Below are 71,795 nucleotides of genomic sequence, written 5' to 3' on the forward strand. Positions count from 1 at the left end.
AGGAGCTCGGGTCTCTAAACTACCCGGCTAGCTCCAAGGTGCTTGTGTAGATGTCACTAGAAAGCAACGGGAAACTACTAGTGGAAGCTCGAAACAACGTCGATTCCCTAGAATAATCGCAGTGGCAATAGGCATACGCCTCCACCCTGTTAGGGTACCACAAAAATGCGATTTCCAATGTCCTGTAAAGGATAAGGAACCACGACGACGACGAACAGCTGGTCAAAGTTGAAATTGTAAAAAACGCATTGTGACTTGCCCCGGTGCACCTTAAATATAATTATCATTATGATAAATTTATACATCCCCAAGAATTTTTTTCTGATTTTTCATTTTTTATTTATTTTTATTGATAATTTTAAAATTTAAAACTGCAGTAAAAAAGTGATGGTTCAAGTCAGGGATCTAAAATTTTTCCTGAAGCCCTCATGAGGTCCTCCTACAACTTTTAATCGACTCCTGCCTCCAATTTTCCAACCAAAAAAAAAAGTCAAAGGCGACCCACCCTAGAGCCATGATGAGTAAACACCAAAGTTACAGGTGCTGAAGTTCATTTTTACCCTTCTGGAGCAATTTGAAATTTCTGGAAAAAATTGAAAAGTCACTGGAGGCTCTAGAATAGCCCATAGGTAACTATTAGTCGTTGATATGTGGGAATTGAATTGAAGAAATTATTCGTATTGGTTCAATTTGCTCGTTAAAATTCATAATTTCATTTAAAAAAAAATTAAAAATCGCCCTTATAACAGCCTTTTTAAATTTTTTAAATTTTTAAAATTTCGCCGAAAATCCAAAAATCAACTTTAGAACCTGAAATGGTGGGGGGGGGGGTATTAGCATATTCTCTTTCAATCCAACTTGATTTTCTCCAAACCTCAGGGTGCCCATTCATAAGATTTCTCGTTAGATTAATGAGCCATGGATTGGATTTTGGGCACCCTCGCCTCCCCCCCCCTTTTATTGTATACGATAGCATAGATTTTCCAACAAAAATCCGACTAAAAAGTTAAAAGGGTTGATAACCCTCGACGACGTAGGTATAACAATACACCGCAGCGTTATATTTCTCAGGAATGGAATGACAGAATAATTTTCGTTTCATTACAGCACCTTCGTTCGAGGAAATAATCGAGCTAGGAAACTCGACGACGTAGGTATTGAGGTGCATACAAAATTCCAGCCAGAGCGTTATGACTATGAGATTAAAACAATATGCGAGCAAGTTGGAAAAAGGTCGGTTTGACGGAGCGGAGTGGCACAAGTTGTTGAGAGCATTCTAGATGAAAAGTGTCGACAGGTCGAATAAATGACGATTTTAACGAGCCACTATATTAAAACGAAGACGAAAGGCCCGAAAATATAAGTACTGTATGTGTATATAGAGGCTTAAGCGAAGCGTAAACGTAATAACATTCGTAATAGCCCTGGCCCTGCACCGTTGATTATTACCTACGTTAAAATTTCACACAGTTTACTCGATATACGCGATCAATACCGAAGGGTCATGGTACACATCGAATTAAAAGCGCCCAACGTTATCGATCCTCTGTGTGTTTTTCATTCTCCGGTCTCCCTGTGCCTGTACCATGTACTCGTAGTATGTAGACGTAGCCTATAGATGAGATACTGAAGGTACATTGTACATTGTACACCATCAAACAAAGGACCCTATAGCTAGACCAAAGCCCTCGACAAACTTCTCCATCTCCACCATCACCGCCACCACGATACGAGCAAAATATCCTATACGTGTACATACGAGAGTACGCGACGACGAATATCAGCGTATATAGAATTACAACATGTGCGCAATTATTAACTGTTCAGCAGCCGATAATTTAAACAATGGGATTTAGTTAGTTTCGGAAACTCTGTTCGACGTGTTAGGGGATGATCGACGTCGACGACGGTGACTCAGCAGCATCCATTATGAAAGCAACCCCCGCTGCTACTGGGCCAGTAGTATCACAAAGGAGATTGATTTTTTTTCCTCTTGCAGAAGCTGTGTATCCTTTCCTCTCCTGCGCACTTTTTGCGTCGAATTTGAAATGCTGAAAATCAGATGGGAAAGCGCACGTAATGTGCCGCATACGATGAGTCTCGATGATTCATACTCGTACGGCGGCGGCGGCGGCCCCCTCATCAAAAGGTCGACGCGGTAGATAGGACACAAAAGTTTCATGAATCATGTAATCGCTTTCGCGAATACAATCGGCTAATTTGTTCGAGTAGTTTAAATATGGGTTAGAGAAGAAGGAAAAAAAAATTCGCGCTCGATGGATGATAATTTTACACTCGCACATGTGGAACCGAACCAGATGACGAGATTTTCGCGCCGCAGCGTCGTCTTCATCGAGCGCGATACGATGCCTATGCCCGAGTTCATGGACGTAATTCGAGGTTTACGTATTATTCACACAAGCGAATCGACAAGTTCAAGGATACGTAATCTCGTAAGTATTATAGAGCCCGCCATCCGCCAGCACATTCATACAAAGGATTCCTGAGAATTATACTAATACAAAGAGAACAGCTCAATTGATAGACTATGCCCGGATTTAACCCAAGAATCTCGTTACGTTAATAATGCGCGATGAGCTATACGAATTATCAAGATAAAGAACCTTGTCGAATAACGTGCGTTCGAATTGGGCTCAATCGTCCAGCTAATGGAAATTGGCTCAAAATATTACCTACCTGTATGTACTTTTATCGAGTGGAAACGAAATTTTGGCAAAATTACGTACTTCCTAGTTCTGTAAAGTTTGAGGATTTATACAGCCTTATTTCTCATTGATTATTTAATGATGATGTAACTAACGATTAAAAATGATGTGATACCCATAACTGAAATTAAACTTTGTCAATTCTCTATGCATGAAGGGATGACTTCTACGTCATATTCGGTTTCTCTAGAATTTCTCTGGTAAAATAATCGAAAAGACAATTTTTTAAGAATTTTCAAAATTGAGAATTTCAACATCGATTTCGATTTCCGATCGAATATTGAAGATGATGAAGAAACAATTCCAATAAGAAAATACCTCATCTTCAAAATTAAAGAAGATGTACCTAAAAGTTCAAATTTTTGAACAAGTGTGATGAGGCACAAATTTCGATAACTTGATTGCCTGCAACTTCTTCAATTTTCCAAAAAGGCCATTTTGTTGATTTGCAATAAGATAAATGGCAAGAGACTGAAAATAGACAAAAGATGAATTTTTAACGTTTGATCAAATAAAAACATATTTTTTGGAATATTTTGAAAATTCAAGTTTGATAATTTTCAAAATTTTTGAACTTACTGTAACTCACCAAAAATCAAAAATAAACTTTAAGATATAAAACTTTAAGAAAGGAGTTTTAAAAATTCGTGAGAACACGAAGAGGTTAAATTTCCTCGCAAAGCATCTAGAATTTATTAAAACTCGCTTTTAGAAAAATTGTGCAAAAAATTGGTTTTCAGTTTTTTGAACGATTTAATAAAATTTTGAAAATAGTCAGTAGTGAACTTCAAAACATACACTTGATTGAAGTAAATAGTATGTACCTATCTACATTGAAAATTTCGCCAATTTTGATGCACAGACTTTTAGGCGAACACAAAAGTGAAGGAGCTAATAGGACTTTAAAAATCTGGAAGAGACAAGGGGATTTGGTAGAGTAGACTCATCAATATTTCCAAATTCCATACTACATACAAACATAAAAGTAGAAGTTTCTGTGAATATGCAGAAATTATATTTTCCTGGCGAAGAAATTGCATATCTCATTTTTGGAGGAGCAATATAATTTTATTTTAAAAATATCACAAATGCCTGAGGGTCATTCCACGTCAATTTGACCAAGAAGTGGTAAGGGGAGGTCGGTGATTTTTTGAAATTTCCCCAGCGGAAAGGCCTTCCGAAGGGATGACCAATGGCACAAATCGCAGCCCTCGAGCCCTTTTTTAAAAGCTGCTAGGGGGTGTCAAAGTTCTCAGTGAACTTGAAATATCATCCATTTCAGCAGTGGATTACTCGATAACCGCGATACCTACTTAAATGGAACTTTTTCTAATAGTTAGGGGTTTTGAAAAGTTTTTTGGTGATATCATAAAAATCAGTGTTGCCACTTTTTTTCGTATAAAAAATTAGCTCGAAAAGTTTTAAAACGTAGTTTTCATATCGTTCCGACTCTCAAAAATACTGAAAAAAATATATTATGGGCAGCTTTTCATGCTGAACAATATAATATTAAAAAGTTGGGATGGCATCATTTCGTAAAGTCAATTTAAAAAATTGAATGTTTGCGAAAAAAAATTCGATTTTTTGATTTAAAACATGAAAAAAAGTGTTAACTAGTGAAGTTGACCCATTTGACCCCTAGTTTTACGTATCCGTTGAAAAAGTTGAAAAAACCCCCTCACTCGACAAAATAAACACTCCTCGTCCTCACAAAAAAATCAAAATTTGAAAAAATTCAATTTTCAGTTCTAAACATCAGAAAAAGTTTGAATTTATTAAGTTGTCTTATGTATTTCATGAAAAGGTTGATAAAAACACACTCATATAACAAAAAAATTAAAATTCGTGAATTTTTTGAATTTTTTCGAATTTTGATTTTTTTGTGATGAGTTTATTTTATTGAATGAAGGGGTGTTTTCAAATTTTTCGACGGATAATATGTAAAAATAGGCGTCTAATGGGTCAACTTCACCAGTCAAAACTTTTTTCCATGTATTAAATTTAAAAAATCGCATTTTTTCGCAAATTTTCAAATTTTTTCAATTGATTTTACGAAATAATGCCATCACGATTTTTCAATATGCATGAAAAATTATCCATAATAAAAATATTTTTTTCAGAATTTTTGAGAGTCAATACAACATTATAACTGCGTTTTGAAACTTTTCGAGCTACTTTTTCGTACGAAAAAAAGTGACAACACTGATTTTTATGATATCACTAGGTAAAATACTTTTCAGAACCATTAACTATTGGGTATTGGAAAAAGTCTAATTTCGGTAGGTATCGCGGTTATCGAGTAATCTACTGCTGAGATGGATGATAAGTATTTCAAGTTCACAGAAAACTTTGACACCCCCTAGCAGCCTTTAAAAAAGGGCTAGAGGGCTGCGATTTGCGCCATTGGTCGTCCCTTCGGAAGGTTTTTCCACAGAAAAAATTTCAAAAAATCACCGACCTCCCCTTACCACTTTTTCGTACAATTGACGTGGAATGACACCTGCGTAAAATTTGCCCAACTTATTTTGCGAGGAAAAAATTTTAGAAACTTTTATTTAGCATGAGAGTATTGATATATATATATTGCATTCTTCTTCTCCTAAGCTTAGTGATCAACATTTTTTATGTTTTTCTTTTAAAACCATGACTTTTCCATTGCCTTCAGATAAAATATGAGGGACAATTATCATCAACCTGTAGGTATAAGTTTTTAATGGAAATGCTGATTTCTGATCAAAATTTCTCTCTCCAACATCATCTGATTCCCAAATTTGATCTATTGATGCACGAGAAAAAAAATTAAACTAAAACTTTTTCTAAAAATAGAAATCCTTATTTTCGAATAAAGAGCTATTTGTGATAGAAATTTGTCCAAAACTGATTATTTGAGAAGGATAAGAAATCTCTGATAACAAATTTTTATTGCAATGTTGGTGTGAAGTACAAAATATCTCTGTCTAAAACTGCTCTTACATGAGCAATCATTTTTTGTAAAACCTATATTATGAAGAATAATGCATAGAATTTAGTTGAAAAATATAGGTACACAATCCTTATTCAGTATTATACAATCTTAGACAATATTTCTATAGTTCGTTTTTGTTCGTCATTTAATGATGGTATTTCTCTAAGATAATTTAAAAAGTCATTGAAGGAGTGCTTTATTCGAAATTCTTCATAAGATAAATGAATTATGGAGCTCGTTAACCGATACAAATCCATACAAGTCCTAACAAAAGAGGGTAAGTACCGTGAACCCGAATTTTCTGAGTTCTGTTCGTATTGATCTTGTTAACTCGAAATCGCTATCCCTAAAAAATGCAAAATACGCATCCTCAATGGATTTTGACGTCTGATCATTCACCGATAAATATCCATAATAGTTTCGAAATTCCTCCAACGTATCTCGAGCAATTGCAGCGCCACTGATTGCCGTGGCATCTGCCTGGAAAAAGGAGCTTTTGTGACTGAATAGTTTTTTTTAAGGTACTAGCCCACTATTCACTTAATAAACTACATCAAAAATGCAAATAAATGATTATTTACCAAAACGTCGATGAAGAACACCTATTATAGCACCCGCTTCAAAATAAGTTATTTAGTTCAGCGTAAACGTCGATCTGGTTCCTTGTAATAAACAGGGGGGTAACCAAAAATAATTGGTATTAATAATATGTTAGTACTGCTAATTACGGATTTCAACATTTCGAATATAATAGGTAAGTACTCAAATTAAAAATGCGAACAAAATGTTAAATACGCGGTGATGCAACTGTTTCAACTAAAAATTATTTGAACCCACAATCTGAGTTCTAATAATTTATGTTGATAAGAGTTTTATACATTAATTCATCAAGATTAGTTAAGAAAATTATCCTAAAGGAATGTTATGAAAGATTCAAATTCAATTTTTCATTTTTTAAATTAATATTCAGTTAAAAATCGATAATTTATCTGCTTCCCAAAAATTTTTTGGGGGAGTGAAAAATTTTGAAAAGTTATTTTTTTTCAAACTTGCTATAAAATGGGCTAAAAGTCAACCACCTAGTATTGATCATAGTGGAGCAAACAGCTCAAATTCATAAGAAAATGGCATTTGGTGAAAGAAGCGTGAATTTTTATTTTGGTATGATGAATTTTAGCGCCAAAATGAAGTTTTTAAGACCGGGAGCCATTCAGGCTCCTCCCTCCTTCGAGGGGGGTGGGCTCTGCAATTTTGAAATAATTCCTGTCGCTCGAGTTTTGGTCAGAAATCAATTATTATGGTGTCTGCTGTTAGATATTAATTAGAACTTTCTATTTTCACTATTGGAACCATCCTCCCCCCTCTCCCCTTCGTGGGAGGCCCTGCCCCCTATATTGTGGATCTGGAAGATGGCGAGACTCAGAAACGTTATTTGATGAAAATATTTTACGTAAAGTGTACAATTCATTTTGGTGTATCAATTTTTGGTTACCTCCCCCTCTCTGCCCCATGTGACACCTCAAACTTGAAAAACATTCAAAATTGCCGTTATAATTGCCAAGACATGGTGGAAATGGTGAGCCAAATGCTAATTATTCTAGCTATTGGTAAGAAATAATATTTGTTGAAAGCAATACACACCGCAAAAAAAGACGACTCCCCCCTTTACGTGCCCCCAAAGAACCCCCAATCGCAAGAAATTTTTATGGGTGGAGATTCAATCAGAATTGATGTTCAATATTGATCGCTATGTTCCGCTTGGAGTGTTAGAATCATCGTATACCCCTCACCCCTTCAAGGGGGCAAACCCCTAAAATGTGGAACCGATAAAAAACCCATCTCCAGAGCTGAAATTCGGTAAATTTGTACTACCGACTTCGATTCCCAAGGAATCATATTCTCAGACGTGAGGAGTCTAATCATTTCTGGTTCTCATTCTTGGAATCACCGGAATTGAACTGAAAAAAACTTATTCTGAAGATCTCAGAATCGTCCCAAAAAGTCTGAAAAAAACACATGCGTGTTTCCATTTTCTATGTATATTCGAGTGAATATTGCACAAAAATGTTCAAACCATCTCATCAATTTATTATTCCTTTACCCCTTTCGATCTCTTGTGGTATCTCAGCTTAGAGAGACTGTTGAATGCCCGTAGAAATATTACCACTTATTAGAATACAAAGAAATCGTTAATTGAATATTTTGTATGTACTTATTGTACTTACTTATTTGTTCATATTGAACTGAAGATCATACCCATAAACTCGAGCACCCCTCATTCACAAAAATTGCTCAACATTTTGGTACCCAGAGTACCTGATTAAGTGAACCAGGTGTGAGGTAGTTGATAATTAATACGTACAGAACAAAGAACAGAATGCCTAAGTCCATCATTATTGTAACCGCCCTTGACTCCTGAGAATCTACACAAATAGACTAGGGAAATTCTTTCTTTGAGTGCACTTTTTTGCAAATCTGATTAGATCCAAGCGTTTCCTGATTTCTTATTACTTAAGCCTAGGAGAGGAAGATTGGATTTGGTCTGGTTAGGTAGCTCCAATCAGGTCTCCCCTGGTTGGTCTGATCAGGTCTGAAACGATTTTTTGAGCTGTTATGTTGTGTACCATCTAATATACTACATAAAACGATGAATTTGAATTCAGTGAGGATCAGAATTGTACACATTTAATTAGATTCACCCCATTGAATGAAATCTTCTCAAAAGTTCCAAATAATTGTAAAAAAAATCCAATTTAGAATTTTCAGAGAACCATTGCAGTATTGAATCGGTGATTTCATTGTTTTTGAATGTGATAACATGTACCTATAAAACGATAAATCAAGGTGGACGGGGAGGGGGATAGGAAAGGGATGGTAACCGATGAAATGGACAACAAAAAATATTTCCATGACTCACCTAGTACAAATTTACCGAATTTCAGCTCTGGAGATGGGTTTTTTATCGGCTCCACATTATAGAAGTCTGCCCCCTTGAAGGGGTGAGGGGTATACAATGATTCTAACACTTCGAGCGGAACATAGCGATCAATGTTGAACAGTAAATGGCTTAATATTTCAATTCTGATTGAATTTCTTTTTCTACCCATAAAAATTTCTTGCGATTGGGGATTCTTTGGGGGCAAGTAAAGGGGGGAGTCGTCTTTTTCTGCGGTGTGTATTGCTTTCAACAAATATTATTTCTTACCAATAGCTAGAATAATTAGCATTTGGCTCACCATTTCCACCATGTCTTGGCAATTATAACGGCAATTTTGAATGTTTTTCAAGTTTGGGGTGCCACAGGAGGAAGAGGGGGGAGGGAACCAAAAATTGATACAACAAAATGAATTGTACACTTTACGTAGAATATTTTCACCAAATAACGTTTCTGAGTCTCGCCGTCTTCCAGATCCACAATATAGGGAGCAGGGCCTCCCACGAAGGGGAGAGGGGGGAGGATGGTTCCAATAGTGAAAATAGAAAGTTCTAATTAATACCTAACAGCAGACACCATAATAATTGATTTCTGACCAAAACTCGATCAACAGGAATTATTTCAAAATTGTAGGGTCCACCCCCCCCTCGAAGGAGGGGGGAGCCTAAATGGCTCCAAGTCTTAAAAACTTCATTTTGGCCCTAAAATTCATCATACCAAAATTCACGCTTCTTTCACCAAATGCCATTTTCTTATGAATTTGAGCTGTTTGCCACTCCACTATGATCAATACTACGTGGTTGACTTTTAGCCCATTTTATAGCAAGTTTGAAAAAAAATAAATTTTCAAAATTTTTTCACTCCCCCAAAAAAATTTTGGGAAGCAGATAAATTATCGATTTCTAACTGAATCTAATCAAGACCACGAATACATCAAAAGTTAGCAAATGAGACGTAGGTAGTTACGTATTGATAATTTATTCAGTTCCTAAGAAAATACTCGTTAGTTGTTATTTAAGTAGATACTTATGCAGACATGTATAAGGTTATTCAAATTACACAACTTTTGAAACCATTTACCACAGCTATAATATACCTACACCTTCTCAAAAAATAAAGAAAAACAAAAAATTCATTTTAATTCCGTAAGTTTTCGGAGCGCGTGAAAAAACAAGGAAAATACGAAGCAATCTTTTTGAAAATTTTACCACACAGGTAAGTAGATACGTTGAAGGTCTACGTAGGTATGCTTACAATATGTATAAGTCTACGGATAAAAATTTCAAATATTTTTTTGTTACATTTATGGCGAAAAAGTTGTCAAAATACTCGCATGCGAATACACGAACCGCAGTATACGATCCATCCACGCAATAAATTTCCATTATTTAAACGTTTTTCTCGTACTGCATGTAATGGCGAGTAAATTAATGTCTGGCCTAGGCCACCGCGCCTTATGGCACGCCACACGTAAAACCGATGTTGTTGGAGAAAAGAAAAATTACTCGCACTTGATTTAGATCAAAATCTGGCGATAGCCCATTCGTATAAAAGACCGTATAAAATTGCTCTTACTTATTATACTCCTATAGCAGGATCGTAACAAACCAACGTATTATTTATCATTATTAAAGGCACTCGTTAAATAATTTCGGCGGAAATTAATACAAGTACTATAGTTACCAGCAGCAAGCAGTGAGGAAAGGCGGAAAAAAGCTATCGAGTATCCGATTCGCGGGGAGAATTTCAACTACATACATATACTATAATAACAACATATTGGAAATAAGTTGAAGTGACAGATGTGAATATTCGATAAGCAAAGGACAGTTTTTAGACATGTGTGTGAGGTGAGTGTGCAGGCGAATTTACTACCTAATACACACTTTCCCTCAAAGTACATTCTATAGGCTTTTGAAAATACATCTCCGCACACGATTCGGTCTTGGGCTTGGGTCGCGCGAGCGAATTTTCGACATTACACAGACACACGTTTTCGCCCTTGGGATTGGCAAATATCGAGGATATAAATTCAATTTGAAAGACTACCCCAAGCAAATAAATACTTATCCTATCGACGGGCTTTGCGTTACCCTTAAAATCGCAGATTTTCAAAATGGCCGTCGTCGACTTCCCAAAGCACTCGATTACTCCCCCGGCGAACGCAGCAACGTATTAGGTTATGAAAGAAGTTAAATTAAAGGGGCTGAAAATTTCTGTCTCGCTGAGTAATAAATACGACGTTTACGTTTGAAAAACGCTGAAAAAGCTTTACGTTTTCGAGCGTCAAATATCAGTCGGTTTTATTTTTCGACATTAATATATTCTTCGCTTCAGAGACGCCATTTTATATACTTTACCACATCCTGACTTCCGTAGGCTTTTATATGTTTCGAGAAGAGGACGTTTTTCGGTAATGAGAAATTATCGTGCAATCAGTCGTATTTTAAAAGTTAGGTACTTAGAAGCTCGGCAGAGTAACCAAAGTTGGAAATGAACCGTCTCACCCTTCCTTATTTGTTTGGTCGCGGAGTGTGATAGATAATTCAATTAGTTTACGAGGATCAACTCCCTCCTCTTCTTTCTGAATTATGAAAACATTTTTTTAGAAATGATGGCCAATGCCACTCATTTTCAGAGTAAGAAAATACCAAAGTATATAGCTGAGAGAAGCTGAGAGAAAAGATGGGATCATCCCTATTGGTGGAGTTTTGAAGTTTAAGGTCATTCTCTCTTCTCTGCCTTCTTTCTCTCACGTGAACAACTCAAGCCAGCAGCAACCAATATCGAACTAAATAAAAATACACCGACCAAAAAAAAACTCAATTCATCTTCACTTTAAATGTTTCATGGGCGAAATATCGTTATGCGATATTTTGGTAATTTTTTGAAATCCAAAAGAGTAAAAATTGGCTCATCTCAGACCAAAACTTTCAAAGTTTCACAAAAAAATGTTTTCAAAGAAATTAAATTTTAAAAATTTATCCGACAGTTATTTTCAGACTCCTGAACGATTGGAAGTCGTACTCCAATTGATTGTGAGGTCTCCAGCGAATTTTAATTTTCCTACAATAACTAACCAACATTCGGTGGACTTTGAAACTCTTAAAGTTTGATACAAATTTAAGTACATTAAATTCTTTTAATTTTGCTTATAAATCTTTCAATGAGTCTTTCTCCTCCAAACAATCAGGAAGCTTTCAATTTCTCTCCCCACCCTACCTTCTGAAAAAAATCATTAAGAAAACAATTTTTTTTAATCTGAAAAAACCTTGAAAATATTGCATTATTTGCCTTTTTTTCGTTCTTGGAATAGTTGAGTCTGAAATTTGATTTCTCATACCCTCAGATTCAAGAAAAAATTCGAAAAAAAAATCAAAAATGTCGACATTCAAATTTTTTGAAAATAAGATTTCTAAAAAACTAGCTGATTGTGAGTTGAAATAATGAGACTCACGAAATCCTCTTCCACCCCTTCCTTTTGTATCCAATTGATCATGGAAAATTTTTTCAGAAAGATGAAGGTAAGGTGGGATAGAGGGGGGGGGCAATTGACAGTAATTGGAGACACGCTCATCAAAAAAGTACTCGTGTTCCAACCTGAACCACTGAACCAGTAGCCACATTTTTGAATTTTGAATCAGAGAGAAATCCAAGAGGCATGCAGGGGTACATAAAACACAATAACACCTTTCAAACGCTGAATTTTATTTTAAAATTTCCTGTGAATTTTCAAACTTAAAAAGACTATTTTCTCACGCGAAAGTCAAGATTTGATAAAATCAGTTTATATCCTATTTCAAGCCCACATATTGATTAGAAGTCACCAAGTGAGTATTTTGACCTTTTTTGGGTGAATTTATGATGAAAAAATCACCAGAATGTCCTCATGACCCTAAAATTTTTTTTTCGAAAGTCCTGTGACTGCTTCGTCAATCCTGGTGACAGATTCACCAGAAGTCTCTAAGTGGTTTTTTTTGTCTTTTTTATGGCGAATTGTTGGTGAAGATATCACCAAAATGTCCTCAAAGCCCTTGACATTTTTTTTGGATGTATGGTGACTTCTTGGTGACAGATTCACCAGAAGTCACCAAGTGGGTTTTTCCTCTTTTTATGGCAAATTATTGAAGAAAAAATCACTAGAACGTCCGCATGGCCCTTGAAATTTTTTTTGAATGTCTGGGTGACCCCTTGGTGAATCCTGGTGACAGATTCACCAGAAGTCACCAGGTGAGTTTTAGACTTTTTTAAAAGTGAGTTTATGATGAAAAAATCATCAGAACGTCCTCATGACCCTAGACATTTTTTTTGAATGTCTGGTGACTTCTTGGTGACAGATTCACCAGAAGTCACCAAGTGTATTTTTGACTTTTTTCTAGGTGAATTGTTGGTAGGGATGGGAAATGCTCGCGCACGTTGTTTTGCGTGCGCGCATGCGCGCATATGCGCGCATTTGCTCAAGCACGCGAGCATATTTTACTATTACGCATCCCCTTACTTGATACACATTATGTAGAAAGTCATTACACAAAATAAGTGTAATCTAATACAAATCACAATGAAGATCAAAAAGTTGAAAAATGCATTAAATTTACCAAAAAAAGGCAAAAATATCGAAAATGAGTAATAAATATCCGAAATTTTTGAAAATTTCCTTATTTTTTCCTTGAAAATGCTCGTGCTCGAGCAAATTACTAAAATGCGTTCTCGCGCATTTGAGCAAATGCTCATCGTGCTGTTGCGCGCATTTGAGCATGCCATCCCTAATTGTTGGTGAAAAATCACCAGAATGTCCTCAAAGCCCTTCAAAACTTTTTTGAATGTCTGGTGACTCCTTGGTGAATTCTCGTGACTTCTGGTGAAAGATTCACCCCGGTGAAAGATTCGTGAACTAGAAGTCACCAAGTGAGCTTTTGACTTTTTTTGTAAGTGAATTTATGTTGAAAAAATCACAAAAATGTCCTCATGACCTTAGAAATTTTTTTGAATGTCTGGTGACTCATTGGTGAATCCTGGTGACTGATTCACCAGAAGTCACCATGTGGGTTTATTGTCTTTTTTAAGACGAATTGTTGGTGAAAAAATCGCCAGAATGTCCTTACGACCCGATAATTTTTTTTCAAATGTCTGGTGACTTCTTAGTGAAAGATTCACCAGAAGTCACCAAGTGAGTTTTAGACTTTTTTTTAGGTGAGTTTATGATGAAAAAATCACCAGAATGTCCTTACGACCCGATAATTTTTTTTGTAATGTCTGGTGACTTATTGTGACAGATTCACCAGAAGTCACCAAGTGAGTTTTTGATTTTTTTTAAACGTGATTTTATGATGAAAAAATCACGAGAATGTCCCCATGACCCTAGAATTTTTTTTTGAATGTCTGGTGACTCCTTGGTGAATCCTAGTGACTGATTCACCAGAAGTCACCAAGTGAATTTTTTACTTTTTTTAGGTGAATTGTTGGTGAAAAAATCACCAGAATGTCCTCAGGGCCATTGAACATTTTTTTTGAATGTCCTGCGACTCCTTGGTAAAACTTGCTGACTTCTTGGTGACAAATTCATCAGAAGTCACTAAATGGGTTCTTTATCTTTTTTATGGCAAATTTTATTGTTGGTGAAGAAATTACCAGAATGTCCTCATCGCCCTTGAAATTTTGTTTTGAATGTCTGGTGACATTGTAGTGAATCCTGGTGACTTCTTAGTGACAGATTCACCAGAAGACACCAAGTGGGTTTATTGTTTTTGTTAAGACTAATTATTGTTGGTGGAAAAACCACCAGAATCCCGTCGGTGGTTTCGAGCCTTTCTGCAGCCTTCAGCAGATTTTTGAATGTTTCAGTTTTGAAAAAACCTTCTACATACTCAAAATATTGTCCTTGTTACATCTCAGCGACTGATTTAGACACAAATTTTCAAAACCACTTTCTGCCAATTCAAATCCAAAATTTTCTTCCGCGATTAAGTATTATTTTGAGGGGAAAAGGAAAAAAATTCGTCGCTCACGAGAAGTGTCAACAAAAAAAATAAATAAATAAAAATTTAAAATTGTTTCATTCCCTAATTTTAACTTTCCAAATTGATTACTAAGTGGTGGTTTCGAGCCATTCTGCAGCCCCTACCAAATTTTCTTCGAATTGAATGACGTACACAACACCTTTAAAATTGGACCAACCGTATTTGCGATCCTTTCGATCAATTTAGGCCTAATTTTTCGCAATTCGTTTCCACCTATTGAAATCGATATAATAATTTTTTAGGGAGTCGATGAATTCAAAAATCAGATTATTTATGAAAACTGCTGGAAGAGAATTTATTTAAGTTACGCTGTTTCATGAATTTTGACAACAAGGAGGAAATTTTTTCGAAGTTATTGTTGGCAATAATTTTTTGAAGGATCGTGCCATTAAAAAAATAATAAATTTACTTTTTTTTTCAAGGAGCATTCATAAAGAGTAATGCTACATAAAAAGAACATTTTTCTGTGATTTTCAAAAAAAAAAAAAAAAAAAATGGCAAAAAACAATCAATTTTTGGATATAATTTTTTGTACAGCATAAGACATAATCCTTCCTGATCAATCACAGTAAAGTTTTATGCAAAATGAGCAGTTTCAGGCAAGAAAACTCAATTCTCCATTTATCATGGTTCGTGTAGCGCAAGGTCAAAATTACCCAGCAAAACCAAAAAAAATTCCATGGGAGCAAAATTCAGCCCCTTTAAATTTCACGCTAGGCAAACATGCATACTTATACTCAGGATGGGTTGCCTATTTCACTCTTTGAAGGAGGTTATTCCGTTGCGGGACACCCTGTTCATTTGAAAAAATAAAAGTAGGTAGACTTATTCAGCCCTCCCACGTCAACTACTCACAGGTATTCGCACATTCAAGTCTTCCACCCTACACTAAAAATAAAACAAATAAAAACTATCCGCGATTAAATTATCGTACCTAAGCTATAGCTATAGTTTCAGAATCGAATTTTCAAAGTGTTCGTCGCTCATGCTCGTGGGATCCATTCGCGATCGAATTTTTATAAATTGCCAAACTGTTACCGGTATAAGGAAATTGAAAGGAAAGTATTATTTATCACAAAAAGTACTTTGAAATCATGGCAACATGTCACGAAAGGAATCCGTTCGATGTGGTAAAAGATAGGACGCTCGTTCGGGATATAAATCAACCTGTAGTAGGTACGCGAATATACCCTGTTGCGAATCAACAGCTGAGAAACATGGAAACAACACCGAGACCCGAAGATATATCTACAATAATAATAATAATACGAATACGTTAGTAATTTTCCATTCTTCATATTCCACAACGTGAGTAGGCAAGCGTTCGTGACTGGAAGAGTGTTTTTCTCTCTTTTTCAAAAAAATACCATCTATACACCTTTTCAACTCGAATTTGTCTTTATTCCAGAATGAAAAATAATGTCGAGCTGGGCAGCGTGTAATATTCCAGGTAATCGGTATAGATGGCGATACCTACCGGGATTCGTCATAAACTACAGGCGTTTCATTTCGCAAATAGTCATAAATAGTACACTCGAGAGATTTGCAAACGCATCAATATTTTCCGATCGAAAAAAGTTATATGAAAATTTTACCTGCGTAGCTAAACAAGTTTCAAGATAAATAAAAGTTATTTTATTCCATTACTCGTGGTCTTCGAATAAAAAGAAAAGAAAAATGTTTTCAATTGACGAATTTCGTTCTTCGTTATATTCGCCAAGGATTCTATAAAGAAAAAGAAGTGAACGGAGATTTCGAAACAACTTTTTAAAAGCTCGAGTCACCACCGAAGGGTTAAATTTACTTTTCATTAGTGTTCATTTCGCTTTCATGGGTAGAAGATGATCTTGCTCTCGACGAATTCATCATATTTCATGTTTTCACATCGAAAGGGAGCCTTTTTTTGGAAAGTTTTGAAATATGAATGAGGAGCAAATTCAGGTTTTACTCGAGTTCTACGCGGTTTTATTTATTTTTAAGAGATGAATTAATTCTAAAAGTTAATGTTGTAATAGGAAATTTTATACGAAATTTCGCCGAATATATTGATGACTAACCGTAATATAATTTGGGAAACATTTTTTCCTCGGGGAACTATTTCAACTCCTGGAAACTTAATTTAACACAAGCCGAATTTTTGCAGAAAGACTGGCCTGAATTGGGTTTTTAATTTTTGAAAATTTAAAAACTTACTCAAGGGGTATGCTGTTTAACAAAACAAATGTTTTGTAACTTGAAAAAATTAAACTAACTATGAAAATTATTTGCTGTTGAAATACTTAATTTTATAAAACGACGTTAGGAATAAGGAGAATTATAACCACTAAGGCTGTTTTATGGGTATTCATACATCTATTTGAGCATTTTTTGAAAACAAGTTTGATTACTTGGAGTGTCATGAATCATAAAGTGGTTTTTCAAGTTTATGTCACCTGCATATTTATTTACGATTTGAAAAATATCCCAAAATCAGGGATTCAGGGATGGCAAAACTGATTGAATAAAGGTGCTTCAGTGAAAAATGTTCTCAGTAAAATTTTAGTTTTGTAGCGTATAAAGAATTTTGGTAGATCCAAGTTGGTATCACTGTTCAACATGGGCAGTTATGATTAAAACTCTAGCGACGTGATATGTGCTTGTGCTTTTTTATGTATGGACAATGTTATTACATTTTTGGTGATGAGGAAAATGTTTTAAATAATTCCTTCTTTACAAAAAAATTGTGTTTGCGAATATAAGACACCAGACACCAGACAATGGCTCCCTGATGCAAAAATAAGCAGCCAAAGACACCCACATACAAAGAGACGCCTTTTGCTGACTTCATTCCACCATGTTTTCAAACAAACATCTTTACTAAGTACACAACAACAAATTTCAAATTTTTGTTTCACAGAATTTTCTCCGCAATCCAAAGAATGGTGTTATTACAAACAAAGGTTCAAACTAGAAATTAATCTATAAGGACAAGATGACAAAATCGATGTGAAGAGCAATTTACTATTGAAAAGCATTGGCCCAGATCAATACTGAATGGTAAGTGATCATTTCGATTCAAAGCCAATAGCAGAGCTCACTTACGACTCAATTGTGCTATTTCTTGACTCTTACTACTGCCCTATAACTATCTGTCAGAGCAAGTAAAATTCGGCCAAACTGCCAGAAAAAATACGCAAAATATTTCTCAATTTGTTGAAAACCCACGTTCAAAAGCAGTGCCATGTAAAATCAGAACCACATTGGATGAAAGGTTGCAAGATCAATTTCTGGTTGACATGAACAACTTGTCAATGCTCAAAAAAATCTTCGCCGAAAATCCAGATGAACATGCTATATTCAATGATGTTGTAAAAACAGCCAATCTACTTGAGTCAGCTCAACTACAATGCTCATCAATCATCACATCATCAGTTGAAACAGAAATATCAACTCTACACAAAGTACTCCCCTCCACACAGAACAATGCTGTGATAATAATTGACACTTCAAAATCTTGTATTCATTGTGGTTGTAAATGTCACAAATTTGATGTAAAATGCCCAGCTGCCCAAAACACATGTCAAAGCTGTGGCAAAAATGGTCATTATCAGCAATGCTGCCTGAGTTCAGGTAAAGTTAAACTCAAAAACTTCAGATCAAAATGTTCCAGTACAGAACCAACCGCATCAATAAATGCGTCATCAGTGGCAGAGGATTGTGACGATGACAACACGGAGTAAGTATGCTACATTTTATGTATCAAGTCAACGCAGCTGTATCAGACCAGTTGTAGACATAAAGATGTCCTCAGGATTTTTTAAAATGATTTTTTTTAAAATATTAGTATAGAATATGTAGCATAATAGAGAATTGTGGTAGATCTAAGTTGGTATCACTGTTCAACATGGACAGTTACAATTAAAACTCTAGAGACGTGATATGCTTTTTTATGTGTGGAGGATGTTATTACATGTTTTCAATTTAGAGAAGTCTGATAGAAAGATAGATAACCATGAGAGGCTAGACAGACTGGTCAATGACCTTAAGAGGGTAGACAGAAAGACAGGCGACTTTGGGAAACCTTATACAGGCACACAGACAACCTCTGTAGGACAGACAGACAACTATGATGGTCTAAATAGGCAGGTCACTGCCATTGAAAAACCAGACAGACAAGTCAATGACCTTAGGAAGCCATATAGGTAGACTAACGACCTTGAGAAGCTATATTGACGGGTCAATGACCTTAAGAGGCCAGACAAGCAGACAGACAACCTTGGAAGACTAGACAGGTAGGCCAGTTACCTTGAGAGTCTATAACCTTAAGAGAGTAGACACGACGACCTTGAGAGGACATACAGACAGGATAACTCACGATCTTGAGAAGCAGAGATAGAAGGGTCAATGACGTTGAGAGGTCAGACTGGCAAACAGAGGACTTTGGGAAGCCGGACAGACGGATCAATGACCTCGGGAGTTCGGGCAGCCGGGTCAATGTCCTCGAGAGGGCGGCCAACTGGGTCAATGACCTTGGAAGGTCGGACAGACGGATCAATGACAGACATACAACCTTTGGAGGCAAAGCAGGTAGGTCAGTGCCTTGAGAGTCCAGACTCACGGGTCAATGACCTTAAGAGGTCAGACAGGAAGGCAAACGACCTTTCGTGATACTTTACACTATTTTAGCATTTCATCTCAATTTTTCAAGGCTACTTAATTTTCGATTTTTCATTATGTTCAAAGATTCACAAAAATGGAAAATACGAATTTTTTTAAAATACATTTTCAGTAAAAATGATGAAAATCGGTTCTGAAACCAATGTCGACTCTCCCACACTAAATTCCATCATTTCCAGCTATTCTGGAGCCTCTAGCACAATTTGGAATTTTTCCAACAACATTTTTTGAACTTTTTCAGAAAGTGTAGAAATTCAAAAATGAGTAGGTACATAATACTCGTATATTGGAAAAAACGAAAATTACACTGGAAACTCTAGAATGGGTGGAAATTACGGAATTCGGCTTGAGTTAGTCAATGTAACTTTCAGAGCTGAATTTTCATCATGTTAACTGGAAAAGTCCATTTAAAAATGAACAAACACGAATTTCTAAAAATCGTCGAATAAACGAGCAACTGAAAACTTTGTTAGTGAGGTGTTTTACACCATGCTCTTTGCAAAAGTTGCATTTTAGTCCAAAACGTAGGCGGACAACTCGAGTGATTCCCTCGCAAGTACTTTTTTCGATAATTTCGCCATTTCGTTCGACACAGCGAGCAATTTTTCAAATTCTCTCACCAAGTCTAGCCGAAACTTTACAAACCATAGCTGAAAAAAATCCAGCCTACGAGACTGAAAAAACACGTAGAATGTTCCAAGCACCAGCTAATTAATTCTCCCTTCGTTCGTTTTTCCAGTCTTTACACGCCTACATCCCACTCAACTTCATATAATACAAATGCGATATAGAAAATTAAAGATTTTTTTCATCTCATACTCCCCAAGCTGTCAAACTAAACACCCTTCATCACTAGGTCAAATTATTACGAACCTACTCGCAGTAGGTACTCGTATAATCGAGAAAAAAAACACAATCCCTTCGAAATAGAAGAAAAAATCGTAAAACGAACATACGCGAAGAGGAGTCGAACAAAGAACCGAGCTCACGTGAAAAGAAGAGAATTTACACGACGGATTAACGAGTTTGAATTAAAATGCGACTGATTTATACAATAGACAGCGTCGTGACGCACGTGCTAGTCGACCACTTTTATACACAGCGAAACGTTGAGAACATGTGTATACAAAAATGCATCTGCCAATGATATTATTGTTGACTAGCGGCCATAACTAAACCGTACCATCGTACATCACGTCGTCGGGGTTGAATCGAGCGTGAATCAACAAAAGCTCCGGCCAAAAGCTGCGTAGTCTGTGCTGTAGTCGGCGGGTGCATCTAGCCTGTAGGGTGTTTCGTTAATGGCATAATGATGGTTTTATTACAGAATGAAATCTACATATATCTACCAGTTGTATGTATATTCATTCGTGCTATTTTGAATATCGCACGACTAGTCTGATTAGATACGAATAGGTACACGTTGCTAGTAATTTGAAAGAAGTGTTTAAAATGCTGCACATATACAACAAGTAGGTATTCGCTACTTGGTACTTGCATTTCGGTACCTAAGGGTATAAAATATCGATTCCGATAAATTAGATATTCTAATTCGAGCTGCATAATGTTTGATTATAGTGTTTACAATTCACCTTACGTTATATGTACCTAGAGCTTCAAAAAATAGGTACCTATCATAATACGTAATATCTAATTATAAACCATGAAGCATTCTATCTCCCAAAGAGCATTTAATTATATTTCCCTAGCCAGCATCTGTTTCCAAATAAAATCTATTAGGTATGACTGAGACCCATCTTATACATACGTATAAGTTTTCACGATACTCAGCGGGAGGCAAAATGACAATAAATGATCCATCAAAATATCAATTATATCTTCAGATCTATTTTTTTTTAATACTATTAGGTATTCATCTCATGACCTATTTCATGACCCCTAACATTGGTCACCAAACATACGATCAAATGACCATTGTATTGTAAACTCAACCTCCCATCATTAATCTTTTTAATGTTCGTAAGTGATAAGTGAATTATAATTCATCGATGAGTACTTTACAGCAAACTTTCATTTTACCCTACTCAATTAATTACAAATGTAGTGGTCATCTCGTTAAAATACACAATACAATTTACCCAACAGGATGACAGATCAGATGATCTATCGTGTCAGTAATTTTAGTCGAATATTTCACACTCGCTCACCCTTTGTTAGTAAAAACTCCTTTCTCTCTCCTTGATAATTTTTTCAATCCAACTCAAAAGTGAATCATGAATCATTCTTTTTAAAAGAACTAGCTTTAGTAAGATAGCTTGACTTTCATAAAAATAATTTAAAATATCACGATAATTGTTTGAAATATGTACAAAGAAAAAAATATTAAGATTTTATAAAAATAATTTTAAAAAATGAAAAAAAAATGATAGAATTATTTCAAAGAATAAAAAACTGGTAAGTTAAAATAATGCTCCATTAAATAAAACAACTAATAAATATGTTGCTCAAAACACCAGGAATATTAAAATAACACTAATTTTAATCCAACTCATGTTTAACTATTTTCACAATATTTCAAACAATTTTCGTGATATTTACAGCAATTATTTTCAAAAGATATAATTTCAAAAGCATTCCACGTTAACTTACTTTATTCTACATATTTTCAAATTTTATCAACTTCAATTCCAGTTTAAAAAACATCAACTTTAAAACATTTCAATTTATTTTAAACACGATACAATTTTTATCCTTTTTAATTATTTTTCAACAAGTCATCAATTTTTGGAAATTTCATGAAAAATTGTATGATTTTGAGGGTAAAAAAACATCTAAAATTAAAACGAATTACTGTGAAAAATACAGGGAAAGAAGGGGGTGAAATTCACTATTTTTACCCACCTTCCCACCTATGCTCTTATGGGTTTTGAAGAGCAAATATTTCATAAGTAGATGATCTTTTCAACTGCTTTTAATAATTTTTTTTGATGCTCCAAACTATTTAAACAATAATTTGAACAACTTTTCCAGCATTTTGAGCAATTTTCAAGCTTTTTTAAATGATTTTTACGACATTCTAGGTACATTATTATTTAAAAATGATTTTTACTTTCTTACGATAATGTCTTGTGCAATTTCCAAGTAATTTTTTAAACAATTTTTCAAACTTTTTTCACAATATTTCATAATTTTAATAATTTTTCATCATTTCAAGAAGTTTTTATTTTAATTAAATTTTGAAACACATCAGGAATTTTCTAAAATTTTGAAGTGTAAGTTATAAAATTGAAATCGCAAAAAAAGCTTATCATGAGTTCAACTTTTTTTAAAAATTGCTTCAGAAGCAAATTTCTCTCAAAATTCGAAGATATGTACTCAAATTCCCCCTCCCTCATTATCTCCCTCCTCCTTAGATGTTCAAGTTCAAAATTACAAAAAAAGAAATTTTTTATTTTTTCACGACCCATTCTTATCTTTTTATAAGAAATCGATAAGTTTTGTAAAAATCCAACTCTTTCTTCATCACCACAAAAAAATCAAAAAAAAACAACATAAAAATCTGTAGGAAAGTGATTTTTAAAATGATTTTTACGGGCATTTTTTTAGAAAAAAAATTAAAAAAATTTAATGAAAATTTGAACAAATTCTCTTTTGATTCCAATTTGAAAAATTGTTTTTTTCTCGTTTTTTGAATTTTTCAAGTTCACATTTCAAATAATTCTCATTCAAACAGAGCACTGATTTAATTTTTTCTCGACCCCCCCTCTTTCCCTCCCATCTACTCTTTCCTGAAAGCTATCCACAAATTAAAGCTGTAATACAAAAAATTTCCCTCCCCCCCCCCGTATTAATCACCTGAAGAGAGAACAAAAAAACCACCAGACCACATAAACGGGAACCAACGCAAATACAAAATACGCGAATTCCATACGTAACAAATTTTTTAATTCCAATAAAATGAACGTCTTTTCACACACGCAATACTACAAAAAAAAACCCTATGAAACGTAAAATTGAAATTCAGACTTTTAAAAATAAAATATCACATTTGGCAGAACTTCGTTTCACATTCCATCGTAAGCAGGTCCACCGCCTCCTTCAGGTACAACCCAGTTAATATTCTGAGTGGGATCCTTAATATCACAGGTTTTACAATGAATACAATTTTGCGCATTTATCTGCAGCCTTTCGCCACTACCATCTTCCAAAGGGACGTATTCGTAGACTCCTGAAATAAGATTATTTTTTATTCGAGCGTATTGTCTATACGTAGGTCTAGGTACTTAGAGGCCTATAGCTGGGGAAAACTTGGTAAATCTCGTTATTCGAACAAAAAGCGTTTTAAAAGTTAATTCTTCGGCTGGACGACGCGTTTTTATCAAGTAGTATTTTGTTTCGAAAGCTCCCGTTCGATGCTTTTAGTTTGATTTCAGCTTTCGCGTTCGCTTAACGGCATAATTACTGTTTTCGCTGCTACGATTTCTTTGTATCAACTTTTTACACGTTCATTCACGGTTGTTTGCTTAGGTTTTATAACCCTTTTTGGTGAATTTGACCGTATTTCTTTTCGAATTTCTCACCACGTTGGTCTAATTTTTTTTTTTATACGAATACGAAGCAGGTACCTTTAATATGATTACGTATTGCTAAAAGGGTCGGACCTGCGGAGGCGACTTGGCTCGTACCTGGCCTTCGAGTCAAGTTAAACGATAATTCGACGACTTGTTTGAAAGTTTCAGGAATTTTTGGAGTACGATAACTCAACAAAAAAATAGGAAATTTTTCACTTTTTTTTTTACAATTTCTTAAGAAATTTCGTAGAAAAACGAGTCGACATTTTCACCGTTTCGTTATTCTCCCTATCGATGCAAGTCAGTAATCGACGTAAATTGCAAATATCTGCTCGTCGTTCTTTCAACCCGAACAACGACGAGCACGACGTAACAAAATAAACATTTATCACTTTTTTCAACAATTTTCAAAATTATTTCGATGATTATACGAATCAGTATTTCGCGATTTCGATCCAATGTACGAATATTGGCACGTATGTTTTTTAAAAACCGACGACAGCACGATAACGAAGGAAATCCCAAGTTCAAGAGCATGCAATTTCACCATCACCGTAAAAAATCACTCGAGAAACGTACCAGCTGGACAAAATCTACCCTCAGGGCCATCGTAAAGTTTCAAATTAACGTCAACTGGAACGTCATCATTTTTCAATGTTAGATGAGCAGGTTGATCACCCTCGTGATTGGTTCCGGTCAACGCCACCGAAGACAGTAAGTCGAAACTGATCACTCCGTCCGGTTTGGGGTACTCAATCGGCGTACATTCGGTAGCTGGTTTCAGCCTTTGATTATCAGGTTCTACGAGACAGAAAAAAATACATTTATTTAGCATCAATTCGATCTAAGGAAAAATGAAAAAAAAATATACGTACTTCCTAATTTAAAGGTCCATGGTTCGATACCGTTGGCAATAATACTGAACCCTGAGTAACAAATTCCTCCCCATAAACCAAGGCTGGTGTGGAACGATGGTCGAACGTTTCGAACTTGTTTCAATTCTTTCCAAATCCAGCTGGAACGGATCTTTTCTTCGTATTGAGTCGGTTCAATACCTATTGAAATCAAAGCAAATTAAATTATTTTTTCAGTAAGAAGAATTTCTTGCCAGATCATCAAAAAAATTGAAAAAGCGTCTGTGCAAAAATCAACCTTTGAATTTCATTTTTTTAAATTTTGGTCTTTTTTTGACGATTTAAAAAGTTGATAAAAAATATTAAAATTAAATCCAATCGAGTAGTAAACACGAAATTCACTTTACATTCTCTCTTTCATCTTCGGAACCGATGGGTAACAATTTTAAATCACAATTCAATAATTTTTAAAAATCAATTTTGAATTTTCAAAAATTATTTGAAATTATTCTAGAAATAAATTCTTCAAATGAAATTTACCGAAGATGAAATATTCGAGACTCTCGCAATTTTTTTTCAGTCTCAAGTAGGCACGAATTTCACTTACCAATCGTAGGGGAAGACTTTTCACTGGATAATTCTTCGAACGCTGATTCTGCCGCCAGCATTCCTGATTTCATCGCATTATGAGTACCTTTAATTTTAGGTACGTTCAAAAATCCAGCAGTGCAACCGATCAAGCATCCGCCAGGGAAGGTTAGCTTAGGTATAGCTTGGAATCCTCCTTCGTTCAAAGCTCTGGCACCGTACGAGATTCTGAAATAGAATTTAAAAATAATTTATTCACCATGTAGTTATCGATTGTTTTTTTGAATTAAATTATCAATATCGATTTCTTAATACCTGGTACCGCCTTCCAAGGTGGATTTTACCGAAGGATGGTGCTTAAATCTTTGGAATTCTTTGAAAGGACTTAGATAAGGATTCGTATAATCTAGTCCAATAACAAAGCCGACGGCTATTAACGGAGATTGTTCGTTCAAGTGATAAAGAAACGATCCTCCGTAAGTGTTTTTATCCTGAAAAAATAAAAATTAAACAATCTTATTATTGTGAATTTTTGAAAGAAAATTCAAATTAAATTAAAATTAAAACCCAAATAATCATACAGAATGGTTCTTAAATTTTTCTAATTGAGTCAATTTTTCGCCTAAAAATAAAAATAAGACTACAGCAGTATAGCACGATCCTCAAATTGAAATTGGGGAACAATGTTCATTTTTTTCAATATCCAAAAGTTACAAACATTTTGTTTTTGGAGCATACGGTCCCAAATTTGTTAAAATTTTTAATGTTAGGTTAAAATACAATTTGAAAAAAAAAATTATAAATTTTTCAATGTTGATTTTAGGACCCTCTCACCTAAATTTGGGGCCTCTAGAATCAAAATTGGTTGAAAAAATTGAAAATGTCATGTAAGGATGCCTAAATAGAAATAGTTAGGCAATTACATTGGCATAAATTCGACGATCCTCTTCAAGGTTAAAATCATAGGTGGGAAAATTGATAGCTTATGACGTTAGGTACTTACCTACCTAACGTCAGTATATTTTCGGTAATTCGAGTATATGAACGTGTTTGTTCGAATGTATTTTATCTTTTTGATAATGTAATAAGTGAACATTCTTTTTTCAATTATTAAATGGTGTAATATTTCGGTACACGAGTTCGAATTATTTCAAATGATTTATTTTCAACTTTAGTTCCTGAGTATGCATCAAATGGAGTAAGTTCTTAATTCGAGCAAACCGGCTAGGCTGAGGTAACTCCTCATGCCATAGTTCCGGGCAGTATTTAGGGCTTTCTCAAACTAGGCTACTATATAATTCAGCTAAGAATTGTAGTCGCAACTTATTAATTAGATAATCAAGGAGATGGTTTTTTCTTAAGCTTGCAATTTAGATAATCCAGTTAAGGATTTAATTCGCCTAGTTTTCAAATAAGATAATCTAGTAAAAGATTTCAATATGTGACCATCTCATTTTATTCTTAGAATTAAAATGTACGTAATTTTTAATTACAGTTCGAGTTAGATAAGACTAGGACATTGTCCGAAAATGGTTTATGATTGTAGACTCTGTCTACCTTGTAAATAGATATGTTCCCCTGTTTTGGTTTGAGATTACTCGAAAGCTATCTCCATATTATTAGAGCATTAATTTATGTTGATATAGGTAGGTTATTATTTCCTATATAAACTCACCCCAGTTATCTCAACAGTAAAATTCCTATACCTATTCCTACTCACTTACGTTCCCTAGTCCAAAAATTTTCCTCTTTTCAAAACAATCTATATCACATAAATTAATTTGGCGCCCAACGTGGGGCCAGGGCTTAGTGTGTTTAATAGGTATTAATTAATCCTATCAAAAATTTAAATTTCGAAATTTTTTGTGTCAAAATTCATCTTCGAACATGTGTTCAAAATGTAGGCATGAAGATAGGTTTCGAGTAATAAAATATGGCCGATAATAGAATTATAACTCGCGTTATCTATATTCCATTGTGAGACACTCTCGCCTGATAGTGAAGTACGGTCCGCATGTGGATAGGTACTGAATAGGTAGGTACCTATCTACTTAGGGAACTAGTTTGTGAGAGAGTGTATTTAACATCAAGCAGAAAGCAACGATAATTATACAAGTCTTTTCGTTGTACCAACTTTGTAAAGTACCAGCATTCGAGTACCAGAATCAAACTAGATAACGACACGTATAATTCGAACCATCTGTACCTCATCGACAAAGCACCAGAAATCGATCATCATTTACTACGTATAATAAAACACGCTTATACATGTAGTTCTTACATTACTTTGTATAGCCTCGGCTAGGAAGGATTTTGGTAAAGGCCACGAAATTAAATTCCCCTCTCCCGCGTATTTTCGAGTACCCGAGTATAAGAAATGCGCCTTAGCTTTAAGTTTATGTTTTTCTAATAAAATTCATCGAGAAAAAAAAAAAAAAAAAAAAAAAAAAAAAAAATGAGTATAGAGGAATCAACATCGTGTTGACTAAATTCTCAGAATCGTACGCATTCGTTTCTCTATTGTATTAGATCGCCATTTTATATTTCTTATCTTTCTAGTCTCCAACGATCGCAACATTGAGTTTTACTACTAAGTATTTGTCTAGCTTTTGTAATGTAAACATCTCGTCTTCGTATGTATTTGCGTTTACGTGCAATTTGTTTATATTTTATGCGGTTTTTTGATTTTGATTTGAAATTTAATTCGAGTAATGTGCTTGCGATCGATTTCGAACTTTTGAGAGTAAATCTTTAATTGAATTTTCGTTTCTTTGAAGTGAAGTGTGGTTCGAGTATTTCGCGAGATTGTGTCGAATTCGATTATTTTCCATCAATCCGATCCTGTTGTATACTTGGGAATTTTTATTATTACGATTATCATGGCGTTTGTAGAGGTAAAGATTTAGAAACCGTTTGAATTTGATTTTTCTATACTATTATTGTGTTGTGTAGTTGTCCAAAGGCATTTTACTTGCCAAAATTGGTTATGTAAAATGTAACCTGGCGCCTGACGTGGTAATGAATCCCTTTCGGAATTTTTCATGCAACGTAAGGTGTTTTTGGACAATTTAGATTAGTTTTAGTTTTAAAATATTTGTGTTAGACCATCGCCTTGATTGAAGTAGGGAAATAGTTCAGTTAGGGATTTTAGAGATAGTTAGGAAAATACTGCCCAGAACAAGTCGGTGTAAACGCTCGAGTTTGTACTTACTGATTATTCTCCATAGTGAATAACGAAGAAGAGCCTGTGATCCAGATCAACGAAGATACGAAATCTCCGTCTGTTAGTATTCATTATACTGACCCTGCAGTTCTCCAGTATTCGATATCTGATAGTTTTGTACTTGAGTTGTCTATCAGTCCAAACGACAAAATCGATACTACAACTACATCCAACGAAGCAGATAGTTCGATAGATAAAGAATTAAGTGGTTTTCGAGACCAGTTCAACGAAACTGTTTACAATCCTGAATTTTCCGACGGTTATATAAAATACCATCGAGCTCGAACAATTTCGAATTCATCATCTTTATCGACTTCTTCGGAACAACTCGATTTAAATTCAGCCGAGAAGAAAGAACGTCGACGAGCCAAAATATTTTTCCCCGAACGTGAATTGCGACCAAAGAAACTGCCAGTAGGTTTCTATAAAGAAACTAAATCGAAATTTCGTCCACGCTCGCAAAAAACGCACGATTCTACGAGTAGTGACGTGATACGAATTCCAGTCGATATTCCACCGGAAGATAACGAAGTATTCGACGAGACATATCAACCAGCAGAAATGTCTCATACTCAGCAAGAATACGAAGCCGTGATTGCTGAAAATGCTCGATTGAAACAAAGACAAAAGGAGTTAGAAGAGATTAATCGTAAACGATTATCGTTGCTACCCGGTGCTGATGAAGCAGGAACATCACAGAATTCGAATAATGTGTCTGCAGCACAATTAATTGATGCTTTAGAAATAACGAATGAAAGAATGTCTGAATCTGTAGCTATGCAATTTGCTATACATAACAAACCAAATCGAAGTTCAGCAGGAGGTCGAGATTTTGTTCCACAACCAACTTGTATTACAATTCCACAACGGAATTTTAATTTGAACGTCAAACAAGAAGAGTTTGAGATTGGGATTCCTGGCTCGAGATCATTACTAATAATTGATGAAGTGGAATTTTCGAGTACTGATAATTCAGCTAGTAATAAATCGATCAAAGTGATTTGTGAAGGAGCTCGAGTTACTCCTTGGAAAGCTTCAGATGATCATAGAACTGTCGAGGAATTTTTAATTGAGTTCGAGAATGAAATCCGCCAACTTGTACGAACAAACAAGGAGTATAATCTAGCACTCGATTTTTTCTTGTCACATGCCGAATTATTGAATTACAAAAAAGCCATAAAATTTGACGGTCCATGGCACGAGAATGCTATAAAGTTAGTAAAGCAATTCTCAACAATCAATAATCAGCAACGAGATATCCGAAATTTCGAGAAAGACAAGAAGAAACCTCAACAAAGCGTCGTCGACTTTTCTACATTTTGGTTGAGAAGAATGAGGTGGAATACCTCAGTCACAGCAAAATGGATCGTACAAGTTTTATTGACTAAAATTGGACCAGAGTATCGCGAAATTTTTAAAGAATGCACGGCCAGTGATACTATTGAAGATATTATCGAAGAAATTCGTGAAATGGAAGATGGTGGAATATCAAATAAAAAAGATATGGACGCTTCTATATATTACCATCAAGCTGTAAAACCATTAATTAGTAAGATGAAAAAATCTGGCTCATCGTCTTCAACTAATGACGATTCTCGTTCAAGTAGCTCGAATAGAACTAGTAGTTCTAGTGATAATCGATCAAAGAAATTTAATCCCTTTGAGAAATTTGATAAAGGTCAAATTTTTAAGCGTACTGATCGTGATGGAAAAGCTCGATTTAAAGCAGTTGGCAGTGTTAATGAAATCGATATGAAAGAAGAAGGAGTTTCAGTTTGTTACGTCGACGCGAATAAAAATATCAAAGATTACGATGTTGAAAATCCTCCAAATTTTGACGAAGAATTCGAATGTAATGAAATTGAAATATCGATCGATGATTTAAACTTGAATTAGGTAACACCAACGGTCGCGGTGCTACCTCAAATCGATCAAAGTCGACCTCTTCTCATCAGGCTGCGATTATTAACAAAAAAGATACTCCAGTGATACCTCCAGTTGTTCCAGAAATACCTAAAAAAGAAAAAGTATTTCTTTTTAATGGAGGTGTATTATATATTGGCAGTCAACAAATGTTCAAATTCTTACAATTCCACGAGAATATCAACATCGCAAAAGAAGAAGAAGAATACTTGTTAGTTGGTGATTCATTAACAGCGAAAAGAGCTAATGAATTGCTTGAAGAAAAAACATTCGATATTCCTTTTGGAACTGATCACGCTTTAGTTCATCTGGGTTTGCAAGAATCGATTTTCAAGAAATTCGACAGTTCAATGTTCCAGAATGAATTGAATAAACTTGTATCAAAACTTAGAGATTATTATCAAATACCAAATATCGTATTAGCGTTGATTCCTCCGATAAACTTTCCTACACCAACAAAAGATTATTGGGATGTTCTTGAGGAAATAAATAAAACAATTTATTTTACAACTCGAAATCAAGAAAAATGTCTTTTTTGGAATGCTTTTTCACCATTTGTTAAAAGAAATGAACTGGTTCCTTCTGAAAATAAATGGTTCAAGTACGTCGCTGAAGGCAAAATTCTCTATGAACCTAAAGGAGAATTATATGATAGCGGAAAATCGAGTTCGAAATTACCTGGTTATGCAAAATGGAAATATTGTGAACTTAGCAAACTGCATTACGAAATGTGCAGTTTTTTCAAGAAATATTGCAAAGTAAATTTATTTCCAAAAAGAGACAAAGAATCAAAAGAACGCGATAATCTACTCGATGGAACTTATGGAAAAAGTGATCAGCCAGTTTCATTCAATTTGAACGATAGCATAATTGATGTTTTAAATCCTATCGAGATCGAGTATAAAAACAAAGATGTATCGCCGAAAATTACTGTCCAGTTTGGCAAAATCGATGTAGATGCATTACTTGATAATGGGTGCTCCCACGTACTGATGAATGAAAATGTATTCGAACGCATAGTAGCTGAGTACCCAGAATTGAGGAAAAGCGAAGTTCGAGCTGAAGGGATGGGACAAAAATTCTCTTTGGCCGCAACGAAATCTCATCCGAAAATCAACAAAATGGCATACGTACCAATGAGTTTTCCATGCCAAAAGCCACAAAAGGGAGTTTACAATATCCAAGTATTCGTTGTGAAAGATCTGAATACTCCCTTAATTATTGGCAGAAATTTAATGAGCGAATTCGAAATGGTAATTCATACCGCTGGTAATTACGTCGAAGTCACGGATCCGAATGTTACGATTATGCAAAATAGAACGTTTAAAATTCCTTACAAAGATGCTGACAAAAATCCAGCTAATTTCGAGTTAAACAAAGATCCTAAACAGAAGCCACTCAAAGAGGTCCAGTTCATTACATTGATGAAACCTGAAGAAATATTTTCGATCAGTGAGAATCCAGCTTACGTTATCGAGACAGAACTGCAGTACAAAATAGAAGAAGCAGTTGAAGGCACCGAGCTCTCAACTAAGCATAAAGGTACGTTGCGTAAACATATCTATAACAATTGTGAGCCTTTTGAGAATAGGATAGGATTATGCAATTGTTATGAACATAGATTTGCATTCGTTGGTAATAAATTGCCACCACCTCATAAAGTATGGTGTAAGACTCGACCGATTCCTCATAGATATGAAGATGGTGTAGCCGAAATTATAAGAAAATGGAAAAAAGAGGGTAAGGTAGTAGAACGTCAATCTCCTTATAAGTTAGGTCTCGTTTTTGTCGATAAAGGTGGCGGTAAAGTGCGAATTTGCCTAGATGGTCGTCCTTTGAATGAATTTATTTTGAGACATTCGACTGAACCTCCGAATATTAACCACATGCGTATGAAGTTCAAGGACATGAAATACTTCACAATTTTCGATTTCAACAATGGCTTTCTACAAATTAAACTTGCTGAAGACCAACAATGCGTGCTATCATTTACCATTGACGGTATTCCTTTCGTCATGACCGTTGTGGGATTTGGTACTGAGGATAGTCTCGCAGCATTCGTATATGCATTACGATTGGTACTTCGTGGATGTGAAGAATTCACAGGCGTATACGTCGATGATGTTATCATATATTCAAGAACAATCGAAGAACATCTTGAACACATTCGAATATTCCTAGAAAAAGTAAAAGCCGCTGGAATGACACTCAATCTTCGAAAAACGCAATGGTGTCGTCGTAAAATTAAATACCTTGGAATGATTTTCTCTGATGAGGGAGTCCAGGTGGATCCCGAAAAAATCGAGCCTATACTGAATTTTGAGCTTCCAAAAGACGTAAAAAGCCTCCAGCAATTCTTGGGCATGTTTCAATACTACCGAGAGTACATGCCCAGAATCAGTCTACTCTGCGCTCCCCTTTATGCGATGACAACAAATAAAGGTGGATTTATTTGGACGAAAGAAAATATTGCGCATTTCGAGTTATTGAAGAAAGAATTGGCGAAAGAAACGTTGTTAGCATATCCAGACTTTACAAAGCCTTTTTACGTTTATACCGATGCTTCAACGAAGGCCATCGCAGGAGTAGTTATGCAACCAATTCGAGCAGATGAAACTGATTGGATGATGCCAATTGCCTTTACATCCCGAGTTTTGAAAGGATATGAAAAATCCTATTCAGTGATGGAACTCGAGTTACTAGCAGTGGTACATTTATTAGCCAAAAATTACTACCTATTAGCTGGAAATGAAGTAAACTTATATACAGATAATATCGCTGTAACCTATTTGAAGAAAAATGAATTATTACCAAATAGGATTATGAAATGGTTATTATACCTAGATAACTTCAGAGTGAATATTCAACATATTTCTGGATGTGAAAATTCGATCGCAGATTTCCTCTCAAGGTATTCTTTCAACATCACTGAAAATGATAAGAATTTCACGGTGTTTCTATTTGACTATGTACCACCAAAGTGTTTATATACTGAATTTCGACGTCTTCGAGCTGTTCAAAATAATGATGATGTAGTACGTCATTACATTTTGAAATTTCCAGAAAAAACTCGAGTTGATGATAAATTGAAATTAGTAGTGTATCAGAACCAAAATGATTATGATTGGAGAATATTTATTCCCAAAAGTTTACAACGTGAAGTCATCCAACACTATCACTACGAATACGGCCATGTTGGAATTACCAAGTTAATTAAGATAATACGACGTCATTTTGATTGGCCTGGAATGACTACTCAGGTCTATCAGTTCGTGAACGAATGTATTTCCTGCCAAGTTTCTCAAAAAACTTCAACTCGATTATATGGACCAATTCAATCTATAACTTCAGAGTACTTCAATCAGATGATTTGCGTTGATAATTTTGGTCCACTACCTCCTAGTACAGCTGGATGTGATACTATTTTCGTAGTAGAAGACCATTTTACAAAATATGTTCGATTGTACCCGATTAAAGCCAATAACTCGACTAACTTGATCGAAAAAGTTAAAATATGGATGAATGAATTTGGAATTCCGAAAATTGTGCTAAGTGATAATGGACCTCAGTTTTCTTCAAATTATTGGCGAGATTATTGGAAAAATATGAATGTTAAAGTTCGATATACGTCACGTTACACTCCAAATAGCAATCCAGCTGAAAGAATTATGAGTACTGTTGGTTCGAGTATCAGGAAATATTTAAGTGACAAACAAAAATCATGGTTTCAAATATTGCCTGATATTGAAAAGAAACTTAATTATACAGAAAGTACTGTAACAGGTTATATACCCTTTGAAGCTGTGAAGAGAAGATTAGTTCCAGATCCATTGGTCGACATTGTAAAAAAGCGAGTTTTACCATCAAATATTCTTCAAAAGATTCAAGAAAATATGAAAAAAGATCGAGACCGAAAACTCGATTATTTTAGTCGATATCGTAAGCCTATTATTTTGGAGAAAGGTGAACGAGTTTTTGTACGAAATCATCCAAGATCATCAAAAGCTAAAGGTGTCGCTGCGAAGTTATGTCATCAATGGAAAGGTCCTTATAAAATAATTAAGAAACCTTTCATTAACGTATATGAATTAGAAGACGAAAATCGACCAGGTCATATAATACGAGAGAATATTCGACATCTAAAAAAATATGACCACACAACTGATGATATAAAGCCTCCACCAAAAGAATAGGAGTCTTTGCCTTCTTGTCTGAGTCTTCTTTCTTGTCTCTCTTTTATTTTATCTTATTTGAAAATTGAATAGATTGTAAATCGTTACAAGCCTCATAGAATTATTCTAACCTGTACATTTGTAAATATTTTTATGTTCACAGAATAAAGCGTATTCGATTTGTAATCGGAATCATGTTCATCCGATGAAGACGACGAAAGAAAGCTACAGTGATTTCGAATGTATGCCAGAGAATCTTGAGACTCGAGTTTTGTTTACGCGTTCGAACCAAAATCGCCGTCTACGAATGATCTTCGCCAAAGTCGACTGCCCAATTGAATACAAAATACGCAATGCTATTGCACAGATGAAGTTAGCTGCCGATATCGAACAAGTCTACGTAGAAAGTGAATTCCATCGTATCGAACTCTATATACGTGATTTCATCGCAATGTCACTCGCCGCCGGAGAATTTGAGGAGTTAAAACCGATCCTAACTTCAGACGTTCCTGCTTATTCGAATTTTATATCATCTGTCACGTTCGAGATTTTGGGTCTTGCGAGTTTCATCGATGATTCAATCAAAACCCTCTGGAAACCGTCCGTAAACGGCGTAACGCCGAATCCAGAGCCTACGAGTTCGAACGTAAGTCATGGAGCGGATAACTCAACCGAATCAGTATCCAATTTGCAATCCGAAATTCCAGCCAAAATGCTCGCAATTGAATACCCGGTAGACTCACCTGAAACGAACAGCAAAGAGAAGAAAAAAGTAGAATTTACGGACGATACAAAACCCGGTGATTACGACGACTATTGTGACGAGGATTTTGTCACTGACTCTGAGTCTGAAGAAGTAATCGAGCTCCTGAATAAAACTTGCCAAAAAATCGATAATTTGAAGGTCACCGTCACCAATGATCAGCGCTGCGTTCGTGAATTACAAGTCAAATTAACACGATGTGATGGAAAAGTAGTAAACCAACTCAAGAGTCCCGATGAAGGTATTCCAAATCCGAAAAAGTCGGCTATAGAGAAAGAACACTCGAGTATACCAGCTGTCAGAATTCCTGAGAATAGTACGAAGCTCCTACCTCCTTCACACGCACCAATTTCGAGCACCATGACCATTGACGAAGTAGTGGCAAAGTTTAAAGCGAATAAAGAATTGTCCATCAAACCGGTCGCCTCTACGTCAAGTCAGCCTACTACTTCTTTTTCGCAATCGAAATCGACTAATGATGAAGCTACTAATACGGATAATCCAATTCGAGTACCTGCGGCTGTTCCAATTCAACCATCGCCAAAATACCTCTCTGTGAGATTCCCAAATTTGAATTACGGTGAAATCGATGGACCACAGATTTTTTCAAATGACTTGGTGGATCGTGAATTAATTCCAATTTGCGAAATCGGACACTACATTCCACATAACTTCCCAGCTGAATATCAACGAATTACGATTAACTGGAATCCATCCGACCGAGATTTCCCGAACCATTATTTAAGGTTGTGGAATGCGATGACGAGAGGAACATACGTGCATTTTAAAATAGTCATACCTCGTTACCATTTGTATAGACAAAGGCAGACATTCGAATGGCCTCGAATTCACATAGAAGCTGTAGCTTGGCGGAATCATTTGAACCTGGTTAGACGTACATTCAAAAATGAGATTTTTCCAGCAATTCACGTTGTACCACCGATATGGTCTTATAATCGCGACTCGAGTTTTAATTTCTTATTGACGATTTTGGGGAAGATACATAACGATAATTTGGAAATTATTTTCGATCCTACCCTCGAAGTGTCTCTGGTCAACGATGCTGCTTTGACTTTCTTCGATCCATACGTCTCTTTCAACTTTGAGGTGCTCGATCATGCCAAAGCGATATACGTGCCTTGGCTAGATGAATTCCGATTGGTATCGCGAAGAACCACTGACGTGCCGATAAAGTTGACACCGGATATTCATTTTCACGTCAATGAAACCCACAGTATTAAGTGTCATGTGGTGGATTTCCAAACTCGTAGGAAACATGAAGCTCACCATGGTACTGTAATAATTGGCCGGCAGCAACTTGAACCGTACATCATTAGTTACGATCCATCAACGGTAATTCTCAACCTGAGTGGACCTCCTCAAAACCCTTTGTCTCGATCAGCTCGATGTAAAGTCAAGATTCCTGAAGTTCGATCAATTGGCATAATGAGGAGTTTAAGCTTAATGACTCGAGACCAACTACAATTCGAATTTCAGCCGATAGAAAGATACCTAATTAAGCAGACTCGTGGCAGTCGATAATCAAAGAAATGTAATGGTTTAGATTTTTTCTTCGTTTAGTACTCGAGTGATTTGTATCGGTTTTCGGTTATGTTTTGAATCTATGTACTAACTTTTTGTAATTGTCGTGTATTTTTGTTTTTTGGATGATGTGTTTTTCCGATTATTAATCGTTTTTCATATCTTTTTGATTTTGTACTCGTTTAATTGTATCTTTTTGATAAAAATGTAAATATGTTGTTAACCGAATGTTTGATGTAATATTAGATAGAATGTTTTTGTTCCAAAATTTTTGTATAGTGTCAATTTTCCCCTCCTATCGATTTTCTTTTTGTCGGGGGGAGAGTTTATGTCATGTAAGGATGCCTAAATAGAAATAGTTAGGCAATTACATTGGCATAAATTCGACGATCCTCTTCAAGGTTAAAATCATAGGTGGGAAAATTGATAGCTTATGACGTTAGGTACTTACCTACCTAACGTCAGTATATTTTCGGTAATTCGAGTATATGAACGTGTTTGTTCGAATGTATTTTATCTTTTTGATAATGTAATAAGTGAACATTCTTTTTTCAATTATTAAATGGTGTAATATTTCGGTACACGAGTTCGAATTATTTCAAATGATTTATTTTCAACTTTAGTTCCTGAGTATGCATCAAATGGAGTAAGTTCTTAATTCGAGCAAACCGGCTAGGCTGAGGTAACTCCTCATGCCATAGTTCCGGGCAGTATTTAGGGCTTTCTCAAACTAGGCTACTATATAATTCAGCTAAGAATTGTAGTCGCAACTTATTAATTAGATAATCAAGGAGATGGTTTTTTCTTAAGCTTGCAATTTAGATAATCCAGTTAAGGATTTAATTCGCCTAGTTTTCAAATAAGATAATCTAGTAAAAGATTTCAATATGTGACCATCTCATTTTATTCTTAGAATTAAAATGTACGTAATTTTTAATTACAGTTCGAGTTAGATAAGACTAGGACATTGTCCGAAAATGGTTTATGATTGTAGACTCTGTCTACCTTGTAAATAGATATGTTCCCCTGTTTTGGTTTGAGATTACTCGAAAGCTATCTCCATATTATTAGAGCATTAATTTATGTTGATATAGGTAGGTTATTATTTCCTATATAAACTCACCCCAGTTATCTCAACAGTAAAATTCCTATACCTATTCCTACTCACTTACGTTCCCTAGTCCAAAAATTTTCCTCTTTTCAAAACAATCTATATCACAAAAAACCCCTTCACTTGATGAAATAAACTCACAAAAAAATCAAAATTCGAAAAAAATTCAATTTTCAATTTCAAACATCAAAAAAAGTTGAAATTTATGCAGTTGTCTTATTTTGACCTCTTTCTGACGTATTTCATGAAAAAGTTGATAAAAATTACACTCATAGCAAAAAAATTAAAATTCGTTTATTTTTTCAATTCACTCAAAATTTTGATTTTTTTGTGGTTAGTCAACTTTTTTAAGGGATACGTAAAAATAGGGGTCAAATGGGTCAACTTCACCAATCAAAACTTTTTTTCATGTTTTAAATCAAAAAAACCCATTTCTTCGCAAACTTTAAATTTTTTTAAATCGACTTTGCGACATGGTGTCATCTCAATTTTTTAATATGTTTTTCAGCACGAAAAGTTGTTCATAATATGTTTTTTTCAGAATTTTTGAGCGTCGGAACAATATGAAAACTACGTTTTGAAACTTTTTGAGGTAATTTTTTGTACAAAAAAAAGTGGCAACACTGATTTTTATGATATCACCAAAAAGCCTTTCAAAACCCCTAACTATGGGGAAAAGTTGCATTTATGTAGGTATCTTGGTTATCGAGTAATCCACTGCTGAAATGGATGATATTTTAGGTTCACTGAAAACTTTGACACCCCCTGGCTGTCGTTAAAAATGGGCTAGAGGGCTGCGATTTGCGCCATTGGTCATCCCTTCAGAAGGTCTTTCCACAGGAAAAATTTCAAAAAAATCGCCGAACCCACCTACCACTTCTTGGTCCAATTGACGTGGAATAACCCAGCCAGTACTCGTCGAAAGCTTTTTATTAAAAAAAAAAAAAAAAAAAAACTTTCTAGCTTTGATAGGGCCAAACGAGAATTGACTGAACTTCTTCGTCATCACTTTTATTTAGTAGACATTATAGTAACTTTAAAAGACGATACACAACATGACAAATAAAAAACTTTTTCAGTTTTACCCCTCCTCTGTACATTTCCTTACAAGTTTTGGCTCGAAATAACATCAGTTTGGGAACGAAGGGATTAGATTAGAGAATTCGTATTGATAAAATACTTAGTAGGCTACGTACGTATGTTTGCTTATTGGACCAAATCCAATTAGAATTCAAATAGACAATGTTTCTAACGATATGGTGAATTATTTCTAATTTCAATCAAGCCTTATGAAATTCAACTAAATTCAAGTGAATGGTATGGCATGGCTTCAAGTGTTTCGGAAAAGGTCCCAAATAATCATTGTGGGATGGAAATGGAAGATCAAACTCAAAATTTTCCAAACAGGGCGTCCAACAAATTCTTCAAATCTTAATTCAGACTTATACACAGAAATTATGTCAAATCATTTCAAACTTCCTGCAGAATCCTGGATCTTCAGTAGAGTGTTCTCAGATTTTTCCTTCGTTCTTCAAAAAACTCTCTCCTGATTTTATTTCTTGAGTAGTTTTTCGAAATGAGAACGACACTGGCTCACCAAACTGAGCTTTTTCACAGCTTTCATTCATAGCACCAAATAAACTATGAATTTTGATTTTGAATGAAAAATGCAGAACTTTTGAGTCAAATGCAGAAGTTGATTACCACTTTTTTGATTTTCAGCGAAGTACATATTAGAAATTCACGACCAGCAATTTGAAAAACATGTCCATTTAAAAAAAATTTCACCATAGAATCGGACCACTTACGACGAATCATCGGCAATAATTCCATTAAGATATTAATTTTCATTTCGCGACATACTCGAGAAGGTAGCCAAGTAGGCATAATGTAAACATCGACGAAAATAATCCTTTTATCAGACTTTTGGAGTGTCAGGGTTCAGTTTTCACTTTTCAAAATGACATATTGCTCGTGTGTTTCGTACTTGTAAAATTATACCCATTGGAGTCAAAATTTACGAGGTAAGTTCGCAAACGGTACCATCTTATTTTTAATTTTACGACTCATCGTTATTTTGGCATATTTTGCAGAATTTTCGGATCCAATGGAGCACGTCCTATCTGGACAAGCTTCTCGAACCAACTTTAAAATCAAAGACACGACTATATTTTCACTCAGCAGCCTATTGGCTTTATTTCCCTTCAATCAGAATCGCGATTTGAGGTTCAAATGTATCTCGCTATTCTACAGCGTGATTTTACTTTCGATTTTAATGCTTTCGTTATTTTTACACGTTGAAAAAATACAACGAACCGAGACCAGCAACACGAATATTCTTCTTTACGTCGGATACGCGTTAATGAATACAGCTTTCAGTATTATTTGTATTATAGCACCGATTATTAATCGAGGATCCATCAAAGCGATAATAGAAGGTAATTAAAACGCGACAAAATAACGCTATTCGCTCGAAACCGATTACCTATTTATTCATTAATTCGCCAACATAACACTTGGTTTCGCTTCTGCGACAGGTTTCTCCGATGCTGACGCCATTATCACGCATTTACAACCGGATTTCAAATTTAAGGGTATTCAAAAGCGACAAAGTATCCAGGCAATTTTCACCGTAGCTGTTTCCCTGCTGTTTATTTTCATTTACTTCAAAGCCACCGAAGAGAATGTTTTCCCATCGTTTACATATTTAGAATTCTACGTTCTACCGGTAACCTGGCTGGTTGTTTTTCAAATGGATTATTTTATGATTCATTTACGCGAAAGGTTCATTTTGATAAATACCCAGCTGGAAAATTCGCTGCAGGAGAACGACACTTTTAAGTACTCGAACGTGATACAGGTTATCTCGAATTTGGACGTGTATAGCTTGAATAAAATTAATCACATACATTTCACGTTGTATAAGATTTCTACGCAGATTAATAACGTTTACGGGGCTCAATTCATGCTCATGATACCGAGAGTGATTTTTTTCTGCGTGTTACCGGTCCATTACAATATCGTTACAGCTCTGGTACGTGATTCCAACGATCACTCGCCTCAATTGTGGACTCATGTGTTTACTCTGATGTATATCGTGTTGTTGACTTCGCCGGTAATTTACGTCGTGAATGTGGCATCAAATACTGTTAATCAGGTTGGATTATTTTGATGGTACAGATTTATGGTTTGCGATAGAGATTTTAAAACGTTAATGAATTTTATTTTGCCCAGGCCAAACGAATTCATGTTCTGATTCACGACCTAATCGACGAGGATCAGGAAGAGCAAATTGAATATGAGGTGAAAAATGAGTTTCAAAACAATTTAAGTACAAATTTATGAGTCTCACTTTACGAAAACTTTAACCATTTTTGCTCGTATGTTTCAGTTGCTGATATTTTCAATACAACTGTTACATCGTCACATTGATTTTTCGGTGCATGAATTCTTCAGTTTGAAACCTTCACTAACTACTGCGGTGAGAAATCTATCGAATTGAATTAAGTTGGACTTGGAGGTTGATTGGGAGGGGAGAGGAAGAAAGGGTCAAAATCATGAGGTAGATTGAGGAGGGGGCAAGGAAGGTCAAAATTGAATCGCTTCATTTTGAAAATTAAACAATAATCTACATACCTATACTTATTTCTGATAAGTGAGCCTTTGCAACCAGTAGACTCTGGTAGAGCCGGAGGCTCGTTGAAAAAACATGTCACCTTCATTCAGGCCTCAGAACCAAATTTTGAGCTTCTGAAGTTGATTTTTCGATTTTTGGCAAATTTTTGAAAATGGCTGAAATAGCCTAATAATTGGAGTTCATTAATTTTCTACAAAAAGAATAATGTAGAGATGAAAATCTGAAAATTCATTTACATAACAAATCGATTACCACCATTGACCCATCCTACTGATGAGTAATGTTGTGCTCCACATTAAGGTAAGACCGCCTATTAGTACGCGGTTAAGGTTTGAGACGCTCCAGCTCCCAGAGTTGTGCATAAAAATTTATGAAATTTTGTACACATAAACTTTGAACCCTTGGCTACATAACTGCTTACTCACTTTTGAGTTTCCCATTGCTGCTTTTTTGTAATAACGCAAAAATGAGGACAACTCAAATGCGTACTAATAGGAAGGTACCTTCCTATTAGTACGCAAACGTCCGCCTATAAGTACGCATGAGTAAATACACGTTGAAAATGGTAAAAAATCCAACAAAAAGCACTGAAAAAGTGTAATGCCATATTTAGAGGGAATTACTGTGAAAAAAACCAAATTAGCAATTCAAATATCCGAAAAAGCAAAGTTTTCAGATTTTAAAAAAATACATTTTTTTAACATCATATTTTTTGTCCGTTTTTTTGAAATTAGTGTCAGTATCATGATCAGACTTCATAATCTTGAACTTAGATGGACTAAATACCAATTTAAGCTAACTTTATTCATTTTAATGCAAAATGATCAAAAAAAATGAAAATTTACATGCAAAAATGATGCGTACTAATAGGACTTAGGAGGTGCGTACTTATAGGAAGTTTTTTGTTCTGACATAAAATGATGTCTAGCTCTATAATAAAATAATATTTTCGAAATGTCTTTTTTTTCATAAGAAACTACATAAAATTACGGATCGATTGGTATAAGATACTTACCAAATAACATTATTTTAATATGTTCAATCTCATTTCCCATTTTGATGAAAAAAAAATCCAAAACACAGTTTTTCATTCAAACTGTTCTCAGAGACAGAGTTTTCAATCAAACTGCGTGATTTTTTCGGAGAAACTAGGGTCATTAGTCAGCTACGTCATGGTGTGGTCAAATTTTCGATCAGTGTTACCAAACGCGAGAAAAACGCAATGCGTACTAATAGGCGGTGCGTACTAATAGGCAGTTTTACCTTATTTGTATTTAGTTTTTTTCGTAGGATCCACAGTGGACTGTGAGCACCCTCAAAACGGGCGTAATTCAAAAACTTACAATGAACCCTACAACAATGGTACAATGATATCCTCCCTTATGTTTTTGGAGTCGCAGAATACGAATTTGACAATAGTTTTTTTGTAGGGGTTGCTGATGAGGGGATGAGAGGTGGGGCGAAAAATTCAATACTTGACTACTTATAATAATGTGTGATATGTCGAAATGTACCCAGTATGCATAATTCAACTGAAAGTGAGTAATTTTCATCAATTTACTCGATTTTAGTTTTTATAAAGTACTTATAGAGGTATAATTTACGTTAAAACTCTGTGTTTTGCCTATTCTGCTGCATAAATAGGAATAGAACAAATTTTTGCACGTAGATGCACGGGAAATTCCAGCGGCTAGTAACACTTAAGATGGTGTATTTCAAGATGTCAATTGCCATTTTTGCCCCCAAATGCCCCGGCGACCACAACAGTCAATTATAGTGAAAAATCATAGTGAATTTTGTTTAAATGTTACAACTTGACGGTTCCCCAAAAGAAAATTCTTCATTCCCCACCCTTCACCCTTTCTACATCCTCGAAAAGGTACATTTTGATATATCACACATCATTATGGTCAAATTTTGAATTTTCACCGTTTTCATCCCCTTCGTCCCTCACAATTCAATTCACCCCTACGAAAAAAATATTGTCAAATTCGTGATCTACACTCTCAAAAACATACAATTCGACATATCACACATCATTATAGTCAAATTTTGAATTTTTTGCCCCCCCTCAGCCCCTCACCCCCACCCCTACAAGAATAATATTGTCAAATTCGTTATCTACACCCTCGAAAACATACATTTCGACATATCACACATCATTATAGTCGAATTTTGAAATTTTTGTCCCCCTCAGCCCCTCACCCCCACTCCTACAAAAAAAATATTGTTAAATTTGTATTCTGCGACCCCAAAAATATAAGGGAGGATGTCATTGTACCATTGTTTTAGGGTTCATTATAAGTTTTTGAATTACGCCCGTTTTGAGGGTGCTCACAAGTCACAACCCACTGTGGGACCTTTAGTTTTATTCAAAAATTTATTTCAATTTTTTCTGGAAAAAACATTCTAAAATATCAAATTTTCCTAACAATCGATTTGAACTGATTTTTTCAACTTGTGCTCAAACTATCAAAAAATAGGTCTCAAATGAAATATTAATCAGATAATCACACTCCACTGATGGTAAACTTTGAGCTCCAAGTACAAATTTCTTCTCTTGAAATTTTTTCAAATTAAATAAAAGTGATTAAAAACAACGAAAGTTGATGAAATATCTTGAAATTTGAGTAATTTTTTTTTCAAAAAGCCGAAAAGTGGATCGTTCATATTGTTAAAAAGTGATTAAATAGGTATCTATTATTAAAATGAAATTGAATTTTGTAAAAATTACAAAAAAATCGCCATAAAAACTGTAAAATGGACAACAAGTCACTGAAATTTAAACATTGATGATATTATAATAGAAAATTGCAAATCTTCCAGGCAAAAAATTATGACTTCTTCATGACCCATTTTTCACATTTTTACCGCATGAAAATACCTTCCCCCTCCCCCCAAAAAAATAACTTGGAACTGCAAGGAATTTTTTTTAATTTGTAGGAAAGTAGATATTTCAGTTTTCTGATTTTTTGAACGATTTTTTTATTTTTTTTCGTTTTATGAGCTTTTACTATAAAAAATTTTCAAGTGTGTTTCGAGCAAAATTCATGACTTTTCATGACTTTCATGGCCGTTCGACACCTTGGATCAAAATTGAGCAAAAGTTGCTGAAAACGTCGTCAAAACTTTTTAAAATGGCATCAAAACGTTTGAAAATGGCCAATAGATGATGACGTGTCGTACCTCAAAATTTGAACAAAATTTTATAAAAAAATATTCTCTAGACTACTAAAAATTACCCAAAAATTCAAAATTGAATAAAATTAGGTCAAAATTATCAAACTGATTCAAAAATTGGTAAATAGGCTAAAATTTGGCAAAAATTGACCGAAAATTTGATCACGAAAGCAGTTGAAAATGAAAAACAGTTGAGATAGGTAATCTTAAAATCAAGATACTTAAGCAAAATTTTGTAAAAAAAAAAAAAAAAAAAAAAAAAAAAAAAAAAAAAAACAGAAAAAATACAGTAATCTAGGCACAATTAGCGTAGACATCACTAAAAATTACCAAAAATTGATAAAGAGTTTCAGTATTTAGTAAAAATATCGTATAACATGATAAAAGAATTATTAAATGACACAAAGGAAGTTCAAAGTTGATAAAACGTGGATGGATGAGGATTTTATCAAAAAGTAGCAAAACCGTTTCAGGAATATCGAAAAATATTCTTACTAAATGATGTCATTTTTAAAAACAACTTGAACATTATTTTTCAACTTCTCACATTATTTAACCATCAAAGATGTAAATTTTCGCTTACAAAATGTATTTTGAAATCTTTAATAAGAAGTAATTATTTTATGCTTTCAGATGATCGAACTTATAATCACATACGTTATCATCTTGCTTCAGTTTCAAGACACTTTGGCGTCAATTTCTCCGATTCAGTTACTGCTAAGACCAATCCACATCGTAGAAGCTATTTTCAACAATGATTTGCTGATGTCAACGACATCAACGTACCAATATACCGATTTCACATCCCTAATGTTCTACAACTACACTACTTCTGACCTATCAGAGTAGAAAGTTCAATTGTAAAGGTCAATTCGAAATAATTACGCAATGCGCACTACAGTTGAAGAGTTATAACCGTCAAAATTAGAAATAATCCAAAAAATACATTCATACTGACATATTCAAAAAAAAAATCAAAAGGGGCCATGTACAGGGTAAAAAATCACCCCCTTGCCCAAAAAAACCACAACATTAAACCCAGACACTCCTAATCTCAAGAATGATTTCAATGAAAAGCGGAGATTACGTAATGAGACCCGAATCGGAATGTGATAACTAAGAGTTTCCCGTGCTTATCTTTTCAACGTCATAATCGATTACGAAGTTTACATGTTTATCTTTACTCTTACTTATTGCAATATGAATATTAACATCGATTATGTTAATTTTTCCGTCAACTTACCAAAGGCCAACCAATGGTATGTTCAACTCTGCCAGGTTTATGTTTACTCGGATCAATTTCCCATATTTCTTTAATACCGATACCGTACGTCTGCGATTCAGCTTGATCCCTGAGATTGTATTTTTGTTCTAGTTGTTTCGTCAGGTGACCACGACAACCTTCGGCGAAAATTGTAATTTTGGCGTGTAATTCCATACCACGAGCGAAAGTATCCTGAGATGAAAATAATCAAATACGAGTTATAAAAAACCACCAGCTCGAAGAATATCTTATGTAAATCGTATTTGTACGAGCATACTTTCGGAGATCCATCCTTAGCAATTCCTACATCTCCAGTAGCTACTCCTTTCACCGAGCCATCTTCGTGATATAATATTTCAGCAGCCGCACATCCCGGATATATTTCCACTCCCAATTGTTCGGCTTGTTCGCCAAGCCATCTAACAAAATGGCCTAGCCTAACAATGTAATTCCCATGATTATACATCGGTAATCCTGTAACAACATTTTATATTTTTAATAGCTCCGAATGAAATTATCGTATAGAGGGTAAATTTTAACAAACCTGGGAAAACTGGCACATTGAAACGTTTAGATTCGGTTAAGTATGCGAAACTGTCTTCGAGAACTGGTGTTTTTAAAGGTGTATCGAGTTCTTTCCAATTGGGGAATAATTCGTCCAAAGCTTTCGTTTCGATTACAGCGCCGGATAGAATATGGCCACCTGAAGAATTACACGGTGTGATTTACTTTTATATCTAGAATCGCGATGATTCTATTCGTAACGATTTACTTACTCACTTCGGAAGCTTTTTCCACCACACATACTCTGTAATCTTTATTAAACTCGTTACATAGTTGTTTCAAACGAATGGCAGCTGATAAACCAGATGGACCTCCACCAACGATGACAATATCAGCTACGTCTTCGTATCTTTCCATATCGACGTCTGAAACACGAAATGTGTTATTTTTCGCGAATATTTCATACTGCGAATGGACTAGATTACGTACCTTTCCATCTTGGATCTTTATCTCTGGGTTTTATCGTATAATGGGTAGTGATTGTTCTCTGTGTCGTGTGCCAATATTTACGAGATAGTCGTGCGACTATTCTTCCTGTAAAATATATAACCATGGTCAGTATTGTTTGATAAACGATATAGATAAATTATGAACCGAATCTGAATAAAAGCTAAAGCTACTGACTAAAGTGTTTTACCTGTAGGTAGTATCATTTTGACAGATGAATGTCACCTTAGCTAGTACATTTTAAAAACTTGATTTGTTATGAATCTGATACGTAAAAAATTAAATGACAAACACTTCTGCTTGTTGCTTGAACTGTTGTGTAACGAGATGGTCGCGAAACAAGCCAACTCGCTGTAGTTACAAGTTTAGAAACCAATTTGATAACAAGGCTAAACAAGGCTGCAAACCCGTGACTACGCAAGGTTACGAAGTGCTGATTGACGCACTTTGGGCTGTCGGTGTTTTGATGACGTCACACAGACTGAATCGAATAGAAAGTTATAATTTACGCATTGGTGTTCGGCGATTGGTTGATATTTTGATGTTTGTGTTTTTAATTTTTTTATTTTTTTTTGAGTGACATGAACTCTTGAAAAAAAATGAAAAATAAATAATATCATCATCTGAATTCTGAATTATTTATTTATTAGTCATCCAGAATTTTAGAATGATTTTTCACTTTTTCAGAGTAAAGATAGAGAGAACAAGAGAAATGAAATGAAAAAGTAAGAACTGAGAAGAACAATCGCTTTACCCTTTACCTATATAATCATAATTTCATCGGCATCCCTGGCTTCAAGTAGGTATCCGAAAAAAAACTGTAAATTTGCATGAAAAAAGTAAAAACTAAAAATAACCAAAACTTGGTATAAAGCTAAACTTCGCCAAAATTGTTTTGAAACCTAAAATGTCACGAAAATGTTCGCAAATGGCAGGAAGTTGATGAATAGCAAAAAAAGTTCAAAATATTAAGGAAACCTACGTCAAAGTATCATAAAAAAAAGAAAATTTGGCATCAAATTTCAAAATAAAATTTTAGTAAAATTTAGCAAAAGTTGGCAAAAATTGTTCTAAAATTCATTAATAAAATACCATGAAAAAAGTTGATGAAACATCTCAAAAATGCAAAAAATGATAAATAAATGTCAAAGAAAAAATTAAAAAAAAGAAAACCTACAGAAAAATTATAAAAATTTGCCAAAAAAAAAGCTATAAAATTCGATAAAATGCTATAAAAAATGTTTAAAATATGTATTAATGAAATTGCAAAAATTAGAAATAAATTGATCAAATTTCAATGGAGAACAAAATAAATTAAAACTGCATACGACGAGGGTATTGATTATTCTTTAGACTGACCATAGCTGATAGAGGTCTTCAACAGCCTATGTTGACTCCAGGTAATAAGATGAGCACTGTACCCGGGGTCAAACTTGAACGGAAATTTCTGGCGAGTAGGCCACGAAGTCCGCAAGCACATTCAGTCTTTAAACAGAAAGAAAGCAAACGTTAGTGAAAAGTTCGACATGCCATCACGTTTCTAGAATAAATCAGAGTAGACAAGGATTCAATTTTCTAGTATTATATCAGTAGCACTGATTATTTTTAGCTTTTAAAAATCGTACCTCACATTGTGACTTGGACAATATAAGATCATAAGAGACTCCTGCTCGATACAGGTTACTCAAAAAGTTGAAATGGATAGATATTAATAAAAAATTACGCATTTGTGATGATTATTCGTCAACATTATAAGTACAATACCTAATCTGTTTCCTCTTCCGATAGTGACAATGTATTATCATCGTCTTCAGTAATATTCTCCCAACTGAAATTGAAAACAATGATCAGGTTGACTCTCATAAAACAAAAAATAATGAAATATAATTCTTACCTTTTTTTTAAGATCGAGTGCAACTTCCTCATCTCATCGCGGAGTATCTTCACGTCTTTTTCAACACAGGATTGCTTTAGACTTAAAGATGGAAATTTTTGGAAACCGTATATATCACCGACAATATCATACTGATTGTCATCGGGATGCGGACAACGCTAAAATAAAATCCTATAAGGTTATTAACTTAATATTTACATACCTATAAAATTATGGAGAAAATACCTTACCCCTTTACTTACCCCTAACGAAATGGAGCGGTCCCAAGGAGTTAAACACGTAAATTTGAACGGCCTATTCATGCCAAAGGCTCTCAGTTCAAGCCGGATACTTTGAGTAATGTCACCCCGCGACAACTTTTTCTTCGCATTTTCTCGTTGCAAAGTACGCAACAGTCCTGTAACATCAATTTCGTCGGCCATGGTACCGTGTCACAATCAGATTTTGTAGGGTCACAACAGCTAACTCAATAACCAGCGTTTAGTTTGTACGTAGACAGGTTCATAGGGAATCTATAAAAAATAAACGCTTGTCAAATTTGGGACTCTGCGTCTAAAAAATACCAATCACACAAGCTTTCCACTTATTTCTATAAAGATTTTAAAATCCCCATTTAAAACGTAAAGGTCGTTAAGTTAATTTATAGGGCCAAAAATGTTGTCAAAATCAAAACTCAAAAGCGTTTTAGAACAAATTGTCGCTTAACTGTTGGCCAATCACATTGCGGCTGTCCGTCAAGTGACGTTTCAGTGAAATCGTCCAATGGGATGGTCTTTTTGTAGATGCATAATATATGGTCTGGTTCATCACGAATCAGGATTCACATGTGCTTGTTCTTTTTGCATAAAAAATAAAATAATGTAACTTTTGTAAAGTGGTGTTAGATCTATTTTCTGTCATTTTCACGTACATAAATGTTAATGATTATTAATTATTAACAACATTTGAAAGTGAAATAGGTACCGTGAACGACTTGAAGTATCTATTCCTGGCTATTGAATAATTGGTGAGTAGATGGATTGTGGATATTATTTGTAAGTTTTTCAATTTTGTTCAATTGCGACTTGCGTACATAGATAATTCTACTTACGCACCTGCGAACCCGCGATCAAAATCAAATTATCAATAACCGCGATTTTCTGTCTCTCTCGCCACAGTTGAGCGTCACTTGACAAAAATACTATTATGTTGAAAAGTACCTACAGCACATGTGGTCATGCGAGGTCCGTTGGTACTTTTTCATCATTCTGAACATAGCATTTCTTTTAAATGTTCTCTTTATCATTAGGAATTACAACAATAGCAGGTATGCATCCGAGAGGCGATGCATCCAGGGTAGTTTTTTTAAAACAGCATTCATACAGTCTCCAACTGTTGTAGAGGGCATGAGGGGGGTGCAGACAATAGTATTGTTCCATCCCTCTGTTCAGTTTTCACTTTCTTTGTATAATACTTTGTAATGATTTTCAACTTAGCTTCTCTAAAATATAAGAATTGGAATGAGAAATAACAATTTGCCTGTCTGTTACTGGCATAAAAAAATACCTACCACTTTTTGCCGAATAAAATGACAAATTTTTACAGAAATAAAAAAAATATGACAATTTTGCCGACTTCTGTAGGATGTTCTTTAGGTTGAAGAAATTGTTTTCCATTTTTAATTTTTGGCGTTTCATTTTGTAAAAGAGAAATGAATAGCAAATAGGCTGTTGAAAATCCGCATTTTTGAGATTAAAAATAATGATGATATTTTTTGTTTGAGGATAGGTATTACCTGTATTGTTTTTACTTCAAGATTTTAGAGTTTAAATGATAACTAGGTTTTTGTTTTGAATTTCAAATTTGAAAAAGAAAAGCGAAGAGGAGGCGAGGGTGAAAGCTTTCGAAAATTCGTATGAATATTGATAGTACCTACGTACAATCTACATGGTACCTACTACCTACTTTCAGGGGTTCTCAAAGTTTGGAAATTTTGCTAGCACGAGTATGTTTGTGCAAAGTCGTTCTTTTATAGCGTTGATATTGGATTACTGTGCGGAAGGTACGCAAATCGATTGAGACCTCCTGAAGAAAATTTTTTTTAGTTGAAAAACAACGTTTAGCCGAGTCAAATAGCAGAAAAAAATAGGCGAACCCAAACATAATTGCAAACAAAGGTTTTTTTGGTGAATATTGTCTAGGGTGGTGTGCTGAACAACATACTAAAAGTCCCCGCCCCTACCCCACGAGCTAACCCCCCCAGAGTGGATCAAAGCCCCCCAAAAATCAGTTTTTCATCAAGAACTCCTGAAATATTGAATTTTGAGTAAAATCAAAAATGAGCTCAGTGATCATTTCATCTCCTCCCCAATACCTATCAAATGAGCTATCGACCAACTCCCTAGCCTCAAGGGGGGTGGCGCTACGACCCCTCAAAGTGACGTGATTTCAATAATTTTACATTTTATGATTTGTAACCTGTTCTAATTGATAAAATGAAGTCAAACTTGGGGAACGGGATTCTTTTGGGAGCTAGAGTTGACCTCTGGAGTGGGGAGGGTCAAAGTTGAAAATTACAGAAAGGTCATTTTTTTGGAGGGGCATAACATGACCCCAAATAGATGAAAAGGGTCCAAAATCGTACCATCGGACAGTACCCTATCTGTGATCAACATATCCAAATTTCAGCTTCCTAGATCATCTCCGCCCCATTTAAAGCGAAATTAAGCTAAAAATCCCCTTATTTTGCCCCTATTTTCGGTTTTTCCATCTTAAAAGGAGTGGGGATGACCTAGGAAGCTAAAATTGGGATGTGTTGATCATAGATAGGGTACTGTCCGATGATATGATTTTGGATCCTTTTCATCTATTTGGGGTCATGTTATGCCCCTCCAAACAAATGACCTTTCTGTAATTTTCAACTTTGACCCTCCCCACTCCAGAGGTCAACTCTAGCTCCCAAAAGAATCCTATTCCCCAAGTTTGACTTTATTTTATCAATTAGAACAGGTTACAAGTCCCAAATCATAAAATGTAAAATTATTGAAATCACATCACTTTGAGGGGTCGTAGCGCCACCCCCCCCCCTTGAGGCTAGGTAGTTGGTCGATAGCTCATTTGATAGGTACTGGGGACTGGGGAGGAGATGAAATGATCACCGGGCTCATTTTACTCAAAATTCAATATTTCAGGAGTTCTTGATGAAAAACTGATTTTGGGGGGCTTTGATCCTCTGTGGGGGGGGGTTAGCTCATGGGGTAGGGGTGGGGACTTTTAGTATGTTATTCAGCACACCACCCTAAACAATATTCACCAAAAAAACCTTTGTTTGTAATTAAGTATGTATGTTTGGGTCAAATTGCATATTGACTGGGCTAGTTGTTTATCCAAAAACTTTATTTTCTGGAAATTGATTATTTTTAATTTGAATGATAGATTTTCAGAAATTTTAATTTTGAGTCCCTAAGAAAAGCAAACGAGACCGAGCGAAGTAGAGACAGAAGCTTTTAAAAATTTACTTAATTTCAGCAGCTCTGCCTACTACATATTAGAGCGCTCTCTGTAGAGTATAGGTACCCAACCTTAATAAAACATAATCTCAACCTCATTCCTTTTAAATTCACGTACACTAATTCGATGATTACAATTCTAGGTTCACTTGAAGTTGAGCTATGTCTCAGAAAATAGCTGAAATCCCTTCTGATGTGTGTGATATCTTTCAACCAAATCCGCAAAAACTGCAAGACTTAGCAGCAATCGCCGTTGATCTGGAAATATGGCGTTATGAATTGAAGAAATTATGTACAAGTGCAGATATCTGGGAAAAGTTTGATCCACGCCATCATACTATTTTATTGAGAACTTACTTGCCTGAATTACCAACTGATATCTATCGCATGCTCAAAAATTACGTGAAGATTTTCGGCATTTCATTGAGCGGCTGGGCAGAAACTCATCATATCAGGATATTTCATCACTTTTGTAACCATCAGTCTTACAAAGATGTGTTAAAATACTTTGACGATTTTGTATGCGATTACAATGGTACTATACATCATGATTGGACAGCCAAGCGCATGATGCAATGTCAAAAATTCGGTGTGCGTGAAAGGTTCTGTGTTGCTTGTATGTATTTTTTTGAAGATGACATCAAAGAAATGTGGCCACTTGTATCGGAAAATGAGCAGAGCTATAATGTAAAGTTTTCAGAAAGCCCGCAATTATGTTACTGGATTCACTATCTTAGAAATACATTAGATAAGATACAAGATAGCAGACATGATTCTGTTGAGGAAATGATGATTCACAAGTGCATACGTTATAGAGCATCAGTGAAATATTTTTGGTATCGTATGTCCTTGGAAAATAGAACTAGGATGGCTATATCTTTTTGTGAATTTTATGATAAAGAAGATTTCATTAATTATATTTTACCAAAACTGGATGACCAACAGCTCACAGAAGTTGTGACTGTTGTCAGGGAGAAAATATGCAGTAAGCTTATGCATTTCCTGTTGAGATGTGGTTATTACAATGAAGAGTATGTTTTAAAGGTTTGGATGCGCCTTAGAAATTTCACGAGCAAAAATGATTTTATCAATCTTGTTGAGAAAATGTTGTTAACTCAGGGTATTTGCATGAAAATGAGGTATGAAGAACAGGAACGCGATCCCAACAGTCTGGTATATTTGTGTTGTGAGATATGGAACAGTGTTCCAAATAATTTTAAACAATCTACAATCAGGGTCATTTTAACTAACAGAGAGTTATTCAAAAAAAGATGTTCCATCATTCATGATTTTCAATTATATTCAAACGACTTCGAGTTCATATTTACGATTATGCAGGATGCAAGCTTCAATGAAAGAAGCTCATTCTGGCATAACTGCTGGCATCATTTGATTTTGGAGATTCGAAGCGAACATTTGCAACGAATGATGAAAATTTGTTTTGTATATGAACGCGAGATTACTCAATTTAAAGAAAAAGTCATCGCAGTGAACAAAAAAGTACATCAGTTCTGTGTTTCATTATTGCTTGATTCGCATTTTGGTAAATTGAACAAATTTATAGATTTTTTATGGTCTGATACACAAGCAGCGAGAAATTTCAAAAAGCAAATACTCCTGTCAGCTTTCTTCACCGGAGATTGTTACGTTAATCGTTTAATTATCCGAAATCCGAAATGCTTCCATGAATTCATCAACGATGCATATAACAACGTTGATCTATCCAACGACTTTAAAAATCAATTTATGTTGTCTCCTTCGGTACAATGTTGTTTGTCAGACTATGCTCGTTCATTTTACTGCTTGGATGAAATGATGGAATTCATCGACATATTCGTTTTGAGAGAAGAGACTTTACTGCAGATCAAAATGCGCATGATAGATTCATTACAAAAGCGCTTGTCAATGTCTTCAGATGAAATGAGTCCACACAATTCACGTTTGTTGGACTTATCGAGTAGATTTTTATTGTGGTGCTTGCTGAGTGAGGAGGAAGTTACGAAATTCAAGATGAGCTTTGCTTTGGAATCTAGCTAATAATACCAGGTACCTGAAGGTACATCAGATAACTCAGCTTGACAGATTTTATAGAAATGTAACCAGTTGGGGGATATTCTCAATACCTACTAAGTACATACCTACATCAAACTTTTTCATAGCGTACCAAAATGCCTCATGAATGTAAGTTTTAAATAACATCGGAGCAGTTTGCCCCGGCCCGAGCTTTTCAAAGGGCCCGGCAAAATGAGGGCCCATGATGAAAGAAAAACAGTATTTTTTACTTCAACAAATTTCCAAAAGCTTTTGACCTCGCTTCCCTCGGGTTTGTTTTCTTCTCTTTTTCAACATCAAAATGGAAATTTCTAAAAAAAAACAACGGGTTTTGAAGCCAAAAAATTAACTCCTGACAAAAACAATCGTTTTTATGTCTCTCACCTCTCAGAACATAAATCAAGAGCTTTCGCCCTCACTTGAGTTGTTCTGTCTTCTTTTTCAAAATCAACTTCCTTCAAAAAACATCATTTAAATCCTACTGTTTTAAAAGACAAAAAAAACTCCTCGCATTAAAAAAAACTCGTTTTTGGGCATCTCGAAGAAAAAATTTTCAAAAGCTCTCGCCCTCGCTTTGCTCGGGTGAATTTGTTTCTCCTTTTAATATAAACAAATTTCACATTTGAAACCTCCAAAAATTAAAAAAAAAATTAAATAAAAATTTTTATAGTAAGACATACCTACCTAATAGGCTAATACATACATTATTATATCAATTGGCAAAATAGAAATTTTCCTCCCTTCATTTCAACGTTAGTTTTCGATTAATTTTGAACAAATTATCCTCAAAAATATCTTAAAAAGGTCAGAAACACTTCTATACTTTCTAAAAATCAAGCCCTCGTAGCTCAATTCCACTTGATTTGCAAAATTTGAGTTTTTCGAAAAGATGACTAGAATTTTCTCATTCCTATGTAAGAGGTGACCACTTAAAAATACCAGTATTTCGAAAACGAAGCAAAAATAACTTAATAAGATACCGGGGTTTAATTTTTGAAAAGAGATTAGGATTTTGAGTTTTTTACGGACTTGGAAATTTCAAATTTCAGAGGAGGGGGGGTGAGAGGCGAGCAACCCAAGCGAAGCGAGAGCGCGAGCCTAAAAAGTTTGGCAGGCAAACTGATACACTATACCATGTACCTATTTAGAATATCCCCTTAAGATTTCATTCATTCAATTCATTCATCAGTACTTCGGTATTCGTGTTTCATTTTTCATGATTGAGTTGAATAATTAACTTACTTTTTTTAATGATAATTTTATGATTTTTGTTTGAACTTGAAATTACTGCTATACCTATTTAGTTTTCTCAATTGTATTACCTACTGATATTTTGAAACATTCTATGTTGTTGTTTAGGTGTTGTAATCTTATGAACTGTGTGTTGTGTGTAATTTTATTCATCGTTTGTTCAGGGTTACTCTGTGATTTACCGAATCAACTCCAAAAATATAAGCATGATGTAATTTTGTCTGTTTATTTGAACCTCAAAGTACATACATACAGGGTCATTCCACGTCAATTCGACCAAGAAGTGGTAAGGGTGGGGGGTCGGCGATTTTTTTGAACTTTTTTCTGTAGAAAGACCTTCCGAAGAGATGACCAATGGCGCAAATCGCAGCGCTCTAGGCCTCTTTTAAAGGCTTCCAGGGGGTGTCAAAGTTTTCAGTGAACTTGAAATATCATCCATTTCAGCAGTAGATAACTCTATAACAGCGATACCTACCAAAATGGAACTTTTTCCAATAGTTAGAGGTTTCGAAAGGATTTTTAGTGATATCATAAAAATCAGTGTTGCCACTTTTTCTTGTACGAAAAATTAGCTCGAAAAGTTTCAAAACGTAGTTTTCATATCGTTCCGACTCTCAAAAATTCTGAAAAAAATATATTAATGGACAACTTTTCATGCTGAACAACATATTAAAAAATTGGGATGGCATTATGCCGTAAAGTTGATTTTAAAAAATTAGAAGTTTGCAAAAAATACGATTTTTTGATTTAAAACTCGAAAAAAATTTTTCAGTGGTGAAGTTGACCCATTTGACCCCTATTTTTATGTATCCGTTTGAAAAACCCCCTTTCACCCAATGGAATGAACTCATCATAAAAAATCAAAATTCAAAAAATAAACGAATTTCAATTTTTTTGCTATGAGTGTGATTTTTATCAATTTTTTCATGAAATACGTCAGAAATAGGTCAAAATAAGACAACAGAATGAATTAAAACTTTTTTTGATGTTTGGAATTTAAAATTGAATTTTTCCGAATTTTGATTTTTTTGTGACAAGTTCATTTCATCGAGTGAAAGGGGTTTTCCAACTTTTTCAACGAATACATAAAAATAAGGGTCAAATGGGTCAACTTCACTAATCAAAACTTTTTTTTGCATTTTTTTTCAAAAGTTGGCAAATGTGTAATTTTTTACCCCCTCCCTCCTCCCTGTAAATGACAATATAGACCAAAATATTCGACGTGAAAAAAATTCCAATTCAAAAATGAAGTACACATGATGTTATTCCTTCATCACGTATCCCCCTTCTCTCATAACCCCAAAAAAAATCGCCGGCGCCAACTCCCAGTATGGGTAACTTTAATAGTGCCCATCCGCCCCTGAATGACTTAGAAATACTTAGTACATAACTAAAAATTGTTTTGAAAAATAATGACTAGAAAACTGTTGAACAAATTGCTAAAAAATTGATAATTAGTGTAGGCGAATTAGCTGAAAAATCGCATTAAAAAACATTTTTAACTAGCCAAGCTCTTTTTGCGGGAAATTGTCGAGGGTGACCCCATGAATAATTCCTGAGAGTTAGCACTCTTGCTAATTTTTTATGGGGGGCTGAACCCCCCAAAATGGGTTTTTCGCAGATTTCTCCTCAGGGGTTGATTTTACGTCGAAAACAGTTCAATACTTTTTTGTTCTACGTCAAATTTCCGATCTAGTGATATATCAACTGTCCTTCTACCCCCAAGAGGGGTGGGGCTAGAACCATTTAAATGACAGGGGTTTTCTAAAAAACACAAAAAAGCTATCGGCGTGTAGGAGGAGTGAAATGGCCCCCGAAAAACTGAACACGAATATTAGTCCGGATTTTCTACTACAGACACCTAGTTCTCTCCAGAGCCTTCAGCCCCCCTCAGTTTTTATTATTCGTCCTCGAGGATTGATTTCACATTAGAAATAGCTCGGTAATTTTGTTGTACATCAAATTTCCTACAAATTTTGCCCACCAACTCCCCCCCGACCATGTAAAGGGGGGGATGAGGCCTCTTAAAATTGTTTTTTCAGAAAAAAAATACAGTGATAAGCTAGTAAGTAACCCTTTCTGTAATAGTATGAATTATTGCATGGAGGAATAATAAAAACTAAGGGGGGGGGGTGAAGGCCCTGGAGAGAACTAGGTGACTGTAGTAGAATATCTGAAGTCATATGAAAACGACACCAATGTCATCAAAATAGCTTGATTATTTCAAAAATAGTGAAAATTGAGGGGGGCTGAGGGGCTCTGGAGAGGGCTAGGTGAGTGTAGCAGAAAATCTGAGCTCATATTCGTGTTCAGCGGTATCGAATCATATGAAAACGATACCCTACTCATTAATAGTTTTTTTTTTCAAAGTTCCCATTTCACCCCCCACCCCCTAAGATACATTATTCCAAGTTTTCACCACGGCGCACCAAAGCAAAAATTTTTAATATAGTATAAGATGTTTGGGGGCCAAAAATACATCCAAAAAACGTGTTTACAAAATTGTACCTCGCAATCTTGGTTGTTAATAGGCATAAAAAAATGAAAAAAAGTCATTTTGAGGGGTAAGTACGAGGGGAGGGGGTTGAAAATTTTTGTGGGGATACCTACTAAGGATATACATAACTTCCAGAAAACGTTTCAAAATCGGTTTAAATGGGGCTGAGAAAAGTGTCATTGAAATTTCAAAAAAGGGGGGTTCCCCAAAAAGGGGAGGTGGCGTGGATCTGAAATTTTTCACGCGGTAGTTCCCCGATGGTACCCACTTTCCATGCTAGTATCAACTCGAACGTTCTCGGAAGCCATTTCACCCCTCCTATGCGACGATAGCTTTTTTGTGCTTTTTAGAAAACCCCTCTCATTTGAATGGTTCTAGCCCCACCCTCCTTCGGGGTAGAAGGACAGTTGATATATCACTAGATCGGAAATTTGACGTAGAACAAAAAAGTATTGAACTGTTTTCGACGTAAAATCAACCCCTGAGGAGAAATCTGCGAAAAACCCATTGGGGGGGGGGTTCAGCCCCCCATAAAAAAATCAGCAAGAGGGGTACGGGGTGGTAACTCTCAGAAATTATTCATGGGGCCACCCTCGACAATTTCCCGCAAGAAAAGCTTGGCTAGGTAAAAATGTTTTTTTAAATGCTTATTCGCCTACACTAAATTATCTATTTTTGAAAAAAATGAAAATACATGCCATACGTACGGCGATCAGTTTTATTTTATAACAAAAAACCATGTACGTACTACGTAATCAAAACTCCGAAATCCTTGAGGAAGGGTAGGTAATTCAAATCACTCGATCAACACGCATTTGTCTCCAAAAAAATTCAAGAGAGTAACCAGTTTAAAAAAGTGATCAATTTCCTCACATAATGCAATGGAGCTTAAAAATTGATAACAGATTAACACCTAACGAAAATAATTTTTTAGGGGCACCTATTTAGAATTTTTGGAGGAAAAACTTCAAGGAAATTTTCTCACAATTGACAATTTTTCTTAGGTAGGTAATATGTAGGTATCTAAAATAAGTTGATGCAAAGGTAGATAGGTATTCCACGTTTAAAGTTTCACAGTAGATAGTACTCGTACTTCATCAATCGTATAGCTTATCTTAATTCAAAAAACCCCACGACCTTCGACCCACATGACTTTTGACCATTTAAACAAAACAAAAAAAATACTAGGCCTCGTTATTCATGTTTATGTACTCGACTCTATATAGCAAACAATAATTGAAAAAACTTTGGAAACTTGGAACAAATACCCAACTGCTAAATGGAATTGTAATTATTCCAAACTACCTGCGACGAATAATTAACGCGTATAGCATCGTTCTGCGTTATCGGTTTGAAAAAAACACATTTTTCCCTCTACGAAAACCAGCAGCGATAAACACAAAAACAAAAATAAGGAAAACATGACTCATATATCTATACGACCAGTCCAAAGGTACGTCTCATTCAGCTCGTATAGGCCTGTGTGCGATGATGAATTCGAAAACAATCGACTACGACGACGACAAAAATTGACAACAGAAAAAAGCACCATAAAAACGTCATCGCGTTCTGGGCATTACGTAATGCTAAAGCGGTTTTGTGCATAAATTTTTCTCAGCTCTCTTGAGTCACGCTTTGTGTGTTTCATAGTCTGATTCAGTCTCATTTGTACTGTTCGGTCGAACGTTACTCGTACCTTGGTTGCGCGTTTAACCTACTTAGGTTCATACTCGTCGTATGTACATATGTACTGTGATGATCGAAGTATTTTAAACAACAGTATACCTACCTAAAGTGCTATAATAAAGTGAAATTTACCAATTTATTTCGTTTTTTATATCGAGTTGAAAATAATTCGCGAAATATTTTATATAAAATGGCTGAAACCGTATCGGTGTCTAAACCTTTGTTCGATCCTATGTTGAATTCGAAGTTTAATTCGAATAAATCTGAAGAAATGTGCGGTGATGTGATATTAGAAGGACCAGGAACACAGCGAAGGTACGTTCATATCAAAGTATATCGCACTTCTTTGGAGCATTTCGCCGTCGTGTACCCTTTGAAAAGGCATAGCAAACCTTTGGGTATAATAAACCTAAGAAATACCTGTATTACGCCTATATCGCTCGGCAACAAGGTTGGATTCACCATTAATCAAAAAATGTTCGACGTTGCCACCAGCGTTACTTTGTTTTGTGAATCGTCTACGTTGCCCGCATGGATTAGCTCGTTTACGAGTAGAAGTTCGCCGACCCTTATACACCAGACATCATTACCAATTGTTAAGGAGGAAGAATCCGACTGATAGTACCTACCTGTAATCAAATAACGCATTTTCATCTTCAGAGGTACGTCTTCGATATAATAATTCGATGGAAAATTTACATTTTAAATACAACTACGAAAAGGCTAAACACGTAGAAGCTGACGAGTTTTTATGAGTAAAATTCTTCGGTATTCGTGGCCAGCTCGAAAAAAAATTCTGGAAATGCAAGATGCACAGCCAAGTTGAAGGAATTTTAATGTTATGTAACAAGTGTATGGTAATCTAAAATCTTAAGTTGTTGGAATTTTTTGTAAAGTGAGTGGTAATACCGAAGTCTGACAGATCTATGCACAAATTCGTGTTGTAATTCTTAAAATATGAATAGGTAGGTATAATTTTACCTATCTTGTAAGGGGAAATATTACCTACAGAGAGCATGGTGAGTTTAGAAGGGTGAAAAATTAAGCAATGAAGTTGGTCCTTATGGTCCAAAACTCACGTGATGAAATTTTTAGATCGCTAGATCACCCCTGACACCTTTAATGGGGGTGAAATTGACAGCTATTTTTGAAATTTCCTTCTTTAGTGGTTTTCTACCGAATTTTTTCAAATTTGTAGGGATGCTAGACACTACCAAGGGTCATTCATGAAATTTTTTTGAAATTTTTTCCAACCAATCTTTCAAGTGAAATTCTCATTTTTAGTTTTTCAGTAGCATTTCACGATTTTTCCGCCTTGAATCGTAAATTTTGGTCGAAAATTTTTTTTCAGACAATATATGATGAAAATCCTTATACTACACCATCAAACTGGATTTGGTCCAAATTCGTCAACTTTTTCGTATTTTCTGATCTAAAAAAATTGAATTGCGCTATTTTGGGAACCCTTGACTTCATTTTCAATTTCAGGTGATCTGTAGGGGTAAAATTCATGTCTAGACTAATATCAACTCAAAATGCACCTTATATTGAAATTTGAGCAAAATTAAGAATTTTCAATTTTTTTTACTGTGTATTTTTTCAAGTTGGAAAACGATTGCATCAGATGAAAATGAGCAGGAAAAAATCGATGACTTCTAATTTGACTCAAATTGCAATACAAGGTGTATTTTAATTCGATATTAGTCCAGACATAAGTTTTAGCCCTGTAGGTCACCCGAAAAGGAAGAGTTAGGGGCTCCCAAAATGGCACTTTGAAAACCACCAAAGGCAGAAATTCTTCAAAGAATTGTCAATTGTTCAATTTCACCCCGTTTGGAGGAGTTAGAGACGATCCTTGTAGTAATTTTTTTCCTTCACAAGATGATTTGATTCAATTTTGCCCACCTGTGCTAAAATCGTTGCCTCTTCAATAATATGAGATGAGCAAATTTCAGGTTGGCAACACTGTTGGCTCTGTCAAACACTAGGTATATCACTACTCTAACAAACAGTATGAGAAAATTAAATATTTTGCAAATTTATGTGCCTATATAATATCTACTATCTGTCTATGTTAACCACGTCTCTTTAGTCTTTATCAATGGCGTCATTATTACCTAATACCTGCCACATTTTGGTACACGTGAAACAATAGCTTAATTTAATCCCCGATGATTTACGAATTTTGATAATTTTTCTGAATCACGCTTTAAAAACGTTAATTATTCTTTTTATGCACAGATAATTATACACCTCGAATAATTTTTTTTTTCGCATTAAACCGGTATATCAACTTGCGCTGAAATGAATCACGTTGAAAGCTCATGTGAAAAAATGCATTGAACCGGTTACTTTACTTACCTACTAAAAATATACACCTCGTTAAGAAAAAAAAAATTCATGTAGAATGAATCACAGTCCGCTAAATTTTGACATGGAAATACAACTGGTTGAAAAATTAGTTACACTAATCCAGATCATACATAGCAACAAACCTAGAATAAATCCAGGCTAACGAATAAGAGAGAAAAAAATAACCATGGCATGGTACCAGTTGAATTGGAAATCTTTAAGATACAGTTATATTCGATTAAAATTAAGTATATAAGGTCAACACTAATCACATTAAGAACCCACCGTTTATTCCATAAATTACCACAACAGTGTACCGCACAATTGAATGAAAAAACATGGCATATTTTTCTTTCCTCTATATACCTACTAGTTCATTAGCCAATTCATGAATTAATGACGCGTGCAAGGTTGATCCCCATTAGTACAAAATTTTAACAAAAAAATTCCTCCGAAAACGGAGACAGTCTTAAAGGTTTCCATCGTTTCCTCGATAAATAAACGAATAATTTAAAAAATTCCATAATGAAGAAAAACAAAGGAAAAATGTAAATTTCAACGAATGAATAACTCATCTCATCAACGTGCCATTTTTATTTCGGTGATAATTTCGTTGAAAATAATTTTTTTCAAAATTAATAAGCACCTAGTTTGGTACAAAAACTTATGCAAATTAGGTTTCAAATAATTAACGCCATTGATAATAATTTAAAGCCGCGTGAATCGTGCATCGATTTCATCTCAGCGATGAAAGCACAACAACGATGCAATAAGGTGTTTTTATTTTACCTATTAAAAATTATTATTTTGTTCTCTGTACTCATTGTTGTCGTCGTTTATTGTTGTTGGTATATTATTCGAGCTTTTTCTTTCATATACAAGAGACCACCATTTTTTTTGTGAGAAAATTTTCGTATTAGGTATTTTTTTTCCAAAATGTAGTGTAAAATTTTGTTGAACGTTGTGTATGTACTTATATTATGTGTATGTTTTGTACTGATTTTATTATAAATTTTAAGGTGTTTTTTTAAAGAATGTTTATGTTCCTACGTAGAATTATAGGTAATGTTTTTGTTATATTAAAGGTATTATACAGTATCAAAATTATACGAGTATATACGTCTTCGTCGTCATCGTCGTGTTGTAAAGTGAAATGAGAAATAAAAATCTTTTACGTATCATTGCTTCGCTTTCTTTTAATTCATCATCCACCACTGGAAATGATTAAAATCGCGATTTTATACAGCGATAATTTTTTTATAGCTAGTCTTTGTAGGTCATGTTCAATGGCAGCAACGATAGGGGAGAAGGTTATAGTTTGAAATTTTTTTATTGTGCATGTAAATTGCATCGAATATGTACGTTCTGTTACACCACACATTTGTACATAAATTTTTTCTTCTTTTGACATAAAAACGCAAACAATTCTAGAAAAGGAACGACGTGTAATAAAATATTTTTTTTTCCATTAAATAAATTCGCAATTGAATAAAATTTCAGTTCCATTTTCTTGTTGTGACTTTTCAATGTAGAATAATGTAGTAATACTTACACCCACTACAAAAGGTTTTGAGAATAACTGAATAAGGTGGTTAGTGGTTACAAGTTAGTGAACAACTGCCTATTTTTTTAGTTCAAAGGTCAATTTCACTGATGAAAAAAATAGGAAAGTTGCTTCAGTACTTCTTTCTTATTACTTCAGTCAAACTCTGTCTGCCCTGGGTGATGAAATAGAGGGAAAATTTTCAACGAGAGTTAACGTAGACCTGCCAATTAAAAAGTAAAAAAAAAAAATGGTGAATTATTATTCCAGAATTTTAAGGTAATATTTTCACAATACTGATAAAACAAAGTAAGTACCTACACTATTCAAATATTTAATAAGAAAGCAAAATTTATGTACAGCTAAATATGCTATGCTCATAAAATAACCTACTCTAAACAGGGAATTTCCAAAGTGAAAACCCTGGGAGGAGTTACAGCTACGAATTCAGAAAAGAGTAATAAAGATAAGCCCTCGATAGCATTCGTACGAGTAGGTACCTATTAAAAAAAATATGATCTAATTTTTTGTTATCTTGTTCTGTAATAATTTATAAAGACAAAGACAGATGAATAACTGAATATCATGACATTTTTATGACAAGTACATAAAAAAGATATACAGATATGAGCAAAAATGAAATTTTGTAAAAAAAATTGGAAAATTTTTTTTCCAAAAAATTACAAAATGATTCATCTTTTCAATGAGAATTCCGATTAAGCTTTTTATTTACTTATGTAATTATGAAAGAAGAAAGAGAAATACAGAATAATTTTATCTTCGAATGATTAAAATGGTTCAAATGGCCTAAGCATTCTCCAAACAGCGCAGATTATCGAAAATACGATAAAAATTGCAAAAAATATGTTGATAAAATTCCTTAAAATATTTAAACGAGTAAAATTGACTAAAAATTGTTCAGAATATTGAAAAAATTCAATACCTAAGATATTTTTACAGAAAAACTGGACAAAATTACAAAAAATATTGGAATTGCCAAAAGTACTCTCAAAATTGTGTCAAAAAAGAGCAAATCAAAAAAGGTATTAAAAGTTGTAAAAAAAAGTACAAGCTAAAAGATGTTATGAAATTGTCAAAAAAATGGCTAAAAAATCGTGAAAATGATTAAAGTAAGTAGCCTGTTGAAAAAGTTGTTTAATGCAAACTTGTGAAAATTACAATAAAAACTGTCCATTCAAATTTTCAATATCAGAATATTTGAAAATTTTGCACAATTTGTACCTTCAAAAGCTTAAAATACGACGAAAAAAATAAAAATTATAATAAATAGGTACCTAATAAAGTTGCATAAAAATTGTTTGAAATGATTGTTCAAAATGCAATGAAAAAAAGAATAATAAAAACAACGTAAAAATGGGGAAAACCACAAATTTTACAATTTATTTCATGATTTGTTTAAAATACTGAAAAAATTACACCAAAGTAAATTATGTAGGTATTACGAATAAAAGTACCCAATTTAAAAGCCACAAAAATGATTTAAATTTCATTATAAATCTGAACAAAATATTATGAGGGGAAAAGCTCAAAAAAGATTGAAAATGCCTACAACAAAAAATGATTAGAAAATCATTAACATTTAGATAGGTACTTCTTTAAAATAAAAATTGGTATCATGGAAAATTACATAAACAATTTTGAACAATCTTTTTTTGTCAGGTTTTCTTAACGTGCTGAGACATTAAAATTTATAAGATTTTTCATTAGTTTCATACAATTTTATTATTTGAACGAAACTTCACACTTTATAACAAAACGACGTACTCTTCAAAAAATATTCATAAAAAGTTTTTATAAATTTTGAAAATTTTATAAACATTTGCATTTGCCATTTTTAAGCAATTACGATATCAATATTTTGGTACGGAAAATTTTGCAGCACCTGGAACAATTCTTTGAAAATTTGTTTGATTTCTCTATATTATTATGTACTAAAATTTTAGTGGCAAATTACCATTTTTTTGAGAGGGAATGAATGAGGATTAAAGTCAAATTTTTTATGCTCCTACATCCACAAAATACATACAACCCAAAGTTATTTGATTTTATGAGAAAATGATTCTCAATTTTTTAATTTCTCCCCAATCCAAAAAAAAAGATTCTAAAAGCCCAAAAAAACTCGAAAATGTCACGAATGGAATGTTAATTGAAAATTGGCTGAATTTTCACGAACATTCAAATAACTCATTTTTTCAAAAAAAGACTTCTTAACTCGGTCATCTGAGCAATGTTGACTCTTCTACGGAAAGTCCTCAAGATTGAAAAATTTTTTAAAAATGAAACAAAAACAAAAGAAAAATTTTCAAAAATTTTCATGTCAGAAATTCAGAATCTATCTGAATAATAATATTACAGTTTAAAGAAGAAATTGCCTTTGTTCCACAAAACTTTTTTGATTTTTTTTTGGAGTGGGGTGTCTGGCAACGATTTTTGATTTTTTTCAACTCTGAAAGCTCCAGATACAAAAAGGCCAATGCTATTTAAAAGACAAAGGTCACTTTTTTTAAAGCAATTTCGACGAAAAAATTGAAAGAATTTTATTTTTTATTCTTTTGATGATTTTCAAGCGTTAGTGAGCATTGCACAAAAGTACCATAATTACTGAGCGGAGGAGGAGGCGGAGTCGGTTCATTTTTAAAATACTTAAGAGTTATTTAGAGCAATTCTGAGGCAAAAATTCAAAAATTTTGTAAAAGTTTTCATCATAATTATTCTCTGTTATTTAATTTTTCTGTTTTCTTGTTGTTCAATTTTGGCAGCCTCTGTACAGGGGAACCAACATTGCTATGGTGACAGGAGAGGGGGTGGTTTTTTATTAAAAAGAGGGATGAGGGGTAAAAATATTGCAATTTTTTTCGAAAACGAAGAAAATTTACTTACTTATGACACGTGCTTAAAATTGAAGAAGCAAAGCAACTGTTTTAAAATACCTACATACATTTAAGAAAATTGTCATTTCAAGCATGAAACCTGACAACTTTTGAAAACGAACATAAAGGTTTTTCACTAAAACGACTTATCGGCTATCTTTAAAATTAAAAAAGTTATGAACTTCAACTGCAAAATGGCCGAGTTCTTTTTAAAACATGTAGAAGCTACACATATAGACAATAAAGTTTATATAAAGTTAGCCAAAGGAATTTGTGATTCACATGAAAATTTGAGCCTTTTTTTATGCTTCTTCAATTTTCGAGGCAGGTCATCTGACGAGGGAATCTCTTGAGGTGTCACACTCCGATTTGAACGGGACCACGATTTTTGGAAAGAGCATAGTCTAAAACCCCCAAAACCAAATTTTCAGCTGCCCAAGTTCATTTTTCGATTTTTGGCGAACGTTTGAAAATTCAAAATTGACTGTTTTTGGCGATTTATGCTTTTTTTTAAAAAAAGTACGTACTTGATCAGTAAAAATGGTCAAAATAAATCCCAAAACTAATATAAATTCCTCAAATCCAAATTTCTCCATTTCCAGCCATTCTGGATCGAGCCTCCAGCGTAATTTTCAATTTCTCCAGAATTTAGAATTTGCTTCAGAAGGCATGAATATAAAGTTGGGCATCTAAAAATTGAGTGTGTATTACAATCGACCTGTTTAACGAGTTTATCCACATTTGAGCCGATTTTGAGAGTGACACCTCAAAAGTGGTTTTTTGACCAGCTTTTTTCAAAATTGAAAAATCAAAAAAATCAAGTTTACTCCCAAAATCGGCTTAAATGAGGATAAACTCGTTAAACAGTTCGAATGTATTACACAACTCGATTTTTAGATGCCCAACTTTATATTCATGCCTTCTGGAGCAAATTCTAAATTCTGGAGAAATTGAAAATTACGCTGGAGGCTCCAGAATGGCTGGAAATGGTGAAATTGGGATTTGGGGAGTTGTTTATGGACAAAATATAGCGATTCGCGTAAATTTCAAAAATTTCCACGCAAACGGAAAACTTTTGATTTTTTGGATTTTTCAATTTTGAAAAAAGCTGGTGAAAAAACCACTTTTGAGGTGTCACTCTCAAAATCGGCTCAAATGTGGATAAACTCGTTAAACAGGTCGAGTGTAATCACAACTCGATTTTTAGCTGCCCAACTTCATATTCACGCCTTCTGGAGCAAATTCAAAATTCTGGAGAAATTGAAAAATCGCGCTGGAGGCTCCAGAATGGCTGGAAATGGTGAAATTTGAATTTGGGCAATAAAAATATTAGTTTTGGAACCTATTTTGACCATTGTTACTGATCAAGTACGTACATTTAAAAAAAAGCATAAATCGCCAAAAGCAGTCAATTTTGAATTTTCAAAAATTCGCCAAAAATCGAAAAATGAACTTGGGCAGCTGAAAGTTTGGTTTTGGGGGTTTTAGACTATGCTTTTTCCAAAAATCGCAGTCCCGTTCAAATCGGAGTGTGACACCTCAAGACCCTTGTCAGATTTAATTGTACCTAAATTTAAATAAAAGTATTGTGACATGTAAATTTTTTTAGCCTTTTAAGAGTTCCCAATTTTTTGAACATTTCAATTAATTTTGTAGCAAGAGAGTAGAAAAGAAATTTAAATATAATATAGGTAAATACCTAGAAGCACGTAACAATTTTTATCGATAATACAATCAAGAAAAAAGGACAGAAAACATCGTCTAAAAACCTCAAACCGTTTCTGTTTCACCTCGAAATATAAAACTATAGAAGGATAAACGTGGCCTTTATTTTAACCACACTTTTGGTATAGGTACTTTAATTAGGCGATCATTAACTTTAATTTAAGCAGGATACCCACCTTCCTGCTAATTTGTTCCACCTCATATCTTCATTCGCCATACTGCACAGCTAGTGTATCTACACAGGTACACGTCGTCTCGACAATATTTCCATATAGATTATTAACTAGCTTTGTGAGTGAAAAATTTAACACCCGTGCTGAATTTCGTTATTAAAACATCCCACGTTTACAAACTTTTTCAACCTCCTGCAGATAGGTAGGCAGCCCATAACCATAAGTAATGCAAAAATCTACACACCAATAATACTGACTATAGGTAGAAGTCATACAGGTAGACTTGGACATCATTTACTCGTATAGAACATTATTACATTATTACAATAGAACAAAAATGAAACACCACCTTTACGAATCATGAGGTACCTAATACCACGGTAAAATTCTTCAATTATGTCCAAACCATGTTCAAAATACTTCTACTCGTATATTCGATTCAAATCAATTTGTAAGTAAAAAAAAAAAAAATGAAAAAAATAAACGAGGCTTCTTTTTAAAGCGTATATTACTAAACGAAGATACGATCTATCATATACAGAGCCAGTTTTAGTACATCGGAACCGAAACATTTATTACCTAAGAGACTCGTCTTCGTGAGAACACGAATAGGTACGAGTAAGGTACCATGTACTATGCTCTAAACCTCTTCGAAAATGATAATTACACGACCACATAGAGTTTTATATAGCGTATCGACCAGCCAGAAACCCTTCCTCCATATGCAATCCAATAAGTACCTACACAACATACTTATGGAATTAGATTTAGGAGCTATAAAAATGCACACGAACACCGCCAGAATCTAGAATTTGAATACTAATAAATTGAAGATTTTCCGCATCAGGAAAATCTCTCGTAGCCGTATCAAACAATAGCATAATTTCCTGCATAAGAGTAGGTAGGTAGGTACATAAGACGAGGTAGAAAGAGGGAGAGACCCGATACAGTAGAAAAACACCTTACTTATCGCGAGGAGAAAGCCGCGATCTCGTAATATTTAAAACGACGCTATGTTATCTAATACACAACAGACACGCATATTTATAAACAAAAATTAATGATATGTGATTAATAAAAAATTATTTATCCGCGTTATTTGCATCGTCGCATCGCATGCGAATTTAGAACTAATAAAATAATGTTAATTTATTCGAACGAAAAAATTCGACGTGAAATGATTTAGGTACGTTTATGTGAAGATGCTGCTGAAAAGCAGCCCTGGTATAGTGAAATTTTTAGGGGATGTTTTTGGCAGATTAGCTTCCAGGCGAAAAATAAGCTTTTACAGACGATTAACATTATTATTATTTATGGTAGATTTAATAATCATCCGATACATAAGGAAGAATTCATCGTCTTTACACGAATAACATCGATCAAAAACATACGAGAGTCTAGACAAAATGAATCCATGTGAACGAGCTCATGTTTTCAATACGATGACATTCAAAATTTAAAAATTTAAAAAGAGTGAGTTTTTTTCCAATTAGTCAAGTCTCTGCAAAGGCTACATTTATCCTACCGAAAATAATAATTCAATCGCAGAAACTTTTTCACTAAAGAGGTATTGAACTATTACATCATTCCATTCAGATCAACAGAGAGGGAATAATAATGGTAATTAATAACATGTTTTCGAAGAGTTGATTAATTAAGTCAGTGTATCTATTATAGCAAGCAGAAGCAGCGTGGAAAACGCACTAATTATTGTCTCGAAAAACTAGAATATATTTAGACAGGCATGACTAATACCTCTGACTCACCCATCACACTTGTCTTTCCCTTACACCTCTCTCCTTTCCGTCAACTCTTTCCATACAGAGCGATAGAAATCGCAAATTTTGGAACGTGCAAAATGCGAACTTACATAACAAATTTTTCGGTGTCAAATGCAAGCCGAGAGGTGGAGATATCAAAATAACTCATAAATTATTATTCGAGTTGTTATTATCATTTAAAATGATCTGTAAACGCTTATCAGAGCTTATTTTGAACGCGAACGAAGCGTGCTCAACTGGGTGCTTCTAAAATATTGATCGTTTTGAAATATTAGTTGTATTTTATTGGGGAAATTTTGAGTGAAAGTTTTTTAAAAAGGAAAAATTGTTGGCAACCCGGTTGCATTTTATGAAAAAGGAGAATAATCAAAACATGAAATTTTATTAAAAATTACATTTTAAAACAGAAAAAGAAAAAAACGTTGTTTTTTCAAAATTGATAAGCAAATTATGAGAAATTGCACAAATTAAATATAATAAATGAAATTCACACAGGAATCCTATGCATGGGCTTGGGTTACATAGGGAAAAAAAGAAAATGTCAAAAGTTCAATCGTGATTTTCTAAAGTTTCAGGGTTTTAAAAACTTTTGAAATTCCCAAACTGAAATGTAGGTCTAGGTACCTACTTGGGTCCACTTTTGATCTTGGTATTTAGCTTATCAAACCAAAAAAGTATTTTTTATAATCATCTTTTTTATTTATTTATTTTTCAAAAAGATTATGGGACAGTAAAATTTCAATTGGACGGCCACAGCCACAACTACACAAAAGTGCAAAGGTGGACCTCAAAGCGCAAGAAGACTTGAATATGACAGGAAAAAATGTTGAGAACAGGTGCAAAGTTGCGAAAAAATATCATACTTAATACAGGTAAGTACGGGAAAACCAATTTGCAAACTTTTAGTAATCTAATTAATTCTTTTCGCTTATTTTTTGCAACGTTTATTTTTGGAATTTAAAAATTTCCCAGACTAAATGTGACCTAAAAAAAAACTCGAATTTAACAAAAAGGTTCAACGCAGACTAACAAAACTGGCGAACATGGTACTTAGGTATTACGTATAATGATGAAATATTCGAAAAATTTAAAACTCGATAAGAACATGAGGCAATGCGAGACTCGTGTTTTCCCCCTCCCCTCTTTTAGTAAAAACTTTGTCCCAAGAAAAAGTCAATTTTTTCGATCTTTTTATCGTAAAACAATAAGGACCCACATTTTAAAAACGAAATTGGCTACCTATAAGTGGATAAGTATGGCGAATTTGCCCCCGAGAGCTTCAGGGTTGATATTTGCATGGAAGGTGGATACCCTTGAGCACATTCCGTCACGAAAGTTTCAGACCCCCAGACCCCCCCCCCGT

At 34.5% G+C, this 71,795-nt stretch overlaps 3 protein-coding genes and 1 long non-coding RNA gene across 4 annotated transcripts; 2 read left to right on the top strand and 2 right to left on the bottom strand.

Annotated features, from left to right (window-relative positions):
• Positions 1–5,623: 5,623 nt before the first annotated feature.
• LOC135835355 (uncharacterized) lies at positions 5,624–7,032 on the bottom strand. The gene is made up of 2 exons (XR_010556869.1): positions 6,273–7,032; positions 5,624–6,171 (listed from the first exon to the last, which is right to left on the bottom strand). It is a non-coding gene; the product is annotated as an uncharacterized LOC135835355 (long non-coding RNA).
• Positions 7,033–23,183: 16,151 nt separating this feature from the next.
• Positions 23,184–47,458, bottom strand: Etf-QO (electron transfer flavoprotein-ubiquinone oxidoreductase). Its single transcript, XM_065349578.1, has 11 exons — positions 47,290–47,458; positions 47,082–47,186; positions 46,865–47,017; positions 46,633–46,791; positions 46,366–46,562; positions 46,068–46,280; positions 25,589–25,764; positions 25,293–25,501; positions 24,707–24,886; positions 24,411–24,632; positions 23,184–23,488 (listed from the first exon to the last, which is right to left on the bottom strand). Exons 1-11 carry the CDS (start codon positions 47,303–47,305, stop codon positions 23,325–23,327), a joined length of 1,794 nt encoding a protein of 597 aa, XP_065205650.1. The 5' UTR covers positions 47,306–47,458; the 3' UTR covers positions 23,184–23,324.
• Positions 31,824–37,477, top strand: LOC135835357 (uncharacterized). Its single transcript, XM_065349577.1, has 2 exons — positions 31,824–31,961; positions 34,755–37,477. The coding sequence occupies exon 2, from the start codon at positions 34,797–34,799 to the stop codon at positions 36,894–36,896; it is 2,100 nt and encodes a 699-aa protein (XP_065205649.1). The 5' UTR covers positions 31,824–31,961; positions 34,755–34,796; the 3' UTR covers positions 36,897–37,477.
• LOC135835359 (putative gustatory receptor 28b) lies at positions 40,757–46,224 on the top strand. Its single transcript, XM_065349579.1, has 4 exons — positions 40,757–41,164; positions 41,242–41,310; positions 41,399–41,488; positions 45,458–46,224. Exons 1-4 carry the CDS (start codon positions 40,760–40,762, stop codon positions 45,671–45,673), a joined length of 780 nt encoding a protein of 259 aa, XP_065205651.1. The 5' UTR covers positions 40,757–40,759; the 3' UTR covers positions 45,674–46,224.
• Positions 47,459–71,795: the final 24,337 nt, after the last annotated feature.

Source organism: Planococcus citri, chromosome 2, assembly GCF_950023065.1.
Source record: "Planococcus citri chromosome 2, ihPlaCitr1.1, whole genome shotgun sequence".
In the NCBI taxonomy this organism is placed as follows: Eukaryota; Metazoa; Arthropoda; class Insecta; order Hemiptera; family Pseudococcidae; genus Planococcus; species Planococcus citri.

Coding starts and splice junctions, on each gene's coding strand:
- Etf-QO (XM_065349578.1), bottom strand. Junction 47,018..47,081: donor TAAAGATCCAAGATGGAAAG/GTACGTAATCTA, acceptor TTCGTGTTTCAG/ACGTCGATATGGAAAGATAC. Junction 24,887..25,292: donor AAAGTCTTCCCCTACGATTG/GTAAGTGAAATT, acceptor TGATTTCAATAG/GTATTGAACCGACTCAATAC.
- LOC135835357 (XM_065349577.1), top strand. CDS start 34,797: ATGAAGACGACGAAAGAAAGCTACAGTGATTTCGAATGTATGCCAGAG.
- LOC135835359 (XM_065349579.1), top strand. CDS start 40,760: ATGGATTATTTTATGATTCATTTACGCGAAAGGTTCATTTTGATAAAT. Junction 41,165..41,241: donor CATCAAATACTGTTAATCAG/GTTGGATTATTT, acceptor TATTTTGCCCAG/GCCAAACGAATTCATGTTCT. Junction 41,311..41,398: donor AAGAGCAAATTGAATATGAG/GTGAAAAATGAG, acceptor CGTATGTTTCAG/TTGCTGATATTTTCAATACA.